The following is a 72,089-nucleotide window of genomic DNA, read 5'->3' on the forward strand; positions in this document are numbered from 1 at the left end:
GCTTCAAAATTTGGTCTGTATTTCACACTTATGACACATTTCAGTTTAGATTAGTCATAGTTCTGGTATTCAGTAGCCACGTGTGGTTAATGTCCATCAATGGGTTAAGTCTAGAGCTGAAGACAGGAAAGTGACTTCTGACTCTTAAAGAGAGGAAGGTCAGGAGACCCAAAGAATTGGTCTCCTGGCATAGGGTTATTTCTCTGAGACTTTATCTATCTGTCTGTCTGTCTATCTATCTATCTACCTAGCTATCAATCTATCATCTATTATTTATCTATCTATCATCTACTTTTCTATTATCTATCTATCTATCTATCTATCTATCTATCTATCTATCTATCATCTATCATATATCATCTCTCAAGAATTTCTTAGTAAGAGGAAGATAAGCCATCAGCCCTCAGACCTGATAATCAGCCCACCAAACCTGCCTTCCAGGTCATAATACTCAGAGATGGACGTTGATCCCTTGAACCTTTCTAGGCTGTGCAAACTTGGTCAAGTTTCTTAACCTCTGTGCTTTAGTTTCCTTATTTGTAAGATGGAGATAACAATAGCACCTGCCTCATAGAATAAGAGTATTTTAAGTGAGTTACTACTTGTAATGGATTTGAACAGTATATGAAAGCAAGAAACTATTATAAATAAATTCTGATTAAAGATAAATATTTTCCCTCAGGTAAGATGAGAGGATGGCAGGGTCCTACTGAAAAAAAAAATCAGGCAAACTAAAGAAAAAGAAAGGAGGTAAATTTATTTTTCTTTACTCAGTAATGACTGGCCACCGGGATGATTAGTATATTCTCAATAGAACAAGGAAGACAAAGAATGAATTTGACGCATCCACCCAGATATATATAGAGAGATATATAGAGGTTTATAGAGAGATATATCTCTCTATATATTCAAATTCAATGAATTTGAAAGGAAATAGGTAATGGGTCTGTTTTCAGAGCACTATTTCATAAACTCAGGAATATTCAGCTTCTGAGACATTTTTATTTTATGTTTTCATGTTGGTATTAATATAACGTACCATTTACGTAATAGTTATGTTAGGGTCATCTGGTGGACCACTTTACACCCAAGGACTGGAGAGCAACCTTGGTCTACACTGAGAGTCTGGGAATATGTTTTCCGTTAAAAGAAATCGGTATGTGGCTCACTTGTGAAAATATTTGCTTTTGAGAATAAAAATACTCCTTTCCATACCAGTGTGTGATTTTACAAGGGAAATTGAGATGGTGAGTCTTGTGTTCAAAGTTTATGTTCTTTATGTGGAATTGAAGTGGCAATCCATTGAAAGATACTCTGATGGAGTTTGTGTTGTCAGGCTTTAATTTTCCTGGAAGGAGGGCTCTGATTCTTCCATGAATCCTAAATGTTGTATATGTGAGCATCACTTTTGTGAAGTGGGCATCCCCAATACCTTAAACCCAGAAAAGGAGATATTTGATTTTGTATTCGTGCACACTCTGAGACACTACAGCCCTATTAGTCAATACTATAATACATAGTAATCATGGGACTAAATATTTTAGTTCTTAGAGATATTATTTGTTAGCCATCTGTCCAAAACAAATCTATTTTTCCTGTTATGTAAAATTTCATAGACATGGAAAAGTGAGGCAGCAAATATTTTAAAGTATATTTATTTTTATAGAAATGTTATACCTTCTTGACTCAAGTGTCAGAGGGTAGTTATAAGAACAAAGCAAAACTTCCTCATTTCCTACTATCCAAAAGTGGTCAGTGAACATGCTCTCTTGTACCCTGCTATTTCCCTCTAAAATGATATCCTGAACATTTTCACATTTTTTACTCCTTTTGCTCTCCCTCCTTCTCTCTCTTTCCCCACCCTCTCTCTCTCTCTCTATGTCTATATGAAATATTTATAAACACGAACTATATATAATGTATAGGAACATGAATTATATATATGTAATGCACGTGATCATGGATTATAATATAATTATGTACATAATCAAATGGAAAATTATTCAGTCATTTAAATTATGCACATACTACAAAAATATATGTACTAGATAATAACAATATATTATATGCATAATATGCTATATCTAATATAATATATAAATATGCACATATACACATATATGCATAGTTATAAATATAACATGTATAATATATAGTATATAAAATATTTTATAAATATATAGATATGCATGATTTAAATGATGGTAGTTTTCCATCTGGTCATGCACATAACTGTCTTTATCATTTCCATGGTCTACTGTTATATAATATTTTTGTGTTTGTGTGTGCCTGTGTGTATGTGCTCTTGTGTATTCTCCATTTAAAGAATACTGAATCGAGACTTCCTGAGAAAACAATTCTATGTTGTGTAACCATCTCTTGAGGTCAAATTCCCAAAATGAGTTTGTTGAGTCAAATGTTACCCGTGTCTTATATTTTGAGATATGTTGCAAACAATTCTTTAGAAATTCTGCACTACTGATGCTTCTGCCAACTTCTTCCTCTGATTCAACCACGGCTGCTGGTCAGCCACTGTGGCCTCTGTGTATGTCTAAAATCTGCTCTTTCCTTCCACGCCCAAGACATGATTTGGGCTCAGACCTGACCTCAGACATGGCTTCTCTCATTAGCCTGCAAATGCACTCCACTTTGAGTCCTGTTTCCACTGTGGTCTCCAGGGAAATGTGTCTCAGACACAGCCCTGGTCTGGCATTGCTCCATTCAACATTCTTCCTTGGTCCCCAACCCCGTCTTCTATACAATTCAGACTTCATGTGACTCTCAGAACTTGTTTGAATCTGGCCTCACTCAACTGATTCCCAATGGTCTTATCTCTTTTCCTGTTTCTCCCCTACTTGGCGCTCAATCCAAGCCGAAGTCTGTGATTCCTGACAGTGTCTTTTTCTCAAAAAGGATGATATGTTTTTAATTTTATTTTTAAAGTAAACATCTGCACCAATGGAAATGGCCTCCTTCTGTGGACATAATTGTCCCCCATCCCTATAAATACCTCTTGCCTTTGTCTCCTGGGTGGAACATTATTTGGGCTTCTGCCTGAACCAGTGCTTCCCGAATAGCTATTCTAATTGATATCAATAAGTGCTTGTTTGCCTCTCACTTCGAAAGGCCTTTTATTTTTAGGTTAACACCCCATTTCTTAGAAAAAGAGAATGAGCTTTGATTACCTCATTTGCTTGGTCCATGACATAATAGATAAGGGAGAACTTGGAAATGGAAATTTGTATCAATGTATAGACCAGCTGTTTTTGTTTGGCCCCTGAGCCTGGGATGGATTTTTACATTTTAAAACTGTTGTCACAAATCAAAAGAAGAATAATATATTGTGACATGTGCAAATGATCTGAACTCCAAATCTCCATGTCCGTAACATTACATTTTGTGGGAACACAGCTATGCTCACGTGCTTGCATGTGTATCTGTGGTGCTTCTGTGCTACAAAGTCAGAGCCGAGTAGTTGTGAAAGGGACCAGAAGTCCACGAAGCCCAAAATATTTATAATCTGGCTCATTACAGAAAGTATTTGCCAACTCCTGAGGTTGAGTTGGCAACCCAGAGAGAGACAGCTCAGGAAAGAGCCAGCAGAGATAAATCATGAGTGTAAAGATAGCAAAGAGCTCACTAGAAGAAATAAGCTGTTATGAAATAGATTCATAGATACAGAGAGCAAAATGATGGTTGCCAGATGGGTGGGGGGTTGAGGGGCTGGGTGAAAAAAGGTGAAGGGATTAAGAAGTACAAATTGGCTGTTACAAAATAGTCATGGGGTTGCGAAGTACAGGGAATATAGTCAATAATATTATAATGACTATGTGTGGTGCCAGGTGAGTACTAAACTAATCAGCGGATCATTTTGTAAGATGTATACCTGTCTAACCATCATGCCATACACCTGAAACTAATGTAAAATAATATCGAATGTCAACTCTAGTTGAAAAAAGTCTGATGGGCAAAAAAAAAAAAAAAGAATTAAGCTGTTATATCAAAACTTGTGGGAAAAGTATACATTGGCATCACTCAAAAGCAGCCACAGATAACACTACAAGAATTCTTTATGTGATGATGAAAGCATGGTAGATTCCGATAATACTGTTGTTTTTTTTTTTTTAAATCAAATAGCCAGTGAGTTGGGTCATAGCCTTCTTATCCTGGTTCTACCCTCGTTATCTTATGTATTTTTGACCCCACTAGTTTATACTTCCATGTTGGTGTTTCCCCTTAAGACTTTCTTCTCATTCTACCTACAGTCTCTAGGTTATCTCATCTACTTTATTCACAATCTTAATGCTCATCAATCCCACACCTGTATCTCCAGTCCCATACCCTTCTAGCTCAAAGCTTATAAAGATAACTTCCCACTGCATACTTGCCCCAGGATGAAGCATTGCCAACTCAAAAGCAACAAGTCTAAGACAAAACTCCTCTTTATGCCCCTCAACTCCTCATATGTCTGTTTCTTCATGAATGGACCCCCCAATAAGTGCATATCACAGGCACTGATAGGGCTGTGACATGGGACTGCAAGCAAGTTCACAAATTCTTCTCAACACATGGGAAGGAAAGGATGGTGTCCATAACCACAAAAGGTCTTGGCTCAATGGTCGTCATTAATCCTGTACAGAATTCGCTCCCATGTATGTGGAGGAAATGGGGCTCAGAGGAGGGAAAAGATGTGAATTATTTGTAGGAATAGCTCTCATAAGTTTTGTGTCCTCAGTGCCATAGGAAAGAAGGCTTCAGAGACAACCTGATTTTCTCAAGTATCTGGGCTGATATGATAGGTATCTTCCCGCTGGGAGTAGAGGGCTGTGGTGAGCCCCAGACACTCTCAGGAACATTGGCAATAAGGATCAATGATGAATGGTATCTGTGGACCCTACTGATTTAATTCACAATTCATAGACTGTCTAATCTCTGCTCTCCAGGAGAGAGCAGCCCCGTCTTTTTTTTAAATTAAATGTATTGGGGTGACATTAGTTAATAAAATTATATAGGTTACGAGTGTACAATTCAATAAGACATTATCTGTATATCGCGTTGTCAGTTTACCCAAAGTCTAATCTCCTTTTCTCACCATCTATTTGACCCCCTTTACCCTTTTCTACCTTCCCCACACCCTTGTTCCCTCTGGTAACTACCATACTTTTGTCTATGTCTATGAGTTTCTGTTTGTTTGTTTGTCTTGTTCAATTGTTGCTTTCAGTTTTATATCCCTCATATAAGTGAAATCATAGGGTTCTCAACTTTTTCTGTCTGACTTATTTTACTTAACATGATACTCTCGAGATTCATCTATGTTGTGGTAAATGTCAATATTTCATCTTTTCTTATGGCTAATATTTCATCGTATTTATGTACCACACTAAACATTTATTTGTAAAGATATATGTACGCCTATGTTCATTGCAGCACTATGCACAGTGGCCAAGACAGGGAAACAACCTTTTAAAATGTGTTTGCTCTCTGCCTCCAGCCATCAGAAGCCCTCTTAAGAAGTCAGCTCTCTCTCTGGTAAATAAGAGAAGTCTGATAGAAGAGATATGGAAACTTATACTTTCAGTTTTCCACCTAAGCAGATCACTCTCCAGTTGAACCACTGGGCTCTGTGGGACCAGAATAACCAGGAGCTTCTGCAAATGGAAGTAAAATGGGAGTGCTTTCTTTATCTCAGTTCAGGGTCTCTAATACTGGAATATTTTTCATTTTTTCATCTAAACCAGTTACTCACTGTGTGGATGTCCGGGCTCTGTTGGGATAGAATCGTCAGGAGCTTTTGCAAATGGGGATGAAATGGAGGTGGTTTCTTCACTTCATTTGGTTCTCTGTACACAAACTCACAATGACCTACATGCCCTCCCAGCCCCGGGACATGTGGTAGGAGGGCTACATGGTGGTGTCTCAGCAGATAGTGCTGACTCCACCTCCTCACCCTGCTGTCCTCCCTCTCCCAACCACTCTCAACCACAGGAGAGGACACGGGGTTGGATGGGCTTCCTCACCTTTAACCACAAGCTGTAATCTGTCACTAGGGTAAGACCACACATAGAGATAATTGTGGAAGGCACCGTAGCATCTGTATGTCCCTGTCTGTGTGGAGGTGACCTGATCCTTGTGGAAGGCAACCTGGAGTCCATTGCTCTGAGATGTAAGGTGTTGTTTCTGGGTGGCGTAAACTCCATCTTCTTTGATGAGAAAGAATACATTAAACTTAAATCTTGAGAAACACTGTAACTTCATGGTGTCCCCTGAAGCCACCACAGTGCCGGTCAGACTCGAGAGGGAGGGTTTGTCATAAACTCCTAGGAAAGAAGGAAATTTGTTGATGGATGGGAGACCAAGTACATCCACTGTCCCATTTTGTTCTCAGGAGCAGAAAAGCTCGGGTTTCTGTCTCTTCCTCGTCCAGTACTGAGGAAAGCTGACTCTGTATTGTCCCTATTTCTGTTCTAGATATAGGGGCTTTGTTGCTTCGTGCTCATATCTCAAAGCCTGGTTCTTCCCTCTGCAAAGAGGTCCATCCCCACTCTTCTGCCTCTGTGTCCCACTCACCAGTTATCACCAGCTGCGGGGGGTGCACTGAGCTCAGACCAGTGGCCTCTACTGTGAAAGGAACACTGGTATAGCCCTGTCCAGTCTGCTCTTATCTCTGTGATCGTCAAACTGTTATCCTTCCTAGGTACCAGTGATTTTAATCTGTCCTTGGACTTAAGGCTTCCCACTTATATATCTTGTATGCTTCAGCTTGTGCAGGCCCTTGGCACAGGATGGTCACAGGATTTTTATACTGAACCATGAATCCAGGCAGTGCTGTTACAACAGGTCGGGAGAGATTTCCTAGAAGAAGGGAACAGGTAATGGGTTTACAGGTGTATCTGTTTCTCAAACCATCTTCCACTTCCTCCCCTCTTCCAGCCACAATCTAGATGCCAAACCCCTCTCTGCCCAGCCCCCAAGAGGGCTGATGCCTGCCCTCAATCCTAAGATCCTGGGATATTATGGGAACACTCATCTCCCTGTGCCCAAGTGCTCTGGCTGAGACACAACTCTGGAAGGAAACACCAGGTGAGAGGAGCCCCGCCTTACAGAACCATCGGCCTACCCCATGTAGCCTGAGTTTATGTCCCAACCCTTGACTCCTGGACTCACTGAGACATAGCAGGGTGGGAAGAACCCCGGACATGTCCTGGATCCTGGAGCCCACTGGCCTCAGCAATGCCGCTCAAATGAGGAACAGGCTTTCAGAAAGTGATACAAGCCTACAGGAAGTAGTGGGGTGGCCTGGGTCCTCATCTCTAGTGGGAAGGCATTTCACACTCTCTTCTTCCTGGGTGGGGCTTGTGGACGTAGCTAACATCAAATAGATGCTCATCAATGGGACTTCAAACTAACATCTGTCCAACTTGGTCCCTCTTCTCTGTTCCCAATTCTTCACCATAATCTAAACTTTCAAAGTGAATGGTCAGAGAGATGACAGGCAGAGTACAGATAGAATTAGGCCCCATTCTGAGGTCTGTTCTGAAACACCATGTGAGCCCATGGCTCTGCTTCTACATGCTGAGCCTCCTTCTCTTCTTGTGTACAAAATGGGGTGAAAATCTTGACTTTATAAACAGTTACATTACCTTGTGCACTTTGTCCCGAACTGGCATTGCTATGGAGGCAGCAGTGTCCACATCTGTCCTTTGCCTTCTATCTGTATTTCTACTTACTGTGAGTCTGTCCTGGGTGTAAATGATGAACCTAAACCAGGTACTATCTCTGGGTTTTGTTACCTCTTTGTTCTTAAAACACCACACTGGCCGAAACCTATTGGATAGCTGTCATCTATGTTCCTGGATAAACATGTAACCTTGATTTAAGATTTTCCTCTATTCCACCTTCATGGGGCTATCTTCCCAAAATATCTTGAATAATGTATACCTAACCCTCTACTGAATTTTCATTTTACACAGAGGAGTGTCACACTGAATCTTCAGAAAAGCTGTGATAGTTTGGGTTTTTGTCCAATTGTACAGTCATCCATGTGATCATATTGTAGACCTAAACATTTTTCATTCTATGATTCCATCAGAACATCAGGACTACTGTGAGTGATGTGGAATACAGGCTTGATTATAGGGATTAGAGCTTATGTGATTATAGTGGCAGATGAAGAATTATGTGGAAGGTGTTTGGTTTCACTTGGTGGTTATTCTGATGTCACTTAAGGTTGGACAGGGTGTCCAGAAGAAAAACTGGATATGATGTGGGCAGGTCAAGAGCACACTGCAGCCCTATGGAAAAACCAGGGTCAATTTGTCTATCACTCTCTCCAACCTCAATGACACCTGGTCCTCTTTAGCATAGATCTTCAAAAAATACTGGTGCTGGTGCCAGCCTTGCTGTAGGAGGAGCTGAGAGAGCTGGAGGGACAGTAGACTTGGCTGTGGGCTCACACCAACGGATGAGTCAGTAGGTCCTGTATAACATGTATGGGCTGCAACACAATTGACCCTACTCTCACCACACTTGCCGCCTAGGAGGCAGTGCTCCTGTAGCTTCTCTTCCACCATCTATGTCTTGTGCTAATTTCTTCTGTGGTAATCCTTAACACAGAACCAGAGAGGGAAGAAAATTCTAGAAAACATAGTTCAAGCTTAGCCAAATTGATAGTGCAAAGACTCCATGGCCACTCTTCGTTAATGTGGTTTCCAAACACACATCTTTTGCCACACTTCACGAAACCGTGGTTTCACCTGACATGGTGCAAATACTCTTCATACAACTAGACACATGCCATTCACTTCCCAGGTAAGGGGACAAAGGCCTTTTATGCATCATGGGGTGCTAGTCAGTCCTTCCCTAGTCAAATCATGCTCTTACTTTAACCTGTCACTTAAGTCACTGAGACATAATATTAATAGCTATTAAGCATTGACTTCAATTGTAAATTTTGGTCAAGTCCCTTTTTCTTAATAAGAAAGGGTGGTGATAAGTGGGATGCAGACAAGTGGGAGCAATGCTCCAACAAAAAGATAGAGTGGCTGAAAGGATAAGAAAACAAGACCCCTACATATATGCAAAGGAAGAAGATGGAAAAAGATATTGCTTTGATGGACCTAGAAGGTATTTAAGTCAGATGGAGAAAGATAAACACTATATGATTTCACTTATATGTGGAATCTAAGGAATAAAAAGAACAAACTAATAAAAAACAGACTCACAAATATAGTGGACAATTTGGTGTTGAACAGAGGGAAGGGGGTTGGGGAGCTGGGAGAATGGGGTGGAGGGCTAAAGAAGTACAAATTAGTAGCTGATGGATAGTCACGGGAATGGGGAGCACAGAATTGGGAATGAGGAGCACAGAATAGGGAATGTAGTTAGCATTAATACATTGGCTAGGTGGAGGGTCAGGAGAGGGAGGGAGAAACTGGGGGGATCGTTTTATGAACTATATAGATGTCTAACCAATGTATTGTATACTTGAAAAAAAAAAAAGACTGGATTATTGAGTTCTTAAACCCACTGTTTGTTTTTTTGTATGGCCCCAAGAACTAAGAATGACTTATACATTTTTAAATGGTTGAAAAATCAAAAGAAAAATGACTATTTTGTGACCTCTGAAAATGGTTTGAAATATAAAATTTCGTGTTCATATACAAAGTTGTATTGGAACATAGCTGGGCCCATTCACTTATGTTATCTATAGTTGGTGTGGCTGAGGAGAAGGGGTTTTCCCAGGATTGAGGAGTTTTTGCTACAACAGCAGAATTGAGTAGTCTCAACAGAGATGAAATGTCTTGCAATTTACTATTTGGCCTTTAGAGAAAACTTGTCAATTCCTGACTTAGAATCACAGTGACAACTAGGAGAGTCTTAGAAGGAATTTAGAAAAAACTTCCCAGAAAAAGCTATGGATATGCTTAATTCAATGATTTTTTACTAAATTTACCAACTTATGCAACCACCACAATTCAGTTTTAGAGCCTTCTGTAGCCCTAATAGGATATCAAATTCCCATTTACAGTTTATCCCATTTCTACCTCCAGCCCCAGGCAATCTGCTTTAAGTCTCTATAGGTTTAACTTTCTTGAAATTTCATTTAAGTGGAATCATGTGATAGGTGGTCTTTTGCATCTATCTTCTTTCACTTGGCATAATGTTCTCAAGGTTTATCCACGTTTTAGCATATATCAGTATCTCGTTTCTTTTTATTTATTTTTATTGATTGGGATATAATTGACATATTACATTGTGTAAACTTAAGGTGTACAACTTGTTGATTCGATATATTTATATATTGCAATTTGATTACCACTGTAATGTTAGCTACCATCTCCATCACCTCACATAATTGCCAATTTTTCAAATATCTATTCTCTTAGCAACTTTCAAGTACAAAATACCGTACTATTAGCTATCATCACCATGCTGTACATGATCCCCAGGACCTATTCATCTTCTAAATGGAAGCTTGTACCTTTGACAACCATCTCTCCATTTCCTTCACCCCCAACCCCTGGTAACTACCATTATACTCTTTGTTTTACAATTTCAGCGATTTTAGATTCTAAATATAAATGAAGTCTCGCAGGATTTGTCTTTCTCTGTCTGCCTTATTTCATTTAGTATAAATGAAACCCTCCAGGTTTATCAACTTTGTCACAAATGGCAGCATTTGTAGAGCAGGGATTTAGATGGTGGTTTGTTTTTCTCCCTCTCAGGGTGACAGTCCTGCCTTGTCCATGAGATTCATCTGCTCACTTGCAGGGACCTGGCTTAAATCGATTTTAACAGCACAGGCCATTCTGTTGAAGTATTTTTGACTATGGCTTCTTATCAGCTCATCCATTGCTTCGTTCTTGCTATGCAGTTCCTCTTTTACATACCCAACCACCATTGTAGGCTCTGTCTATCCTACTGAAACTCATTTATTCCAACAGAAGTCTGTTTAAATCCATCCCTCTTCCCTGCCACCCAGGAGTTACCTGAACCAGGGAGATGTCAGTCAACATTTCAGTCTCAGTTGCTTCACTTATAAATAAGGATGTTAAGAGTATTCATGCCTCATAGGCTGTAGGATGATTAAATGAAATAATGTAATGACTGGCTCATGGTATGTATGAGTTCATGAATATGTATGGGATCATTTTGCTTTCCAGTTGATTTTCTGAACCCTAAAATACATGTGCCTGTGAATAAACAAGTGTACACTTTAATTTATGCATTTTGTTATTTATTTAGTTAGCTGGCTAGTTAGTTACTGTGCCTAGCAAATAGTTTAAGGCACTGATTGTCATGCCATTCATCTTGATTTGAAGCCTGGATCTGCCAATTATAATCCTCTAACTAAATGAGCATTAGTGGGTTTTTTTTTTAAATTTTTAAGCATCAATTTTTAACATCAGTAAAATCGAAATAATAATAGTACCTACTTCATAAGTTTTATGAGAATTAAAGAATATAACACATGCAAAGCTGTTAAAATGGTTCTATGCAATAATTTGCTTGGTAATTTAATTATTATTAACAGTAATTTTTCATTTAAAAACTGATCATGTATACTTTCTTTTCATTGTACAGGCTGTTAAATTGTCCTGTTAAAATGTTACATGGTATTGGATTCCAGGAGGTTGGCTGACATAACCTGTTTCTGACTTATTTTTGGGCATTTGGTTGATTTGCAGAAGTATCACCTCCCCTGGAGTGTGTGAAAAAAATGACATTTTAATTTTAATTTGTGCTTGCTGTTTATTGATGAGGTTAGTTATCAATATACTTACTGGACTGGTATTTCAGTATTTCTGAATTATAAGGATGAGTTTTGGAAAGAGCGATTTTTACAGAGTGAAGGAGAGAGTTATTTTGGCTGTGTGTTTTACCTATGTGTGTATATAAGCAGCAAAGTGACAAGCACCTTTTATAAATAGTATGATTTTAACTAAATTCCCATTTGCTTAGGCTAATTGATAGATATACCAAACATGATATTCCCAGACATCATATATCCACTATTTCTATCTGTCAATTATACCTCAATAAAGCTGGGAAAATAACTGACTTGTAAAAGAAAGCTAAACCTAAATATTTCCAGAGAAACTAAAGAAATAAAATAACTAGTTTAAAAAAAAAAACCCTCAAGAAGGAACTTCTGCTTCTAGTTATCACAGCTGTATCTGACCAAAGGCCTCACAGAGAATAATAATAAACATTGGATTAAAATATCATTCAGTTATATTCTTTATACACTTATTAGCCAAGGCTACAAAAACACCTTACATCTGAGGAATCCTGGTGTTTAGGGTTGGGTGGATGTGACTTCCTACCATTAAATAAGAATTTTATTAGAGAGAGGTTTTATTACCCCTCTGATCTGGGGTTTACCTGCTCTGGTAGTTCTGAGATTCTTGTCAAGCTCTGTGATGTTTTTGAACTTCAGTTTCTCAATCATATGTTTGAAATATTGTCCTCTTCACAGATGTGTGGTGGAGATTTCACATATTTGATTATGTAGAGAACCTGCTGTGACCCAGAGAATGCCCTTGAAATAATTTAATTCTCATTTCTTTCATCTTTAATTCCTTTATCGCCTTCCTCTTCCCCACCCTGTGCCTCTTTTTCTTTGTCCCTCTCCTTCTTCCTCTATTATTTCCAATTTAAAATAAAGATATAGCATAACAGGTAAGAACAAGGGCCAGCAAACTGTGTATGAGCAGTAGCTGAATCTGGCCCACCACTTGTTTTTGTCAATAAAGTTTTACTGAAATGTGGTAAGCACATTTACTATGTATTGTTCTGTCTTTTGGTAGAATTGAATAGTTGCAGCAGAGACTGTATAGCTTGCAAAATTGAAAATATTTACTATGTGGATTTTTACAGAAAATGTTTGCTGGGCCCTGGTTCAGACTGTGTCCTGTAGATTTTGACTGCCTGTCACACTCTCTGTGCCTCAGGTTTATCATCTGCAAAACAGTTATGGTAATAGTAATGCCTGCCTTATACTATTATTTGAGAATTGAATGAATTAATATATGCAATGAACTTTGAAAGTAAAGGACACATAACCATTGCTAAATTCTATGTTTTTTATAATAATTATTACCACAATTATTGTTACTTACATGGTTATTTTTACCTCTGTGTTTTATTTTTCTACCCCTTCTCTCTATTTCTTCCCCTGTGTGTCAAAGTTAGATAAGTATAAAATCCCATCCCCGCCCTTTCCCTCTCTGTCTCTTCTCTGAGACTCACAATCCTGGAGACACCAAGTATCTCAGAGAGAAAAATCTCAAGGTGAAAAAACCCCCCTAAATTATTGAATTCTTTCATCCTTCTTATGTAGCCATAGGTATTTTCTAGTCATAGAGTCTTGAGAGTCTTCAAGTTTTCATTTTTTTTTTCTGGGAAAAATGGCTCTAAAATCAGCAAAAGGAGTCAAAATTAATACACACAAGAATTCATACAAAATAAGTCAAATTAATGTACATTTAAATGTCACATTTAAATTTATGTTACATTTAAACATCAGCATAAATTAATACCGTCAACAGTAGAACAAACGAGTTTGACTGTTATGATATATAAATTTTGTATAACATAGAGTATGGATGCATTTCAATATACTTGGTGTGATAGAAGGAGGCAGCTAATTGCAGCTGTATCAGTGGTTCTCAACCAGGGACGATTTTTGTCTTCCAGGGGACATTTGGCAATGCTGAGACATTTTCAGTTGTCACAACTGGAGATACTACTAACATCTAGTGGGTGGAGGCCAGGGGCACTAATAAACACCCTACAGTGAACAGGACAGGCTCCTACATCAAAGAATTGTCCATCTCAGAATGTCAATGAAGCTGAGGTCAAAAAGCCTGACCCAGATGGGCTAGGGGCAAGACTGCACATTAGAACCATCTGGGGGAACTTCTGAAGACTCCTAGTTCCCTAAAGTCCACTCCAGATCAATTCAATTAGGCTCGCCAGGGATAGGGCCCAAGTCATTTCAATCTGAGTCTCATTTAAATGTTGAGCACCACCCGTTGATGATCATAGTGGGGCCATTCCATCCTGGGCAGAAAGACCTGCCCCCATCGGTGTCCCATAGGCCAATCACAGAGCTCAGGCTGGCAGAAGAATCTCTCTTATTGAAGATTCTGTTGGCATGGAATACCCTCAGGCTGCGAGTAAGCCCTAGCCTCAGGGAGGTGAGTACCAGCTCTTGTACCTTTCTCTGTCTCCTCTTTTAATTAAATGGCAATTACCAGTTGGGTCTCTCCCACAGAGCATTGCAAGCTTTAACGGTGTGAGGCTTAGAAGGGTTTTTGAGGTCCTCAGACTGAACTCTCTTATAAGAATGAGAAAACAGATTTAGAGAGGACAGCTACCTGTGATTCCATAAGCAACTTTTCTCTTCTAATGTTATTTTGAAGGGTTTCATTGCAGTATAATTTCCATCCCGGAAAATCCCGGAAAATCCACCCGTGTTAAGCATGCAATGATTTTTGGTAGATTTATAGAGTTGTGCAACCATCACAACAATCCAATTTTGGGACATTTCCATTGCCCCAAAGAGATCCCTCATGCCCACCTAGTGCCCTTGCATCCCCACCATAATTTCAAGCAGCGCATAACTGTGTCTGAGCTTGTTCTTTCATCTGTTATTTGGGATGGTATCTCTACTGCATCCCAAAAGATGAATCCAAGTCACAGTTGTTCAGGCTCAAGGAGAGTGATGTGGTCATGGAGTTTATGGGTTTGTATTTTTTTTCTCCTCAAATACCTGTGGTGACAGAGCATCCAGGCACTGCTGCTAATGACATGTGTGGGGTCTGTAATAATTCTGTCATCCCAGGCTGTAGCCCATTTTGCCATGACAACAGAGCCTCTTGGGCTTATTATGCTTAGCTCCTAAGTTTATCGGCTCTGTTTTACATTCCTTCCATTGTTCAGATGTAAAAAATGGCTCTTCACTCCCTCCAAGGGTAAAGGCGTTCGCCTGGAGTTCCTTTGGGGCTTACCTCCATCACTGACCCAGTGTTTGTTATTCATCTTCCAAGGCCCCCTCTCAAGTCCTGTTTTTATCTGCCTATGAATATACCCAAGTTACTAACTCCCTTTTCTTCCCTACCCATTCATTCTGAGTAGGAGCAAACCTCTCTCACAATGGTTAGAGCAGAGAGCATGAACTAAGCAAGCAAGTGCCTCTGCTTAGTCACTCAGGGAAGGGGCCTCTGTTGTCCCTGCATCCCGTAGTTCCACGTGTGGCAGCTGGCTGGCAGGGCATGTCAATGGGATCTGGGGTTGAGTGACTTATTATCCAGAGGTATATGAGCAGGGTCAGCGGGATTTTCAAAATGTGCATGCTCATTCTTATGTTTGCACAAAACCTGGAAATTCCTCTCGCTTCCTTCTGTGACTTCATTTGGGTTTCCACCCTGTATCTCCCTTAGGAAGTTATGCATTATCCCCTGAGTGGTCTGGAGAGCCTTCCTACCTCTTGCGTTTGCCTATTTGTCTTCTCATTTTCTGTGTGGCTCTGACATCTGATATGGTTTTGCTGTCCTGGGCTACCTTGTTTAGAAAGTGAGTAGTTCTGAGTTGCTGTTAACTTCAATCCTAGCTGGTCAAACGATCCATCTATAAGCAGCACTCTGAATAGAGCCAGATAGGAATTTTTTTCTGCTTTTCCTAGTGCCTGTTTTTAGTGTGCATTTCTGTGCATTGTCTGTGAGTGCAAGCCTTTCTTTTCTTCATTGTGCTAAATTCCATCAAACTTCATTTTCCCTCGCGTTGGTCTCCTTGTCAAGGAATTTCACCCCTCCCTTCACCTTGAGGTCTCTTAAAGATGGAACTTAAGTTTCTCTCTCTCCCTATCAGGTTCCTATGAGTAGCTGGATGTGTCTCTAAGTCTCCACATCCCCTGTGTGTACCGTTCCACTCAGATCTGGCTTCTCATCTCCTAATGCCATCACCATTGAGAAATTTCTTCCTCTAGTCTTAACTGAAAAATGCGACAGATGTGGTATGTTCCCCTCTGATAACTCTTTATGACTTGGGGTGACCCAGTCTCCCTTTCAAGATTTTTTCTTCACAAAACCAAATGCATGCTCATTGAAGACAACAATGAAAAATTCAACGAGAGAACAAAATCATCCATGACATTGGCACTTAAGTGCAGTCATTGTGTTCTAGGTGTGTGTATGCTTCCTGTACTTCTCCATGTAAGGAGGAGCTGGTCTTACTTCCATTGACATGCTGAGTGTGTAACTTGATGTTTATTGTTGTCTTTTTTTTTTTTTTTTTTTTTTTTAGGCAAGGCAGATTGCAAGGACCTGGTCAATTTACAATCCCTTATTTTTTATTTTTAACGCCTACAGCACCTGGTTTTCCTAGGTGGTTTCCCATCCAAGTACTAACCAGGCCTGACCCTGCTTAGCTTCTGAGATCAGATGGGGTCAGGCTTGTTCAGGGTATTGTTTTCTTTTGACTTAGCATTTTAGCATGAGCATTTTTATATTAAATATTTCATAACAATCAAGAGCCCTTATCAGTTGTTATATTTTAAAACATTTTGCATAATCCATCTTCTGATTGGATGGTGTTTCCCTCCCTTGTGTCCTTACAAACCAGTTGTCTCATCTTGCGGATCATTCTCAGTGTTGGCCATTTCACACCTGAGGCTATAAAGATTTTGTTATTTAATTGGTTGAGGCTGTGTAACAGTGACTGAGAGAGCAGGTTTTTGAGTCAAACACCATTCATGATAATCTTGATTTCAACCTGAGCCGCCTTGTAAACTTGGGCCCTCATCTCCCTCTGCCTGTAGTCCTAGAATCAGCATCATCATAATCATCTGGAAGGTTCGCTGAACCACTGCTTCCCGGCCCGTCCCCAGTATTACTGATTTTGGAGGTCTTGGGAAGTCAAGCCTTAGAATATGCATTTTACACATGTTCCCCGATGATGATGCTGGTCTGGATGCTACACATAGAGAACCACTGTCCTAAGCCTCAGATTTGTGATATGAAGCACAGATGATAGAATTTACCTGATGAGATTGTTACAAGGATGAAATGTGTTTTTACCTTTATGGCTAGTATGTTGTCTTGATTTCCTCAAAGCAATGGGGGTAGTCTTTTTTTTTTTTCTTTAATTTTGTGAGCTTTATTGCCTTACCTTTCGCAACTGGGATTATGATCAACCCCAAATCAATTCTTGTCTCTGCTATGATGTAGAGATCAGAGTTGGTATTTTTAAACTTTCCAGAAGTTTATTAGTATTTTATAAAAATAATATATTTTTTTATTTTTTAGTTTTAGTTAGCATACAATAGTATATTCGTTTCAGGTGTACAACATAGTGATTAGACATCTATATAACTCGTAAAGTGATCATCCCAATAAATCTAGTGCCCCTCTAACACCATACATAGCTATTATAATATTATTGGCTATATTCCTTATGCTATACTTTCTATCTTCATTACTATTAGTAACCACCAATGTGTACTTCTTAATTTCCTCCCCCCTTTTCACTGACTCCTTCAATCCCCCTCCCATCTAGTAACCCTCGAAATGTTCTCTGTATCTATGAGTTTATTCTGTTTGTTTATTTCTTTCTTTAGATTCTACATATAAATCTAATCATATGGCATTTGTCTTCCTCTATCTGACTTACTCCACTCAGCATACTACCCTTTAAATCCTTATGCAATATCTTTTCTCATCCCCTTACTTTTAGTCTGTGTGTGTCTTTTAATCTGAAGTGAGTCTCTTGTAGGCAGCATATGTAAGGGTCTTGTTATCTTATCCATTCAGTCACTCTCTCTATTGAGCACTTGAGCACTTAATTCTTTTTCATTTGAAGTACTTGTTAAAAGACATGTAGTTATTGCCATTCTTTATTCATATTTTTGCTACATATTTTTTTTCTAAAGAAGTCCCTCCAACATTTCCTGTAATACAAGCTTGGTGATGATGAATTCCTTTGGCTTTTTCATGTCTGGGAAGCTCTATCTGTCTTTTGACTCTAAATGATAGCTTTGCTGAATAGAGTAATCTTGGTCGTAGATCCTGGGTTTCATCGTGTCGAATATTTTGTGCCTAATCCTTTTGTCCTGCAAAGTTTCTTTTGAGAAATAAGCTGCCAGTCTTATGGGTGCTCCCTTGTAGGTAACTAACTGCTTTTCTCTTGCTACTTTTGATTCTCTTTATATTTAACCTCTGACATTTTAATTATGATGTGTCTTAGCGTGTACCTCTTTGATTTCATCTTTTTTGTGACTCTGAGCTTCCTGGGGTTTTATGTCCATTTCCTTCACCAGGTTAGGGAAGTTTTCCATCATTATTTCTTCAAATAGGTTTTCAACTTCTTGCTCTTCTCCTTCTGGTACCCCTATGAGGTGAATGTTGTTATGTTTGATTTGTTCCATAGGCTCCTTACATTATCTTCAGTATTTTGGATTCTTTTTTCTCGTTGCCGTTCTGATTGGGTGTACTTTATTACCCCATCCTCTGTATCAGTGATTCGATCCTCTACTCCCTCCACTCTTGATTCCCTCTAATATACTCTTCACCTCAGATATTATATTCTTCATTTCTGACTGGTTCCCTTTTATAATTTCCATTTCCATTTTTTAAAAATCTCTTTGTTAAAGTTCTCACTGAATTCTTCTATTCTTCCCTCTGAGTTCCTTGAGCATCCTTATAACCAGTATTTTGAACTCTGCATCTGGTAGATTGCTCATCTCCATTTTGTTTAGTTCTTTTTCTGATGCTTTGTTCTGTTCTTTCACGTGGGACATGTTTCTTTGTCTCCCCATTTTGGCTGCCTCCCTGTGTCTGTAAGACTCCTAAGTCTCCCGGTCTTATTAGAGTGGCTTGATGTAGTAGGTGTGCTCTGGGGCCCCTTGGCATAGACCTAAAAGGGATCCATCTGCAGGCCAAGTTCAGCCACAGCCTGTGTACCTTCAGGGCCACCTGGTAATAGTTACTAAGTAATCCACATATGGCTGCCACCTGTGCTGGGCTTATAGGTGCCTCAAGGGGTCAAGTCAAACCAAGGTTGGCTACGACTAATGCAGGGTTTGGGGCTGCTCAGAAAGAGGTACAGGGCACACCAGACGCTGCTTCTTTGGGTTTTGTGAGCCTGTTGTAAAAAATATCAGACCAGCGAGAAACCAAGCACCACTCGGAGAGTTGGAGAACTCAGGTTTATTATGCCAGCAGTCCCAGAAGAGCTAGCGCTCTGACAATCTGGGCCCTGAGCTCAGTGGTAACCTTGCTTTTATAGGGATTATCCATGCAGTTATAATTGGCATGAGCTGATTGGTTAATTTGTCCTCAGGCAGTTACAGAGTGCAGAGCTCAGGAGTTGCCTTGGGCTACAGGCAGTTATAGAGAATGAGATTCTCAGATAGGAATTTAGGCAATACATCTGTTATCTAGACAGAACAAGCAAAGGCAATATATCTGTTATCTAGACAGAACAAGCAAAGGGGAGGGTGAGTCTTCAGTTGATCTCAAGGTCACCCTGCCCTTTGGCCTATGCAGCAAGCATGTCTACAGAAGCAGAACAAAGAGCTCATTATAAGGGTAGCCATTTGAGTGGAAAATTCCTCTTCAAGCCTTTGAGAGAGTTTGCGAAAGTTCACAGCAGGAGCCAAGACAGCCTGTTTGTATGGAATAAACCACTGGAAACAGCTTGGATGGACCCACAAATTGGGAGAGGCAGAGTCTCAGGGAATGCCCTAGGTGGAGTGACCTGTGTTATCCAGGTTGATGGTGCCTGCATCTGTAGTCTGGGAAGCAGGAGGGCTTAATAAAGGAAAAATGTCTTCTGCCTGGACCTCTGTCCGGGAACAAACTGCCCCTCCAGTCCTCGCCCTGAAGCCCAACAGCTCACTGCCTCTGCATATGTCCCTGGCACCCCTCGAGAAGCTGCCCCAGTGAATCAGAGAGTAAGTCTGGGTGTGGGCCCTTCAAGAGGAAGGTCTGCACTTCTCTCAGGCCTCTGTCTCACTCAGCCACAATTTCTGCTGGTTTTCACAGCTAGAGGTTGTGGAAACTTCTCTTCCCAGCAGTGGAACCCTGAGCTGGGGAGCACAGTGTGAGGCAAGAATCCCTTACTCCTCAGGTGGGGGAGGGGGCTCTGTAGCCAAGATAGCCCTGCTGATTTTTTTAAATTAAGTTTATTGGGGGTAACATTGGTTAATACAATTAGATAATTTTCAGGTGTACATTATCATTTGACATCCGTATACTCTATTGTGTGTTTACCACCCAAAGTCCAGTTTTCTTCAGCTACCATATATTTGATCCCCTTTACCCACTTCACCCTATCCCCACTCCCCTATATTTGACCCCATTTACCCGTCTACCTCTCCCTTCCTCCCCCACCCCCTATCCTTTGGTTTTCACTAGTCCATTGTCCATGTCTCTGCCTGTCCTGTTCATTTGTTGCTTTTAGGTTTATATCCCACATCTAAGTGGTATCATTTGATTTTCTTTTTCAGTTTGGCTTATTTCGCTTAGCATGATTATCTCGAGGTCCATCCGTGTTGTTGCAAATGGCGGTATTTCATCTCTTCTTATGGCTGAGTAATATTCCATCGTATATATGTACTACAGCTTCTTTAGCCAATCATCTATCGTAGGGCACTTTGGTTGCTTCCATGTTCTGGCCACTGTGAATAATGCTGCTATGAACATTGGTGTGCAAATATCTTTTCGGATATGAGTTTTCAAGTCTTTGGGGTAAATACCCAGTAGAGGGATTGCTGAATCGTATGGTAGATCAATTCTTAGTTTCTTGAGGAACCTCCATACTGTTTTCCATAGTGGCTGTACCAATTTGCAGTCTCACCAGCAGTGTATGAGGGTTCCTTTCTCTCCACATACTCTCCAACATTTGTTATTACTTGTCCTGTTGATTATAGCTATTCTAACAGGTGTGAGATGGTATCTCATTGTGGTTTTGATTTGCATTCCCCTAATAGCTAGCAACATTGAGCATCTTTTCATATATTTGATGGCCATTTGTATGTCCTCTAGGGAGAAGTGTCTGTTCAGGTCCTCTGCTCATTTTTTGATTGGATCATTTGTTTTTTTGTTGTAATTGAGTTGTATGAGTTCTTTGTATATTTTGGATACTAGGCCCTTATTGGAGGCATTGCTTGCAAATATATTTTCCCATTCGGACAGTTCTCTTTACCTTGTTGACAATTTCTTTTGCTGAGCAGAAGCTTTTTAGTTTGATGTAGTCCCATTCATTTATTTTAGTTTTACTTCCCTTGCCTTTGAGGTCAAATTCATAAAATTCTCTTTAAGTCCAAGGTCCTTGAGTTTAGTGCCTATGTTTTCTTCTATGCATTTTATTGTTTCAGGTCTTATATTTAGGTCCTTAATCCATTTTGCATAAATTTTGCTGTGTGGTGATAAACAACAGTCTAGTTTCATTCTTTTGCAGGTGGCGTTCCAGTTTTCCCAGCGCCATTTATTGAAGAGGCTTTCCTTTTTCCACTGTATGTTTTTGGCTTGTTTGTCAAAAATTATTTGCCCATGTAAATATGGGTTTACTTCTGGACTCTCGATTCTGTTCCACTGGTCTGTGTGTCTGTTTTGCTGCTAATACCATGCTGTTTTGATTACTGTCGCTTTGCAGTATAATTTAAAGTTGGGCAGAGTGATGCCTCCAGCCTTGTTCTTTTTTTCTCAGGATGGCTTTGGCAGTTCGGGGTCTTTTGTGCTTCCATACAAATCTGATGACTTTTTGTTCTATTTCTTTAAAAAATGCCGATGAGATTTTGATGGGGATTGCATTAAATCTGTATAATGCTTTAGGTAATAAGATTATTTTAACTATGTTGATTCTTCCAATCCAAGAACATGGAATGTCTTTCCATTTCTTTGTATCTTCTTCGATTTCCTTTAATAGGATTTTATAGTTTTCATTATATAGGTCCTTCACTTATTTTGTTAAATTTATTCCTAAGTATTTTATTCTTTTTTTTTTTTTTTGCAATTGCAAAAGGAATTTTTTCTACTTTTTCTGACACTTCATTATTAGAGTATAGGAAAGCTATGGATTTTTGAAAGTTGATTTTTGTATCCATAAACGTTACTGTATTTGCTTATTGTTTCTAGTAGCGTTCTTGTGGAATCTTTAGGGTTTTCTATATAGAGAATCATGCAATTCGCAAATAGTGACAGTTTGACTTCTTCATCCTATTTGGATGCCTTTTATATCTTTCCTTGTCTGATTGCACTCGCTAGGACCTCTAATGTTATGTTGAATAACAGTGGTGATAATGGACAGACTTGCCTTGTTCCTGATCTTAGAGAGAAGGGTTTTCGTTTTTCACCATTCAGTGTAATGTTGGCTGAGGGTTTGTCATATATGGCCTTTATTATGTTAAGATACTTTTCTTCTATACCAATTTTGTTAAGTGTTTTGATCATAAATGGATGCTGTATCTTGAAGAATTTTTCTGCAACTATTGATATGATCATATAATTCTTATTTTTTAATTTGTTATATGCTGTACATTTTTTGAGGCTATCTCTGTGTCCCAGTATGTGGTTGATTCTTGAGAATGTTCCATCTGCATTAGAGAAGAATGTATAAGCAGCTGTTTTAGGATGGAAGGCTCTGTAAATGTCAATTATGTCCAGTTGGTCTAATGTGTCATTTAAAGATGTTATTTCCTTATTGAATTTCTGTTTGGATGATCTGTCCATATCCGACAGTGGGGTATTTAGGTACCCTACAACGATAGTGTTTTGGTCTGTTTCTCCCTTTAGTTCTGTTAGTAATTGCTTTACAAATTTTGGGGCTCCCTGATTGAGAACATATGAGGTCTTCTTATCTTTTGCTTTCTGGTAGTTCGGTGTTTCCATTGCTTCCTTGTCTTTGTATTTCTGTTTTCTTTATTTTGGTTGGCTTTTATGGATTTTTCCCTCTGGTTCCTCTTGTTTTATGTTATATACTTTGGTTCTGAATCTTTGGCATGTGGTTACCATTATGAATATGTAAATATAGTTATATATATACAATCATCCATTTTCTTCATGCCTTATCTCCATTCCCTTTTGAAAATTTGGATCTTTGAATCCTCCCCTTTTCAGTCATTGTTATTTCAAAATGTCCCTATGTATGCTGAATGTTCATTACTATCTTGTTATAACAATTCTCTTCTTATTTAAGCTTGTAATGCCTTGCTCTTAGTAAGGATTGCACTCCTCTGTTTCTATTTGCCTGATAGTCACTTTACTCCTAATTATGTATTTTTTTTTTGTCATTTTGTTTCAGGTGAGCTGATTGCTTTCAGTATTTCCTGTAATGCAGGCCTTGTAGTGGAGAATTCCCTCAATTTTTGTATGCTTGGAAAGGCCTTTATTTCTCCTTCATATCTAAAGGAGAGCTTAGCTGGATACATTATTCTAGACTGGTAGTTTCTTTCACTTAGTAGTTTAAATATTTGATTCTATTCCTTTCTGGCTTGTAACGGTTGTGCTGAGAAGTCTGAAGATAATCTAATGGGTTTTCCTTTATAAGTTACCATTTTTTTTCTCCCTGGCTGCCTTGAGAATTCTGTCTTTGTCGCTGAATTTTGATAATTTTAATACAATGTGTCTTGGTGAAGGCCTTTTTGGGTTGAGATAATTGGGTGTTCTGTTGACTTCTTGAATTCCAAGCTCCAGCTCATCCTTTAGATTTGGGAAATTCTCGTCCACTATTTGTCTGAAAATGCTTTTTAGTCCCTGCTCCTTTTCTTCACCCTTGATGATGTCCATTATTCTTGTTTCCGCTCCTGATGGTATCAGCAAGTTCTTGAATTTCTCTTTTATTAATTTTCATTCTTCGGTTTCTCTCTTCTTCCTTCCAATTTATTTCTACATTTTTGTCTTTGATATTACTGATTCTTTCCTTCATGTGGTCTACTCTATTTCCCAAGCTTGCTGTTTCATTTTTCAACTCTTGCAGTGTTTTTTTTTTTTTTTAAATCTCCAGAAGATCTATTCTGTTCTTTTTGAGGGTTCCAATCTCCTTGTTCTGCTCATCTAGTTATTTTTTCAATTTCTGAAATTGTTGATATGACTCATTTTGGAACTCATTGAGTTTTTTCAGAAGTACCATCCTGAATTCTGTCATTTAAGTCACATATTTCCATGTCTGTAAGCTTATTTTCTGCAGATTTTTCTCTTTTTTTCCGAGCTGCCTTGTCACCTGGTTGTTCATGGTGTTTAATGGACTATTTCTCCATCTGGGCATTAATGGAAGTAATTTCTGCTGTTTTTCCAGAAATAAGGTTTATTATATAAAGGTCTCTCTTTAGCCTGTTGCAAAGAAGGCACTTTTCTTTTGGTTTCTAGTAGGTGGTATCTAAGCATCTTGGATCCCTGCTTTATATAAAGCCTTAAAATGCCTTTATAAAAATTTTTCTTATGGATATTTAATTATGCTCGCTACCCTCAGTTTCAGTTCCTGTTAGTGTCAGTGACAGCGCTTGCTCTGATTCCCCTGGGGCTCCAGGGTGATCAGTCTTGGAGGGTATGGGGAGATGGGCCCTCTGGGTTGGGAGTTGGGGACTGCAGCTCAGCCTTGGTTTTGCAACCTGGCTGGTAAAAATCAACTGTTCTTTCTCTGTGGTCCTGACTCGCATCTGCCCTGATGACTGGGCCCTTCCACCCTGCACAGGGAGCTCACGGCAGTTCCAGGCAGGGCTGTTTAGGGAAGTTCCTGCACCTTCACCCTTCCCCCTCCTCCTACGGGGAGCTCTGGTGGCTGCGAGAGGCAGCTTCTTTGTTTCTCCCAGTCCACCAACTGATACCCGGGGTTCTGATCTGTGGTAGCTCTTATGTGCAGATCCCATGCTCAGATGTGCTGGTGTGCAGTTTGGGTGTTTTTTGTTGAATTTTAGATGTTCAGCTTGTTGTTGTTTCAAGGGGATAGATCTGGGGACATCTCTCACTCCACCATGTTTCTGCTGAAGTCCACAGAAAATATCTTAGATGAAGTCAGAGGGGGAGAAAAATCATCTGGATCACTTATTTCTGGGCTTCATCTGAGATTTCCTTGAAGGGACATTGCAAAGATGAGGACCAGATGCCTACATTTTTAACAAGCTCCTATTACAATTTTACTGCACCCTAAGTTTTGCAAAATACTAGATAAAGATTTGGAAAACAGAAATTAATGTTCTCAGTTAAACTGTTCTAATAACAATTACACATCTTTTAGATTCTTTAGGACTCGTTATTATAGCTGCCCTTCTATTTCTTTACCCCTAGGCTGAACTCTCTGTTGCTCAGGTCTGCCTTTGGGAAAAGGCAACAAGACTTTCTCTGCCCTGCTGATTCTTGATGGCCACTCACGGTTGTGGGACTGGGTCATTCGTGTCTCTTTCCCACCTCAATTTATAGGTGACCTAGTTGTAGGGCTTCTATTCAGCCAGACCTCTGGTGACTCCACATACTGATTGCTTTGTAGTTTTGTTATAATTTTGGTGTGGTTGCTAGAGGAGGTGTGTACAACCTTTACCTTCTACATCATCTTGAATCCTCTGTTGTTTTTATTTAATGTGAATATCTAATTAACTCAGTACTACTTATTGAAAAGACTGTTTCCTCCCTGTAGCTCTGCACTGCAGCGTCGCAGCTGTAAGACGTTGACCACGTGAGTCTGTTCATAAACACAGAAATCCCTCCTATTGGTCCATCGTTTACCTTTGTCAGTTTCCTATCATTTGCTCTAGTTTATAGTAAGTCTGTATTGGGGTCAGACTAGGGTAAAACAAGTGAGTGCCTTCTCAAATGGCACACCCTGGACACTTTTTTTTTCTATCTCATTTGGACCCATATTTTTATATTGTACTGTAAGTCTTCCAACTCTTGTTTGTCTGCATGTGGTTTTGATTATGTGCTTCTACATCTTGGCATTCCCATATAAACTTTAAACTTAGCTCATAAAATACTAGAACCTGTTGGGATATTGAATGGGAATTCATGCAAACTGTAGAACAATTTGGAAAGAACTAATATTATAAGACGGCCTTCCAACCCAGTGAGTGTCCTTTCTGTTTATTGCTAATTTCTTTGACGTTGTTTACAAACTTGTAGCTCTCGGTGAGAGACCTGACACATGGTTTTTGACTCGTTCCTCGGTATTTGGTGTATAAGTACATAATTTCCCCCTTAGTATAGACTTGATAGATTCAATCACTTCCAATAGTGTGTATGTCCTTTTAGCTCCTCTGACAACACAGCTTGGTTAATCGAAAGTAGACTGTCTCTATGAAGCTAAGGGAAGGAAGCCATACACCAAATGTCATTCATGTATTTTATGATGCTATTCATGTAAAATGCCACAAATAATAAACACACAGAGATAGCAAATTAGCAGATGTCAGGGGCTGGGGAAGGGGAAAGTAGGGAGTAACTGGTAAATGGTATGGGGTTTCTGTTTGGGGTGATGAAACTTGGAACTAGATGGTAGTGATGATTGCACAATATTATGAATGCACTTAATGCCACTGAATTGTGCTCTTTAAAACAGTTAAAAATTTTATGTGTATTTTTACCATAATACAAATGAAATAGACTCAAGAATATTTAAAATTTTCCTTGTTTACAATAACGCTTGACCTAGGAAGTAAAAACAACCCTGTGGGTCCAGCTTCCATCCACTGGTATTTTACAAAGTGCACACAAGCACAAAGGATAGGTAACCCAAAGCTGGGAGAAGCAGAAGGGGTCTTGGAGGTTAGAAAATCTAGATAGATGAATTATGCCTTATAGTCATACATTTGACATTTGGTAAAATGCAAGATAATTTGCTTCTTCTAGGTATTCCTCATTTCTGGTCCTTTACAAAGACTTTTCCAGCTGATTGTAATCACTGGCACCCTAACTTTCTCCCATTGCATATCACTACAGAGGAGGAGGAGAGAGAGAAGTATGATGGAGAAGTTTTGGCGTAAAGATGGTGATGGTGTCCACCAGACAATTACCCAGGGAAGCCAAAAGTTGGCGTTATTCTTGAATCCCGAAACACCCACACAGCTAAGGCCACTCACAGTGGTGCTGCACGGCCCTGCGGGCATTGGGAAAACCACACTGGCTAAGAAGGTGATGCTGGACTGGACCCGGGACAGCCTCGCAAAGACCCTCAGCCCAGCCTTCTATCTCAGCTGCAAGGAGCTCAACCGCAAGGGGACGTGCACTTTCGCAGAGCTGATCTCCAAGAACACACCTGATGCACAGGAAGCCCGCCCAGAGGCGCGAGCCCCGGCACAGAAGCTCCTGTTCGTCGTGGATGGTTTCGATGAGCTGAGAGTGCCCTCGGGGTCACTCATCCACGACATTTGCAGCGACTGGAACATGCGTAAGCCGGCGCCCGTCCTCCTAGGGAGTTTGCTGAAGAGGCAGCTATCCCCGCAGGCCACGCTGTTGGTCACCACTCGGCCGGAGGCCCTGCCAGAGCTGCGGCGCCTGCTAGACCAGCCGCTCCTAGTGGAGGTTGAGGGACTGTCGGAGCCAGACAGGAAGGCGAGCATCCTGAAACACTTTGAGGACGAGGGGCAGGCGCTGCGAGCCCTCGCGCTGATGCAGAGCCACCCCGGCCTGTGGCGCCTGGGCGCGGCCCCCGCGGTGTGCGGGTTGCTGTGCGCTTGCCTGAAGCTGCAGCTGGAGCACGGAGAGGACCCTGCCACCACCTGCAGAACCGCCACCGCGCTGCTCCTGCACTTCCTGTGCGGCCAGTTCACGCCGGCTTCCGGCGGCCGCCCTTGCCCGGCCCCGCTGCAGGCCGCGTGCCTCCTGGCCGCCGGGGGCATGTGGGCACGGACATCGGTGTTTGACGCCGAGGACCTGGCGGCGCTCGGGCTGACGGAGGCTGCGCTACGTCCCTTCCTAGATGCGGAGGTCCTGCAGAAGGATGTGGACAGCGTGGGCTGCTATTCCTTCGTCCACCTCAGCATCCAGCAGTTCCTCACTGCCGTGTTCTACATCCTGGAGGATGACGGCGAGGGTGCCAGAGGTCGCCTTGGGGGTGACATCAGGGACGCGCGGGAGCTGCTCTCCAAGGAAGAGAGACTGAAGAACCCTGGCCTGGCCCACGTCGCCCGCTTTTTATTCGGCCTCGCGAACGAGAGGATGGCCGGGGAGTTGGAAACCACGTTCGGCTGCCGGGTGACAACCGGGGTGGCACAGGAGCTATTGAAGTCCGAGCCCTTCTGGACGATGGACCTGAGCGAGGTGATGCGCTGTCTCCACGAGTCTCAGGAGGAGCTGCTCGTGAGGGACGCCATGGACCACGTCACGGAGGTGTCCCTGCGCGTGAAGACTAGAATGGACCTCTTGCACTCGTCCTTCTGCCTCAGGCACTGTCAGAACTTGCAGAAGATCTTGCTGCAGGTAGAAAAGGGGATATTCCTGGAGAGTGACACGGCATTGGAATCAGACACTCCGGTGGAGAGGTAAGAACTGTCACTTCTCGCTCTGCGGGTGCTCTACTGGGAAGGGGACACTCTCCTGTTCCCTCTGGCTTCTGGTCAGTCTTCCTCCTTGCTGGAATTTCTTCCTGCCTGCTCTATATTCTAGGTAGATACCACAATGTTCATATCAGGAATGGAGGCTTTGGAACCTTTAAAAAATTAAATGTATTGGGAGTGACACTGGTTAATAATATTACATAAATTTCAGATGTGCAACTTTATTCCATGGCATCTGTATGCTCCACTGTGTGCTCCCCCCTCCCCACCAAAATCTTTCTCCTTCTGTTTTAGGGTCATAGTTTTCATGTGGGGCATGAGTTCAGGATGAAACATGGAGAGTGCCTGGGGACATCTATTTTCCTCACTACCAGTTTAAAAAAATATAGTTACCATGTTGTATATTACATCCCCATGACCTACTTATTGTATGACTAAAAGTTTGTGCCTTTTGACTCCCTTCACCCATTTCACTCAACCTTTGCTTCTGCCAACCATCAATCTGTTCTTTGTATCTATGAGTTTGGTGTGTTTTTCCATTTTTCTACTTTTTTAAGTTTCTGAGCAGATATTCTTTTTTAAATGTCCCCCCCAGCTTTATTGAAATATAATAGACAATTAGTTGCTCATATTTACATTGTACAATTCAATGAGTGTTTTTCAATTATAGTTGGCATACAATAATATACCAGCTTTAGTTGTACAACCTAGTAATCAGAGATCTACATAACTTGCAAAGCAGTCACCCCACTAAATCTAGTACCCCTCTTCCCCCTTACATGTTACATTACTAACCATCTTCCCGTTGCTACACTCTGCATCTCCATGTCTATTCTGCAACTATCCATTTGTACCTCTTAATCCCTTTGCCTTTTTTCTCACCCTTAACCCCACTCCATCTAGTAGCCCTCAAAATATTCTCTGAGTTTATTACTGGTTTTATTGTTTATTTTTTCTTTAGATTCCACACATACGTGAAATCGTGCGGTATTTGTCTTTCTCTATCCTTCCCATTTCATTCAGCTCTATACCCTCTAGGTCCATTAAGGCAATATCTCTTTCCATCCCATTTCTTTTAGTCTGTGTGTCTTTTAATCTGAAGTGAGCCTTTCGTAGGCAGCATATGTAGGGTTCTTGTTTTCTTATCATTCAGCCACTCTATCTTTTGGTTGAAGCATTTAATTCTTTTCCATTTGAGGTACTTATGATAGGAATGTAGTTATTACCATTTTTATTCATGTTTTTGATACATGTTTTTCTTCTTAAAGACATTTCCTCCAACATTTCCTGTAATACGGGCTTGGTGTTGATAAATTCTTTTAGCTTATTTTTGTCCGGGAATTTATCTGTTCTTTGACTCTAAATGATAGCTTTGCTGGTTAAAGTATTCTTGGCTGTAGATCCTGGGTTTTCATCATGTTGAATATTTTGTGCTGAGCCCTTTTATCCTGCAAGGTTTCTTTTGAGAAATCATCTGACAATTTTATGGGTGCTCCCTTGTAGATAACTAACTGCTTTTCTCTTGCTGCTTTTAAGATTCTGTCTTTGTATTTAAACTTTGGCATTTTAATTATAATGTATCTTGGTGTGGGCCTCTTTGAGTTCCTGGTTTTTAGGACTGTCGGAACTTCCTGGGGTTGTATGTCTATTTCCTTCATCAGGTGAGGGAAGTTTTTCATCATTATTCAAATAGCTCTTCAACATTTTGTTTTCCTTCAGGTACCCCTATGACACAAATATTTTTACATTTAATAGTGTCCCATAGGCTCCTTAAATTATTATTATAGTCTTGGCTTCTTTTTTCTTGCCATTCTGATTGAGTGTCCTTGGCTTCCCCATCTTCTATATCAGTGGTTTGACCTTCTTTATTCACTGGGTTTTTTTCCATCTAATATACTCTTTATCTAAGATAATGTGTTCTTCATATCTGACTGGTTCCCTTTTATAATTTCCATTTCCATTTTTATATTTTTTATCTCTTTGTTAAAGTTCTCACTGAATTCATCTATACTTCCCCTAAGTTCATTGAGCATCTTTATAACCAGTGTTTTGAACTCTGCATCTGTAAGATTGCTTGACTCCTGGATTTATTATTCCTGGATCTCTGTTCTGTTCTTTCATATGCTTTCTGCTTCTTTGCCTTCCCATTTTGGCTGCCTTTCTGTGTCTGTTTCTACGTACTAAGCAAAGCTCCTAAGTCTCCCTGTCTCAATAGCATGGCTTTGTGTAGTAGGTGTCCAGTGGCACAGTCCTGAGAAGGGTTCAGCTGCATGCCAAGTTTAGCCCCAGTGTCTGCCTCTCTGGGCCACCTGTTAAGATTCAGCAAGCAATCCACAGATGCTGTGCTTATAATTGCCTCAAAAGGCCATGCCAGTAACTGAGGCCAGCTGCCACTAGTGTGAGTCGAGGCTCTGCTCAGCAAGGAGCACCTGACTCGCTGAGGATACACCTCGATATGGCTTAGGTGGGGCCCCGAGCTGGGAGAGGCAGAGTTCAGGGAATCCTCTGGGCGGAGCAACCTCTGTTATTCAGTTTGATGACGTCTCAGCTACGACAGCGCTGTGTCAGCTCCTTGGGAGTGGGGAGGGCTCAACAGAGGAACAATGGATACCCCTGGCACTTCTGTCTGGGAGAGACCCTAGCCTCTGGCCCTCATTCTGACAACTCAGTGTCCCCATGTAAGTCCCTGGTGCCCCCTGTGCAGCTGAACTAGTGCTGGTGCTCAGAGTGAGCAGGTCCATCACTGCAAAAGTCCATTTGCAGACATGGCCCCTTTAAGAGGTGTCTGCAGCTACTGTTGCCTCTGTCCTGCTCAGCTGCTCGGGATGGGCAACCTCATGTCCTAGCCCTGTCCTACTTCAGCCATTGCAGGGTGAATTCTTAGTCCTCTCCCTAGTTGTATGGCTTGTTTACCTAGATCCCAGGTGATTTTCCTTGCTGTTTGCTTCTTGTTTCCATCAAAACTTTGATTTAGTCGCCAGAGGGATAAACAGAGCCTCTATCATCTACACCATTTTTTCTCCTCCTTCCTGTTTTTAAATTTTTAATTTTTAAAAAGGATTTCACATATAAGTGAGATCATATAGTATTTGTCTCTGCCTGCCTTATCTCACTTAGCATAATGTCCTCAAGGTCCATCCATGTTGTGGTAAATGGCAGAATTTCCTTCATTTTTATGGCTGAATAATATTCCATTGTATATGTCTACCGCATTTTCTTTATTCAGTCATCCATTGATGGACACTTATGTTGCCTCCATGTCTTGGCTGTTAGGAATAATGCTGCCTCACATAGGGTATAGATATCTTTTTGAGATGGTGATTTTGTTTTTTTCAGATAAATACCCAAGAGTGGAAATTCTGGGTCATACAATCGTTCTATTTTTAACTTTTTGAGGAACTGCCATACTGTTTTCCATAGTGGCTGTACCAATTTACATTCTCACTAATGGTGCACAAGTGTTTCTTTTTCTTCACACCTTGCCAACACTTGCTACCTCTTGCCTTTTTGATCGTGGCCATTCTGACAGGTGTGAAGTGATATCTCATTGTGATGTTGATTTGCATTTCCCTGATGAAAAGATGGTGTTGAGCTCCTTTTCATGTATCTGTTGGCCATCTGTATATCCTCTTTGGAAAAATGTTTATACAGGCCCTCTGCCAATTTTATAATTGGACTTTTTTTCTATTGAGTTGTTTGAGTTCTTTATATATTTTGGATATCAAACCCTTATCATATATGATTTGTAAACATTTATTCCCATTCTGAGGGTTGCTTTTTTACTTTGTTGACAGTTTCCTTTGTGGAATGACCTACTGGTTGTCATTACTTTTCCCATAAGCATTTTTAACAGGTGCTCTTGTCTATCACATTCTCCTAGGTCACAGCAAGACCATCATGCTCTTTGTCTCTGGACAGATCTTTGTTCTGTGTTCCGTTCAAATAAGAACCTGAGCTTTCTGGATGTGGGTCAAAGCTTCTTGAGTCACTCCTCCGTGAGGATTCTTTGTGAGCAGATCACCCATGTCACCTGTCATCTCCAGAAAGTGGTGTAAGTAGAAGCTCATCTTGTAATGGCTGTTCCCAGGTCTTTTTTTTAATGTGAGAACGATGTTGGAATGCCAGACCAGGCTCCAATTAGCCAGGTGCTCAGAATACAAAGAAATGAAATGGTTCTCATCCTTAAATGTGTCTAATGCGAGGATTATATATTACATCGAATCTTTTTTATGAAATCTGGCCAAGAGTCCGGAAGTCTGCAAACATCCACTATAGGTGCATCTGGATCATATGACAGTAAGTCGTTGTCATAAAATCTGGCCAAGAGTTCAGGTGCTCCCATGCATCTGCTATGAGGCATGTTTGAAACTCAGCCCAAAGGAAACAGGCAGATACATCTCAGAAGGAGACCTGAGTGGGAACTGGGGAGATAATCCAGAGATGAAAGTTTCAAATACATACACAAGAACATGTCAGTGAGGCAACAAAGAACTTATAATGAGTGTATGGAGTGGGGTTGAGAAGTGAGTCTGGATAAGGATGGCTCTGGCAGATGTGAATGCCGATGTGGGCCATCTTGGCAGGTGACTATTAGGATGCCCTTTCCAACCAATATATGTTCAGGGGATAAACTTTATAAGTTTTGTTCAAAACTATATACACATACTTTGTGGAAAATTTCCCCTAAGCCGACATGTCTTAGAAGCCTTAATGAAGCCCCTGAAAATGTAGTACTATTAACTTGGAACTAATAGCTATGCCACACATCAACTGACTGTACCTGCTGATGTCAGGTGACAATAGCTTCTCCAAATGCCATAGAATTTGTGTGTGCAAAGCAACAAAATCTAATGCGGGCTGGTGCCAGCAAAGGTATCAATTTCTTCTGTGTAGCCTTGAAAAACTTATACTGCTCTGGTTTGTAAGATGTTACATGAGAAGACATTTGTAATTTGTGCCACTGAGAGTTTAAGACAATTAAGGAAGGGGCTCTGGACAGCTGGTGGCCCCCTCATTATGACTCTGCTGACAATTTAATTTTGAAGCTTCTTTTGGATGAGCCACAGGGAATGCTCGCTGTCTTTAAATGAAGGGTAAAGGGTTGTAAGATCAACTGCGAGTTTAGGGAGAAGAATATTTCACAGCAGAGGGATGTACTACTGCCTGGTTCAGAGGTGCTAAATAGAAACAGGTTAAGAAGCTCTAAAAACAAGTGGAAGTGAGGATCTGAAATAAGAGTTTGCTAGAAGAGGCAGCAATGTGGGTATTGATTGCATCTCAAATTAGGGTACATTAAGCATGCTTTAAAAAGAGGCCCTGAAAGTTTCCTTTCTCCTGTTATCTCCTACTAAGTGCACAGGATAAATTATGAGCTAGCATCATTACTATATACCATAAGGTCAGTTGACTCTTCTGTTGAAGGAGATGGCACAGTTCATGTGCTAGGAAACTTATTTTTTTTAATGCTGAGTTGCTTCTTGAAGCCTACAGTTTGGTTAGGGAAAACCCATATTATATTCCACTTAAGATTTATTTTAATCCCACTTAAAATCCCACAATTATATGCTAGATGACAAGAAAATAAACAAACAAAACAAAACAACTCTTAATGGTTCATGCCTTCGAGAAGTCTGTAATGCATTACTAACTCAGAAACCATAACGTACGTAGTCTAAATCAGAACTGCTTTGTAGAAATGCAGGTGACCATATGAGGGTGTATGGAGAAGTAATTTATTCTTTCTAGAAGATGTCAGTAGGTGTTGACGGGGAGGGGAGGAAGTTTGTGAGCTGAATGTTGAAGGAAATTATATGATGCAAACAGATAAGGAGGGGAATCTGCAGACTAGCATGAGCAGAGACAAGGGTGTGCCAAGCCCTTAGCTATCTCACTCTCTTCCCTCCCATCACCACCTTCTACTTCCATCCATAGTCCCTCCTTTTTCCCTTTCCAGCTGTCATTCCACTGACTTATCCTTCAAGTCAGCATATCAGACCATCTTCCCCTTTCCATTTTGACTTGATAGCTCATCTTACCAGGTGTTCACAGCACCAGCCATCCATAGCACCCAAGACAGAATCCCTCTTTTTTATTTTTCCTAGGATTAAAAATGTCTCCCCTGCTGACGCATATGGGGACTTCTGTCTGGCTTTCGTTGGTAAGAAGACCCTTACTCACTTAACCCTGGAAGGCAGTGTCCACAGTGATAAGATGCTGCTGCTGTTGTGTGAGACTCTGAAACACTCTCAGTGTAATCTGCAGTATCTGAGGTAGATCTCATGTCATCACTGTTGTCAGCACCAAAAGGGTGCTGTGAGCTGTGCAGTGCTGCCGGGTGAGCTAGATGGAAGAGGGTGCCACTCTGATGGGACATCATGCTGTAGGGGGAGCATATTCTCAGAAGAGCCTGTATGGGGTTTCAGCCTCTGCTTTTTCCCCATCCAGCACTGAATTGTCCTCTGCATTGAACACTGAGCCCAGAATGCAAAGAGACACCTCGAATTTTGTGTCATCCTCTAGCTTAGGGACTTGGTATTTTAGGCTGCATGTTGCCTTCCTGCTGTGATTCAGAGCAGCCATCGACCCTAACCAGCCACTCACTAATGCTGTAGAAGCATTGAAAGCCCAGGTTCCTGGGGGCTCATGGGTTTGAGCCCCTTCCTCAGTGAACCCCATAATGAGTGACGTCTCTGATTATCACCCATCTTTAGCATACCACTTTTTCCCCTTGACTCAGTTGAGTAGAAACCTGAGGTTCTGGCTACTGGCACAGGTTTGTGATTTGGAAATGACCTCAAACCCTTGCTGATCTGTATGCAGAAATGGTAGTGTTTATCATTATTGATGATTTCTGATGGTGCTGTTTGTCATTTATTTGGAAAAAACATCTGTTACTCTAAAGTTCTGATAAATGACATTTCTAAGTGGATACACTGAGGCTCCAAAATGACAAATGGCTGACATGGAATTTACAACTTATGTTCACATGATTTGAGACAGTTTACATGCCACCTTGTATTCCAGTTACTTAAGTAAACTCATGATGTCCTTGAAATAGATGAAGCTCCAAGGGAAGAAAGGCACTCACTTAAGTATTCCAATTTTACCTATGACATGCATCCCAGAATATGGGCACAGGATATTGATGGATTATATTCTTTATTTGCTTGACATAAAGATATTGTTTCTTCCCAAAGTACAAATAGGGAAAAAAGAGAATGTCACAAAGTTTAAATCACTTGCAAAGATTTGGGGCATAGTAAAAGACAGAATCACGATCCAAACAATAAGCTTGTCCTAGTGTCTTACACTCTGATTTACATCTGTAAGGGTAGCTGGGTTTCTGAGCCTAATAGAATGTATTAATGGGTTGCCCCAATGTTCCCCCGAATAGCCATGTCACTTTTATATTGCCACCAACAGAAAGAGTTCCAAATTATCCTTATTTTTGCTGCACTTAGACTCAATAAATTTTGGACCTCACTGCCTAATGCTCAAATTTTATCTCCTTGTTTTAATTTGCATATTCCCTAGTAATTTATGAATTTGAACTTTTTGAGTATCAGGCCTCAATGTTTCTTCCCCTACAGAATCACATATCTAGGTCTCAGTGAGATTAGGACAGACTCAGGCAGGGAAAGTCATCATATTAAAAAAAAAAGTTGGATGTGAAAAATAGCAGGTCGTGTTGGTGAAACTCCACACAGAATTGCATCACATGTTTTTTCTCCTAGAGATGAGGCTAGATATTGATTGAATGGTCAGATAGATGTTTGAAGATGCCAAGGGGATTAACTCTCTCCAAAAATCAGGCTGGGATTGGATACACACTGGAGTAGAATGAGATGAAAACCAAGGACATAATCTTCAAGAAGCATAATAAGATGACAGGGTCTTCCTCTCTGTCTTCCCAGAAGAATGACTTGTCCCCATGTATCCCACAGGTTGGGGCCTTGTTCTAACATCCCTCAGCAGTGGGATGATTTCTCCTTGGCCCTCAAAATCAACCAGTCCCTGAAGTACCTGGACCTCTCGGCCAGTGAGCTGCTGGATGCAGGAGTCAAGTTGCTGTGTGCCACTCTAAGACACCCAAAGTGCTTCCTGCAGAGGCTGTCGTAAGTCTCCTTCTATGGAGCATCTTCATTTTAGATCTGGGTTACCTAGAGAAGAGTGAGGTGACACCAGACTTTCAGGGCAACCCATATGGGATCTCCTTTTGGTGCAGACACCTGGTTCTCCTTTCTTGGCCCTAGACAGATGACTCATGCAATTTCTTTGCTCTTCTTTTGTTTCTGGTCCTTCATGGCTTTGATCACCAGCTCAAGAAAGAGAGGGTGTAGGATTAACAAGAAGGGATGTCAGCTGAGAAGTTTGGGCTTTGGAAATGTTCTCATGGTCTTGTTCAGATGTGGTGCTTTTGCAGGTTGGAAAACTGTCACCTTACAGGGGCTTGTTGCAAGGAACTGTCTTCTGCTTTGATTGTCAACCAGAGTCTGACACACCTGTGCCTGGCCAAGAACAACCTTGGGGATAGTGGGGTGAAACTCTTGTGTGAGGGCTTGAGTTACTCCGAATGTCAGCTACAGACCCTGGTGTAAGTCCCTGCTGTGTGTATGTGTGTGTGTGACATGTAGGACAGATGAGACTGTTTAATAACTCTACTTGAATGAATCTGGCCAGATCCTGGTATAGATTATGTAAGAACATGTAGAAACAGGTGTTAACATCTGCCTGCCTTTCAGAGTTTACCTTCCGGCCTTTTCCTATTCTAGGAAGTTGGTTTAGGCAATTGGTTCTGAGGTCTGCCGTTTTGTGTATTTTCTGAGTCCCTATGGCATACTTCTCCCTGAAGTTGGGAATGGATTGAGTTATATGTTTCTGTAAAGAGCCAGAAGGTAAATATCTTAGGCTTTGTGGGCCATTTGATATCTGTTCCTGTTGTCCAATTCTGCCATGGTCATGTGAATGTGTAAAGGAATGCATGTTCCAATAAAATGTTATTTACAAAAACAGGTGGCGAGCTGGACTTGACCCAGAGGCTGTAGTTTGCTGACCTTGTCACATGGGAACAAGCCCAGCACAAACTACCTGTACCCATTAGACTCACAGGTGAAAGAGCAACACTCAAGAGATAGTGTGGAGTTGGGGACCTGCTTCTGTTCAGAAATTCTATCTGGCTTTGATTTCTCTGGGGGGTGTTGCTGTCCTAGAAAACCTGTCTGCCAGTTATCTCAATAGCTTCCAGCCATGCCCCAATCATTTAAGACTAAAAAGGAAAAATGAGTATTCAGCTTCTAGGAGCTGATAGAGAAAATAAAATGATTGCATCTCTACCTAAATAATATTCATTAGAAGAAATAAAATTTCATATATGATATTGCTATGTAGATGGCTCTATTTAAAAGATAGTTTATTAAGGCATCTAAACAATAATAAAAAAATATCTGGAGCTTTTTAAGTACTTAGTATCAGGGACTCTACTAAAGTTTATAAGAATTCTCTTTTTAATACTTACAACCATGTGTGATAGTTACCTTTATTTCAGTTTTACTAATTAGAAAACCGAGGCTTCACCACTTAGCTTGCCCATAGTAGGTATGAAGCCCCCTCTATAAACAGAGTTGTCAATGATTATTACTTTAAATATGTAAAGTTGATGTTGGACCAAGATTCCATTTTGTAGGCTGCTCGAATGTAAATAATCTTAGACTTTGTTTCAGTTTCCCTCCCTAAACTCCGCAGGTTCACGTGTGATTTTAGGATTTTTGCATGATACAAAGCATGGCGTCTTTGGGCCCCTTATATTCATCTGCTCTTTGTCATGTCCCTTCACGTTCTCTAGCTTCTGTTGCTATGATGCCGGCATGAGGCTATTAGGGTCAAATTCAGATTCACCTGCCTGAATGTGCCATGTGACCACCCTTCTCTGGGGTCTGGCCTCCTCATCAGGAGAGTTTGTAGAAGTCTAAACTTGTAAGAGAGTCTATAGCATTTAAATTAGAAACTCAGCCACTAAGACACCAGGAATGTTGAGCTTCTGGGTGCACCCCAATTCTGCCGGGGCAATTAAATACAAGACTTAAAATAAGAAATAAAAAAAATAAGGAGAATGGAATCTCAAAGACCTAACCGTGCAGAAGATAAGTGAGGAAGACTCAGATTCAGCTTTGAGTCTGTCTGAACCCAGAACCTGAGCTCTTGACCTATACAATATGCTGCCATTTGAGGAAAACCTGTATCTAAGGAGATGTGTGTGTTTCTTTGTAATAAAAGGTGGCAATCAAAGGCCAGTTTCACCCACTACCACCTAGGCAGAGTGGAAATAATATAATCACCATTCCATTTGTACGTTGTTATGAATAAGCCTACGTGATAGCATATGGCTTGAGGTAGGAGATGTGTGGTAGTATAAGTGACAGCCACTTCACAAGGCATGTGTCACAGAGGGATAACGGACTTCTCTTATGATTGTCCTTGTAGGTTGTGGTGCTGCAACATAACCAGACGTGGCTGCAAACACATCTCAAAGCTTCTCCAAGGAGACTCCAGCCTGACACACTTGGACCTGGGCTTCAATCCCATAGCTACCGGACTGTGGTTTCTCTGCGAGGCTTTGAAGAAGCCAAATTGTAACCTCAAATACCTGGGGTAGGTGTTTTTGTTCTTTTTAAAAGGAGTTTGAAACTAATCTCTGAGATATTTTGGGGTCTAGACTGTAATAGTATCACTCCTGGTCCAGTTTTAGGAGCAAACTCCTACAGAAATTGCATACAAGTAACTGGGTGCTTACAGAGTTGTTCAGAGGGCCTGAAGGAGTGGGATGTAGATGGGATGGCTTCCAGTGAAGTGGATTTCAGGAGTGTACTGCTTCTGCTGGGTCCAGTGATTAGAACACAGGAGGCTGTCCCAGCTTAGGACCCAGGGAACTATAGATGAAACTACCCTCAGGAAATGTAGTGTTTCCATCAAAAAGATGAAACTTTGCTTCACTTTCTCTTCCAAGTCTCAGTCAAATGCATTTCACTGATGAAAACTACTTTGCAACAAGAACCCTAAAGGAAAGAGGATCTGGGTCATGTACATACTTCCTTAGCTTTGCAGAGACCAGAAAGAACACTAGGACATATGGGGTGCTTTTGTTTTCTATCATGGCTGTACCTGAGGACTCTTAAAAGCCTCAATGGCCAGGCTTCCCCCAGATGATTCCAATATTAACTCAAGTTTGAGCTCCCCTAAGTTAGAAGTTGGAGAAGATACTGAGCAAGCATTTTCACAGCATCCAAAGAGTGGGGCTCATCTTTCTCGATGGCTGAGCAAGGGCCCAGCACCACAGCAAAGGCATGAAATAGGGGTTCTAACATCACAGTATGGTTCAGATCCCATCTGATATGTATTAGCTGTGACTTTGGACATTCAATTTTCCCCTTATGGAATGAACAATTCATATATATGTAATAAATATATATATAATAAATATATATATAATACATATTTAATAAATCTCCTATTTATTAAAGAAAATGAATTCTTAATCAAAACATTCCCACAAAGACAAGTGATCAGATGGCTTCACTGGTAAGTTTTATCATATTTTTAAAAAATTAAGATTATTGGGGTAATATTGGTTAATACAATTATATAATTTTCAGGTATACATTATAATTTGACATCTGTATATTCTATTGTGTTTACCACCCAAAGTCCAGTTTCCTTCAGCTACTATATATTTGACCCCCTTTACCCCATCTACCTCCCCCCTCGTCTCCTACCACACTAGTAACCACTAGTCTATAGTCCATGTCCATGAGTCTCTGTTTGTCCTGCTTATTTGTTGCTTTTAGGTTTATATCCCACAAACAAGTGATATCATGTGATTTTCAACTTTTTCAGTCAGGCTTGTTTCGCTTAGCATGATTATCTCGAGGTCCATCCGTGTTGTTGCAAATGGCAGCATTTCATCTCTTCTTATGGCTGAGTAATATTCCATCGTATATATGTACTACAGCTTCTTTAGCCAATCATCTATCGTAGGGCACTTTGGTTGCTTCCATGTTCTGGCCACTGTGAATAATGCTGCTATGAACATCGGTATGCAAATATCTTTTCGGATATGAGTTTTCAAGTCTTTGGGGTAAATACCCAGTAGAGGGATTGCTGAATCATATGGTAGATCAGTTCTTAGTTTCTTGAGGAATCTCCATACTGTTTTCCATAGTGGCTGTACCAATTCACAGTCCCACCAACAATGTATGAGGGTTCCTTTCTCTCCGCATCCTCTCCAACATTTGTTACACTTGTCCTGTTGATTATAGCTATTCTAACAGGTGTGAGATGGTATCTCATTGTGGTTTTGATTTGTATTCCCCTAATAGCTAGCAACGTTGAGCATCTTTTCATATATTTGATGGCCATTTGTATGTCCTCTAGGGAGAAGTGTCTGTTCAGGTCCTCTGCTCATTTTTTGATTGGATTATTTGTTTTTTTTGTTGTAATTGAGTTGTATGAGTTCTTTGTATATTTTGGATACTAGGCCCTTATTGGAGGCATTGCTTGCAAATATATTTTCCCATTCGGACAGTTCTCCTTGTTGACGATTTCTTTTGCTGAGCAGAAGCTTTTTAGTTTGATGTAGTCCCATTCATTTATTTTAGTTTTACTTCCCTTGCCTTTGAGGTCAAATTCATAAAATTCTCTTTAAGTCCAAGGTCCTTGAGTTTAGTGCCTATGTTTTCTTCTATGCATTTTATTGTTTCAGGTCTTATATTTAGGTCCTTAATCCATCTTGCATAAATTTTGGTGTGGTGATAAACAACAGTCTAGTTTCATTCTTTTGCAGGTGGCATTCCAGTTTTCCCAGCGCCATTTATTGAAGAGGCTTTCCTTTTTCCACTGTATGTTTTTGGCTTGTTTGTCAAAAATTATTTGCCCATGTAAATATGGGTTTACTTCTGGACTCTCGATTCTGTTCCACTGGTCTGTGTGTCTGTTTTGCTGCTAATACCATGCTGTTTTGATTACTGTCGCTTTGCAGTATAATTTAAAGTTGGGCAGAGTGATGCCTCCAGCCTTGTTCTTTTTTTCTCAGGATGGCTTTGGCAGTTCGGGGTCTTTTGTGCTTCCATACAAATCTGATGACTTTTTGTTCTATTTCTTTAAAAAAATGCCGATGAGATTTTGATGGGGATTGCATTAAATCTGTATAATGCTTTAGGTAATATGGTCATTTAACTATGTTGATTCTTCCAATCCAAGATCACAGAACATCTTTCCATTTCTTTGTATCTTCTTCGATTTCTTTTAATAGGGTCTTATTAAATTTCATTAAATTTCATTGTTTCATTAAATTTATTCCTAAGTATTTTTTTGTTGTTGCAATTGCAAAAGGAATTATTTTTTTCACTTCATTTTCTGACACTTCATTATTAGAGTATAGGAACGCTATGGATTTTTAAACATTGATTTTGTACCCAGAAACGTTACTGTATTTGTTTCTAGTAGTGTTCTTGTGGAGTTTTTAGAGTTTTCTATATAGAGAATCATGTCATCTGCAAATAGTGACAATTTGATTTCTTTGTTTTCTATTTGGATACATTTTATATTTTTCTCTTGTCTGATTGCACTTGCTAGGACCTCCAATGTTATATTGAATAACAGTGGTGATAGTGGACAGCCTAGCCTTGTTTCTGATCTTAGAGGGAAGGGTTTTAGTTTTTCACCATTCAGTATAATGTTGGCTGAGAGTTTGTCATATATGGCCTTTATTATGTTAAGGTACTTTTCTTTTATACTAATTTTAAGTGTTTTGATCATAAATGCATGCCATATTTTGTCGAATACTTTCTCTGCATCTATTGATATGATCATATAATTCTTATTTTTTAATTGGTTTATGTGGTGCATCACATTAATCGATTTGCGTATGTTGAACCATCCCTGTGCCTCTGAGATGAAGCCCAGTTAATTGTGGTGTGTAATATTTTTAATATATTGCTGTATTCAGTTCGCTAGTATCTTATTTAGGATTTTTGTATCTGTGTTCATGAGAGATATTGGTCTGTAGTTTTTGTGTGTGTGTTATCCTTACCAGGTTTTGGTATCAGAGTACTACTGGCCTCATAAAATGAGTTGGGAAGTATTGCCTCCTCTTCAATTTTTGTATCTGTGTTCATGAGAGATATTGGTCTGTAGTTTTTGTGTGTGTGTTATCCTTACCAGGTTTTGGTATCAGAGTACTACTGGCCTCATAAAATGAGTTGGGAAGTATTGCCTCCTCTTCAATTTTTTGGAAAGGTTTAAGGAGAATATGTATTAAATCTTCTTTGAATGTGTAGTAGAATTCACTGGTGAAGCCATCTGGTCCTGGACTTTTACTTTTTGGTAAGTATTTGATTGTTTCAATTTCCATACTGCTAATCAGTCTACTTAGATTTTCCAGTTATTCTTGATTCAGTCTAGGAAAGTCATATTTTTCTAAGTACTTGTCCATTTCTTCTGGGTTATTAAATTTGGTGTTGTATACTTTTTCATAGTATTCTTGTATGATCCTTTGTATTTCTGCAGTGTCAGCCATAATTTCTCCTTTTTCATCTCTGATTTTATTTGTGTCCTTTCTCTTTTTTCTTTATTGAGTCTAGCCAGGGGTTTGCCAGATTTATTAACCTTCTCAAAAAACCAGCTTTTTGTTGCATTTATTTCTTTTCAATTTTATTTCTGTTCTAATTTTGATTATTCTTTCCTTCTGCTGACTTTTGGCTTCATTTGTTCTTCCTTTTTAGTTCTTTAAGATGAAGCATTAGGTTGTTTATTTGGGCACGTTCTTGTCTTTAGAGATAGGCCTGTAATATGAACTTTCCTCTTATGACCACTTTTGCCATATCCCAAAAGTTTAGATCTGTTGTACTATCATTATCATTGTTTCTATGTATCTCTTGATCTCTCTTTTTATTCTGTGATCCAGTTATTCTTCAGTAGCATGCTGTTTAATCTCCATGTATTCGTGGTTCTTTTTGATCTTTTTTTTCCTGCAGTTGATCTCTAGTTTCAAAGCATTATGATCAGAAAATATGGTTGATATGATTTCAACCCTCTTATATTTGTTGAGGCTATATCTGTGTCCCAGTATGTGGTCAATTCTTGAGAATATTCCATGTGCACTAGAGAAGAATGTATAAGCAGCTGTTTTGGGATGGAAGGCTCTGTAAATATGAATTATGTCCAGTTGGTCTAATGTGTCATTTAAGGGTGTGATTTCCTTATTGATTTTCTTCTTGGATGATCTGGCCATATCCAACAGTGGGGTGTTTAGGTCCCCTACTATGATAGTGTTTCAGTTTGTTTCTCTCTTTAGTTCTGTTAGTAATTGCTTTGCATATTTCGGGGCTCCCTGATTGAGAGCATTGATATTAATAAGTGTTATGTCTTCTTGGTGCATGATTCCTTTTATCATTATGAAGTGTCCCTCAGTATCTTTACCTTTTTTATTTGAAGTCAATTTCATCTGATATTAGTACTGCTACTCCTGCTTTTCTCTGAATGACATGTGCTTGAAATATAATTTTCTACCCTTTCACTTTGAGTCTATATTTGTCTTTGGAGCTGAGATGTGTCTCCTGGAGGCAACATATGGTTGGGTTTTGTTTTTTGATCTATTCTGCAACTTTGTGCCTTTTTATTAGTGAATTCAATCCATTTACATTTAGGGTGATTATTGAAGTATGAAGTCTTCTTATTTTATCTTTTTCTTTCTGGTAGTTTGGTGTTTCCATTGCTTCCTTGTCCTTGTGTTGTTTTCTTTATTTTGGTTGGCTTTTGTGGGTTTTCCTTCTGGTTCCTCTTGTTTTATGTTATATACTTTGGTTCTGAATCTTTGGCGTGTGGTTACCATTATGAATATGTAAATATAGTTATATATATTCAGTCATCCATTTTCTTCTGCATGTACTTTATCTCCATTCCCCTTTGTGAATTTGGATCTTTGAATCTCTTCCTTTTCAGTCATTGTTATCTCAATTTGTTTTTATGTATGCTGAATGTTCATTACTATCTTGTTATAACAATTCTCTTCTTATTATTTAAGCTTATAATGCCCTGTTCTTAGTAAGGGTTGCACTCCTTTGCTTCTATTTGCCTGATAGTCACTTTATTCCTAATTATGTACTCTTTTGCTCATTTTGTTTTTGGTGAACTGACGCTTTTCAGTATTTCCTGTAGTGTAGGCCTTGTACTGGAGAATTCCTTCAATTTTTGTATGCCTGGAAAGGTCTTTATTTCTCCTTCATATCTAAAGGAGAGCTTAGCTGGATAAATTATTCTAGGTTGGAAGTTTCTTTCACTTAATAGCTTAAATATTTGATTCCATTCCTTTCTGGCTTGCATGGTTTGCTCTGAGAAGTCCGAGGATAATCTAATGGGTTTTTCTTTATAAGTTACCATTTTTTTCTCTTTGGCTGCCTTGAGAATTCTGTTTTTTGTCGTTGATTTTTGATAATTTTAATATAATGTGTCTTCGTAAAGGACTTTTGCGGTTGAGATAATTGGGTGTTGTGTTGACTTCATGAATTCCGAGCTCCAGCTCATTCCTTAGATTTGGGAAATTGTCATCCATTGTTTGTCTGAAATTGCTTTCTAATCCCTGTTTTTTTTCCCTGCCCTTGATAATGCCCATTATTATTGTTTCCTCTCCTGATGGTATCAGCTAGTTCTTGAATTTCTCTTTCATTAATTTTCATTCTTCAGTTTCTCTCTTCTTCCTTCTGATTTATTTCTAGATATCTGTCTTCGATATCACTTATCCTTTCTTCCATTTGGTTGACTCTGTTGTTTCCCAAGCTTGCTGTTTCATTTTTCAACTATTGCAGTGTGTTCTTCATCTCCAGAAGTTCTATTTGGTTCTTTTTGAGTGATTCAGTTTCCTTGCTCTGCTCATCTAGTTGTTTTTTCAATTCTTGCAATTTTTTATTTGAGTTGTTTTGGATCTCACTGGGTTTTTTCAGAAGTGCCATCCTGAATTCTGTCATTTAAGTCACATATTTCTATGTTTGCAATTTTATTTTCTGGAGATTTTTCTCTTTCTTTCTGAGCTGCCTTGTCACCTTGGTTGTTCACAGTGTTTAATGGACTATTTTTCTGCCTGGCATTAATGGAAATGTATTCTGCTTTTTCCCAGAAAGAAGATTTATTATATAAAAGTCTCTCTTTAGCCTGTTGCAAAGAAGGCACTTTTCTTCTGGTTTCCAGTAGGTGGTGTCTAAGCCTCTTGGATCCTTGCTTTACATAAAGCTTTAAAAATCAGTTTTTATTTTCTGATAGATATTTAATCATGTTCGCTACCCTCAGTTTCAGTCCCTGCCAGTATTAGCAACAGTTTTGGTAGCATTTGCTCAGATTCCCCTGGGCTCCGCAGTGTTCCATCTCTGAAGGTATGGGGGGAGGGGTCTTCTAAGTTGGGGATTGGGGGCTGCAGCTCAGCCTTGGTTTTTCAATCACAGTTGGTAAAAATCAGCTGTTTCTCTGCTGGCCGCTTCTCTGCTTTCTGCCCTGATGACTGGGCCCTGCAACCAGCAGGCCACGGGGAGCTTGCAACTTTCTCAGGCAGGGCTGTTCAGGGAACTTGACACATGAACTCGCTGGTCTTTCTCCCCTCCTTCACTTCCCCTCCCCCTCCTCCTTCATGGAGCTCCAGAGGCTGTGAGAGGTAGCTTCAGTCTCAGCAGTGTTTGCTCAGATTCTCCTGGGGTTCTGTGGTGATCAGTCCTGGAGGATATGGGGTGAGGGGCCTGCTGGATTAGGAGTTGGGGGCTTCGGCTCAGCCTTGGTTTTGCAACCAGGGCCGGTAAAAATCAGCTGTTGTTTCTCTGTGGTCCTGCCCCACTTCTCTGCTTTCTACCCTGATGACTGGGCCCTGCTGCCGGCTGCATATAAGTTCCAGGCAGGGTTGTTCAGGGAAGTCACTGCACCTTCACCCCTCCTGCTCCTCCTACAGGGAGCTCTGGCGACTGCCAGAGGTAGTTTCTTTATCTCCCAGTCCACTGCCTGACATCTAGGGTTCTGACCTGTAGTAGGTCTTATGTGCAGATCCCACACTCAGACATGCTGGTGTGCAGTTTGGGTGTTTTTTTTGTTAAGTTTTAGATGTTCAGCTTATTGTTGTTTCAAGGGGAAAGATCTGGGGACGTCTCTCACTCTGCCATGTTTTTTCCTCTCTGACAATTCTTTAATCAGAGAGGATAAAAGGTTCATTCTTATAAAAGTACAGTTAGTATATTTGCTGAGTTACAACCTCCTTGTACATTTTTATGTAATGTATATTTTTATATAACAAGCATGTGAATCAATGTTTGTTACCAAGCTCCAGCATGTTCTCTGTGGCTGTGCTTCTTCCCATCTTTCTAACTAGATCCTGTGCTTTCTTCCTCACACTGGTCTACATCACTCAACCAGCCTCTTCAGGTCCTGCCTGCAATGTCTTTGTTCTTACTGTTGTTCTTTTTTTCTGACTAGAGCACCGAGACTGCAGTTTTCAGAGCTATTTGCTAATATTGCACTTCTCACCTAGGTTAATATGGGGGAGAACAGACCAGTTTGGATAGTTGAGAGAACTACTGACTTCTGTTGCAACATGCTGTTTTCTGTAATAAATAATAAATCGATGGTAGCATTATGCTGCCCAATCACTGGAACTATACATTTTTAAAAATTTACTTTTATGGAGGTAAAGAAGAACTACTTTAAAGTGCACAACTCAGTGATATTTTGTACAGTTACAATGCTGTATGACCACTACCACTATCAGTTCTAGAACATTCTCATGATTCCAGATGGAGACTCAAAACCCATGAACAGTTACTCTTCCCTCCGCTAGCCCCTGGCAACCACCAATCTGCTTGCTTTGTCTTGATGGATTGACCTTTTCTATATATTTCATATGAATGGACTCATGTGTTTTATATGTGTGTATGTGTCTATGTGTGTCTGTGTGGCTTCTTTCAGTTATTATAATATTTTCAGGGTTTATCCACATTGTAGCAATTGTAAGTACTTCATTCTTTATATGGCTGAATCATACCCTATTGTATGGATGTACCAGAATTTATTCATTCATTTACTCACTGTAAATTTTGTTTTGGGGAAGAATCAAATCATTTTCTGTGTCTCCAGTGCCTATCATAGTGGCCAGGGCAGCAGCAGGATGATGTGCAGATGGTGCAGTGTTCAGGACACATGGCGGAAGGGTCAGTGTGGCTTGAACCAGCTCGCTAGGCTCTATAGAAGCCTGCCTAAGCTGTATCTACTCTAAGTAGTGCCTCCTTTGTCCTCCACCTGCAATGGCACCTTTAGTTCAGAAGGAAGTCTCTGAGAAACAGATATGGAAGGAGAGCTGTGATGACATATCATGTATTAGTAAAGCATAGTTAACACAGCTTACTGTCGGCCCCCCCACCAAAAACAAAAACAAAAACAAAAACAGTCCAACCCTTCTAATCCCTGACTTTCAGGCTTATGATCCTTCACTCCTCTTTATTTCATACCTGACACTCAGACCATGTGGAAGCATTTCCCTCCCGATACATGGAAGATGACCAACTCCCTGCTCTTCCACTGCTAATGCTCTCATCTGGGCTACCACCTCTCACATGTATGATCTCTGAGCTGGTCTGTGGGTGTTGGTCCTTGAGTTCCTGTAGTTTGTTCTCAACCCATCACCCCAAGGTCTCTCTCCAGCTGGAAGCCAGATGACAGCACTTATGTTTCCAAATACTTGGAAGCTCCCCATGTCACTGCAGATAGAATCTGAAGGCTTTTTACAGTAGCCTGCAAGACCCTACTGGATACCCTTATTAGTTATGAGCCCTCCTTCCACTTCCCCCAGATTGGTGTTTCAGCTACACCATTTCCTTCCCCCCAGTGACCATAATGCTTCACTCTCTGCCTGCCTTTAGGTTTTTATTTCTCACATCTTCCCGATGAGGAATTCACTGACTATCATAAACCTACCTAATATCCTTATCTCTGGCCAAGTTATCCTAATAATTTATCCATTATCCACTGTCTTTAATGCAACATATCCTGATAGCCATTGTCACTAAAATAAGTTCCATGGAAAAAATGCCCTCCCCCCTAATTTCTTCACCACTTGGTCCCCAGCAAGTCTGAGTGTGCTTGTCAACATGGTAGGTTCTGAACAAGAACTTGCTTGGCAAGTGATTTAGCATCTGTCCTCTTTGTCAACAGGCTCTGTGGCTGCTCCATCACATCTTTATACTCTCGGGATCTTGCATCCACCCTCACAAGCAATCAGAGGCTGGAGACTCTGGACCTGGGCCAGAATATCTTCGGGAAGAATGGAATAATAGTGCTCTTAGAGGCTTTAAAACAGAACAATAGCCCCTTAAAGACGCTCAGGCTGAAGATGGATGGTTCTAGTGTGGAAATGCAGATGCTGTTGGAGGAAGTGAAAGACAGCAATCCCACACTGACCATTGATTGTGAGGATTCCAGAACAACTAGGTCCTCGTACTGTGACTTCTTTTCCTCAATGCTCTGAGATAATGCTCTAGCAATTAAATGTCTCTCTGATGATATCTCTTTAATGAAGATTATAGGGTCAAATATTAATTACTGTGCCAAAACAGAACAGAGCACTGGCTTTCACTATCTGGTTTACGGTAAATTCTGCACGAGTCACATACCCACTTTATGTCAGAATTCTGTTATCTTTCACAAGGATGCAAGAATAATAAAAGGCAAAGCACTATGTTTGAAGCTGTGTTTATTAACGTGCCCCAAAGCTAACAGTGTAAACTTTACGGCATACGTAGTCCAGGAAAAAACATTATGAAATTCATAGATGATGGTAGAATTTTTTCCTATATTCTACCCTAGCTCAGGTACTTCTTGGCCTAATTTAATTATAGGCTGATGGGTCTACATAATCAGTGCAGTTCATGGTTTTCTTACTCAGTTTTATGATATTCTAACGTAGGAGTTGATAAGCTTTTTCTGTAAAGGGCCCAATAGCTAATATTTTAGGGTTTACAGTCTATATAGTAACTGTCACAACTCACATTTGCTGTTATAGTGTAAAAACAGCCAGAGACCATATGAGGATGAGAGGGCATGGCTGTGTTCCAATAAAACTTTATTTATGAAAACAAGCAATGGGCTAGATTTGGCCAGTGGGCAATCATTTTCCAACCCTTGCTCTAATCCTGTTGTTGATGAAGCACAGACCTGACCGCATCTGTTTGCTTTAAACTTTCGATAATTCTGTGTATAATCCATTGCCATGAAGAAGAAAGCCCTTCTTGGTTATCCTCAGACTATTGCTTGTAACCACAGAAAAGGCAGCAAAGCTACTTCAGAACTTCCTTTAAAAAAATTAAACAACTCAAGATCACCATTTAGCACTAACTCTTAGGCACAGACAATAGTGAGTGACATTTTCTCTTAATTTTTCCTCCAAACTCCAGAGGTGAGTGATAAGACTGTTTACGTGGTCCCATGTTGATATACATGGGTGTGTGTGGGGGCGGTCCATAACAATATGGGATGTGATCAAAGTCCTGGTTATAAAAACAGTGGCCTAGAGTTAGAGATTTAGGTTGAAGGTAGAAATGACAAAAAAATTTTTTTGTTTTGGATTCAGGATAACATTTTATTTTGGTGAAGTTTTCTCCCCAACATGGCCTTCATTATTGCCATGTCTTTGTAGCCAGTCACTCCTTTCATTCTGGCTGTTGTCGAGAAATTCTCTTTGAATACTAATGTATTTATGCACAAATTTTCTTTCCTTTTATCTCCTAGTTTTTGTTTGTGTGTTTTTTAAAATTTTTTATTTTTCAGTTACAGTTGACATTCAATATTATATATGTTTCAGGTGTACAGCATAGTGGTTAGATATTTACATAATTTACAAAGTGATCTCCCAGTTAATCTAGTACCTACCTGGCACTATACATAGTTATCACAGTATTTCCTTTTATGCTGCTAGGGTTTCAGAATTTTGGGGAGAAAAAAAATTCAGCCTTTATCTCTTTACATATTGTCTTCCGTTTTCTATATTGTCTCCTCATTTATCTCCCATATTTCTTAGTGTTTCACCCTTTCCCCTTCTGTGCTATATTCTGTGAGTTAAGTATCACCTTAGTTGAAAAAGAGTTGGGCAACTAGAAGATAAACACCACAAATTGACACATAACTCTTAGTAACTCAAGTATGGAGGTACTAGGGCTTAACTTCGTCACTCAATGATCTCATGAAGGACCCGATTTCTTTTACTGTCCAGCTTTGCCATCCTTATTAAGATAAATCTGTTTATTAAGGTCCTTATTAAGATAAATCTCAAATGTTCAAGTTGCTATGGTATTTGGGGTGACACCTGCTGACATCAACTTAAATCAAGCTTTTGCATAAGGGTGGTTAGTGGGATGTGGAAAGGCAAGGATTTTAAGGGACTATCAGGGGGAGGAATTGAGTCTGGATCAGGAGAAGTGATCAAGTAATTAGAGGTGGGGCTGAGTCAAAATTCAGGGTTCTGCTTGAGCACAAAGCTCATAGTACATTTTTTTTTTAATTAAAAGAACTCTCATAAAAACCAGAGACAAATGTAGTAGAGGCTGGTTGTGATTGAAATGTCTGGATCACTAACCAATGTAGTGTATATCTGAAACTAATATGTAATAAAAAAACAAAACAAAACCCTGTCTGGGTCAGACCCTCTACTGGATATTTCAAGTACATTTTGATTGAAACATTGCAGAAGTCTCCCCCTAAAAAGAATCATGTTATTTTTTCTTTTTATAAATAAGAAACAAACACAGCCAGAGGACTCTGTGCCCTGATGTGGCAAAGCCTCTAAGAAGCAGCGGTGACCTGAAACCATCATTCATCATATTGTAAAGATTGTGGTTTGTCTTATAACTCACTTTGTACAGAAAAATTTAAAAAGTCTTACAGAATTTGGAATAAAAGGCATAGAGTTTAGGATACTGTATAGATCAGTGTGTTGCAGAAATGTTGCAAAATCAGACCGGTGAGGAACCAAGCACCACTCAGAGAGTGGGAGTACTCATGTTTATTATACAGGTGGTCCCAGAAGAGCTGGCACTCTGAAGATCTGTTCTCTGAGCTCAGACGCAACTTTGCTTTTATAGGGCTTGTCCGTGCAGTTACATTTGGCCAGTTGGCATGTGTGTTAATTGGTTAATTTGTCCTCAGGCAGTTACAAAGAGTTACAAAGCGTGAGGTTTTCAGGCAGGAACTCAGGCAATATATCTGTTATCTAGACAGAATAAGCAAAAAGGAAGATGAATCTTTAGTTAATTTCGAGGTCACCCTGCCCTTTGGCCTATGCGGCAAGCATATCTATAGAAGCAGAACAAAGAGCTGATTATAAGATTAGCCATTTGAGTGAAATATCCTCTTCAAGTGGTTCTCAGAAGGGGTGATTTTGCCACCCAGGGGACAATGGACAACATTTGGAGTTATTTTTATTGTCACAACTAGGGGGTGCTCCTGGCATCTAATGGGTAGAGACCAAGGTTGCTGCCAAATGTACAAACAAATGCCAGGACACCCTCTTCCTCCTCCCAACAAAGAGCTAGTAGTACTGAGAGTGAGAAACTCTCCAGCCCCCGATTTATTTATTCACTGCTGTAGAACAAGACAGTGGTCCACAAGCCCGGGGCGATTTTGCCCCTCAGGGAACACTTGCCAATGCCTAGACACATTTTATTTCTTTATCGTGGCAAAATACACATAACATCAAACTTACCATTTTAATCATGTTAAAGCATACAATTCAATGGCATTTAGAGCATTCACAAGGTTGTGCAACCACTACCAACCACCATCTAGTTCCAGAACATTCCATCACCCAGAAGGGGACCCAGCTGCTCTGTTAGGGGGCCCCTCTGTATCCACCTCTCCTAGCCCCTGGAAGCCATGCATCGCATGTGCTTTCTGTCTCTCTAGACTTGACTATTTCAGATTTTTTGGGTCACAGCTGATCGTGCTGCTTGCTCCAAGTGGGCAGAGGCCAGGGGTGCTGCTGAACACCCTACAAGGACAGCCCCGGCAGCAAAGAACCATTCTGTCATTCTGAGGTTGAAAACCCCACCACGGATGAAAGTAGGAACAGCTTCTAGTCAGATGTGATGTCTCCAGGATGCCCACCCTCCCTGGGTTTCTCTGCTGGGTAAATGAAGACCCCGAAAGACTTTACTTTTTCTTCTCTCTTCCTTCTGGACAGCAGGCGTCAAAATGTCCACCTCATGGTGTTTCGAGGAATGGTTCCCCACAGCCTGTCACTCCACTTGCCCTCCACCAGCCTCTGTCCCTTCACAGCTCAGCTTTGCAGGGGCCAGAGGGCCTGACAGCCTGCAGAATCGCAGCTCCTGCTTCCCCGCCCTGCTGCGCCCCAGAGAAGGGGTGGGTAGCTGGCTATCCTGCTCCAGAAAGGAAGAAAACTCTCCGTTTGGGGCTGATCTAACAGGGCTTGTTTTCCAGGGCTGTGCATGAGCCAGCAACTCAGGCCCCAGATGAGTCCATCCCCCAACATCATGGTTCATTTAACCCCCTTCTTGCTTGGCACGAGGCAGTTGTGGAGCTGGCCTTGGGGTTCAAGCTCACTTGTACAAGAGTCTCAGTAGGGAGAGTGGCATGGGGAGTTAAATCCGTGGAGATTCAGGGTAGGAAGGTTCTTCCTGGGGATACCTGTTAGATCTTCTCTTCCAGCTCACCTGGATTCCAGATTCCAAATGAAGGTCTGTGACAACGCTGAGCTAGGTCATTCAGAAGAGAAACATTCCATCATAGACCAAGGGGAGAGTCAAATTGGAACATTCCATCAGATGCCAATGGGGGAGTCAAAGTGGAACCAAAGGAGAGCCAGAAGTGGAGGATTTCATCCTAGATCAAGGCGGGAGAGGAGGGGGAAGCCAGAGGCAGAACATTCCATCGTAGACCAAGGAAGAGAGAGCCAGAAGGGAACATTTTATGACAAACCAAGGCAAGAGCCAGAAACATTTCATCGTGGACCAAGGCAGGGGGGCTTCACACTCTGTGTTGGAAAACTTCAGTGTCCAGACCACATGGACAATGCACGTCTCAGAGAAGGCTTCCCACAGACCAGTTAAGTACCATTCTTACTATGGAGCTGGAGGGCTCTGGAGAGAGCTCAGTGATACCCCTCTCCCCCGGAGCAGAGGAGGTTGGGTGAGTGGTACTCACAGGGCCGTCTTGGTCAGATCTGGCCTGGGGTCTGTTGTCTCCAGCAGATCTTCTGCCTCACCTCCCATCCGAACTCTCAGTCCTAGAATCTAGCTCAGAGCTTGCCTGGATACTGCTCCGAGACCCAAGCTAGCCTCCTGGATCTCTCTCTAGCCCAGTGGTTCTCAACTGGGGGCGATTCCTGCCCCCAGGTTCCCCCAACAGTGTCTAGAGACATTTTGGTCACAACTGGCATCAGATGGGTAAAGTCCAGAGATGCTGCTACACCTTACAATGCACAATGAAGCCCTCCTCCACTCACATGCAGCAAAGAATTATCCGGTCCCAGATTTTAACAGTGCCAAGGTTGAGAAACCCTGGCTTCGGTGATTTTTCTGCCAGAAATAACCACTTCTAATATTCCACTGATTTGGAGAAAGGCAAGGTCGCAAGTTCAAGGCAATTCTCCAAACTCAGCTTAGAGTAAGACACTGCTGTTTTTAGAGAACTTGGCATTAGGTCCCATGTCAATGGGAAGAGGTAAAGCAAAGCTGGCAAAAATGCATAGATTGAGATATATTATAAAGAAAAAACTTAAAGAAAAAGTTCTCGATCTGGCTTTCCTGACCTTTTCACTCAATTTCACATGGGTTTCCCTGTGAGCTTTCTCTGATCCAGCCATTTTAGGTTTCCTGCTAGTTCCCCAAGCTCACGCCTGCGTCAGGCCCTGCTGGAGAACTTGATATTCTGTGCCTGGTGGGTGTTCTTAGGGTATCACAACGTTTCACAGGCCACTCCTACACAACAGTCACCACTTTCTCACACAGCTGTGTTTACTCCCTGACCAGGCTTCATGCAGGACCCTCCCCCGCTCTGCTTGCGTTTTCCCATCACCCTCTTCATAGCCTTCTAAACCTGTGGTTCTTTTTTTAAAAATTTATTTTTTATAGTGACATTGATAATGAAATCGAATAAGTTTCAGCTGTACATTTTAACAGTAGGGCATATATATATTTACACTGGGGTCACCTCCCATAGATTTCTTTCTGTCACCATGTATTTGAACCCCCTTATCTCATCTACCTCCCTCCTCCCCTTTCCCCTATGGTAACCACTAGTCTATTGTCCATGTCCATGAGTCTCTGTTTGTCCTGTTTGTTTCTTTTAGGTTTATATCCCATATATGAGTGATATCATGTGATTTTCAACTTTTTCAGTCAGGCTTATTTCACTTAGCATGATTATCTTGAGGTCCATCCATGTTGTCACAAATGGAAGTATTTTACCTCTTATAGCTGAGTAATATTCCATAGTATACATGTACCACAGCTTCTTTATCCAATCATCTATCATAGGACACTTCAGTTGCTTCCATGTCCTGGCCACCATGAATAATGCTGCTGTGAACAAGGATGTGCAAATATCTTTTCGGATATGATTTTTTAAGTCTTTGGGGTAAATACCCAGTAGAGGGATTGCTGGATCATATAGTAAATCAATTCTTAGTTTTTTGAGGAAACTCCATACTGTTTTCCATAGTGGCTGTACCAATTTGCAGTGCCACCAGCAGTGTATGAGGGTTCCTATCTCTCTGCATCCCCTCCAGCATTTGTTATTATTTGTCCTGTTGATTATAGCTATTCTAACAGGTGTGAGATGGTATCTCATTGTGGTTTTGATTTGCGATGTTGAGCTTCTTTTCATATATTTGTTGAACATTTGTATGTCCTCTAGGGAGAAGTGTTCAGGTCCTTTGCTCATTTTTGATTAGATCATTTGGGATTTTTGTTGCTGTTATTGAGTTGTATAAATTCTTTGTATATATTGGATACTAGGCTCTTATCAGAGGTGTTGGTTCAAATATATTTTACCATTCAGATGGTTGTCTCTTTACCTTATTGACAGTTTCTTTTGCTGAGCAGAAACTTTTTAGTATGATGTAGTCCCATTAATTTATTTTTGCTTTTACGTCACTTGCCTTTACAGTCAAATTCATAAAATCCTCTTTAAGTCTATAGTCCAAGGTTCTTCTATGCATTTTATTATTTCAGGTCTTATATTTGAGTCCTTAATCCATTTTGAGTTAATGTTGATGTGTGGTGTATTATTATGTTAAGGTACTTTTCTTCTATACCGATTTTGTTAAGTGTTGATCATAAATGGATGCTGTATTTTGTCGAAGGCTTTCTCTGCATCTATTGATATGATCATATGATTCTTATTTTTTAATTTGTTTATGTGGTGTATCATAGTAATTGATTTGCGTATGTGGTTTATAATTTTTTAATATGATGCTATATTCGGTTCGCTAGTATCTTATTTAGGATTTTTGTATCTGTGTTCATGAGAGATATTGGTCTGTAGTTTTTGTGTGTGTGTTATCCTTACCAGGTTTTGGTATCAGAGTACTACTGGCCTCATAAAATGAGTTGGGAAGTATTGCCTCCTCTTCAATTTTTTGGAAAGGTTTGAGGATATGTATTTAATACATAAAATATGTATTAAATCTTCTTTGAATGTTTAGTAGAATTCACTGGTGAAGCCATCTGGTCCTGGACTTTTACTTTTTGGTGAGTATTTGATGATTGTTTCAATTTCCATACTGCTAATCAGTCTACTTAGATTTTCCAGTTATTTTTGATTCAATCTAGGAAAGTCACATTTTTCTAAGTACTTGTCCATTTCTTCTGGGTTATTAAATTTGGTGTTGTATACTTTTTCATAGTATTCTTGTATGATCCTTTGTGTTTCTGCAGTGTCAGCCATAATTTCTCCTTTTTCATCTCTGATTTTATTTATTTGTGTCCTTTCTCTTTTTTCTTTATTGAGTCTAGCCAGGGGTTTGCCAGATTTATTAACCTTCTCAAAGAACCAGCTCTTTGTTGCATTTATTTTATCTGTTTTTTGTTTGTTTGTTTTTAATTTCATTTATTTCTGTTCTATTTTTGATTATTTTTTTCCTTCTGCTGATTTTAGTCTTCATTTGTTCTTCCTTTTCTAGTTTTTAAAAATGAAATGTTAGGTTGTTTACTTGGCCTCATTCTTGTTTTTTGAGATAGGCCTGCAAATTGTTTCAATTCGTCTCTATGTATGTTGAACATTCACTACTATCTCGAAATAGCAAATCTCTTCTAATTGTTTAAGCTTGTAATGCCCTGTTCTTAGTAAAGGTTGTACTCCTCTGCTTCTATCTGCCTGCAAGTCGCCTTACTCATAATTACATATTTTTATTTTTGTCATTTTGTTTTAGGTGATCTGATCCCTTTCAGTATTTCCCCTAATGCAGGCCTCATAGTGGAGAATTCCCTCAATTTCTGCATGTCTGGAAAGGTCTTTACTTCTCCTTCTTATCTAAAGGAGAGCTTTGCTGGATACATTTTTTTTTGGCTAGCAGTTCCTTTCATTTAATAGTTTGAATATTTGGTTCCATTCCTTTCTGGCTTGTAAAGTTGTGCTGAGAAGTCTGATGATAATCTAATGGGTTTTCCTTTATAGGTTACCATCTTCTTTTCCTTGGCTGCCTTGAGAATTCTCTCTTTTTCTTTGATTTGTGGTAATTTTAATATAATGTGTCTTGGAGAGGGCCTTTTTGGGTTGATAGAATTGGGTGTTCTGTTGATTTCTTGAATGCCAAGCTCCAGCTCATTCCTTAGATTTGGGAAATTCTCGTCCACTATTTGTCTGAAAATGCTTTCTAATCCCTGTTCCTTTTCCTCCCCTTCAAGAATGCCCAGTATTCTTATGTTTCCTTTCCTGATGGTATCAGCTAGTTCTTGAATTTCTCTTTCATTATTTTTCATTCTTTGGTTTCTCTCTTTTTCTTCTGATTTATTTCTAGATTTCTGTCTTCGATATCACTGATCCTTTCTTCCATTTGGTTGACTCTATTTCCCAAGCTTGCTATTTCATTTTTCATCTCTTGCAGTGTGTTCTTAATTTCCAGTTCTATTCTGTTCTTTTTGAAGGTTTCGATCTCCTTGCTAAAGAACTCATTCTGCTCATCTAGTTGTTTTTTCAATTCCTGAATTTGTATGAATTGTTTTGGATCTCACTGAGTTTTTTCAGAAGCACCCTCTTGAGTTCTTTGTCATTCAAGTCACATATTTCCATATCTGTAAGCTTATTTTTTTTGGAGATTTTTCTCTTTCTTTCTTAGCTGCTATATCACCTTGGTTGTTCATGGTGTTTAATGGACTATTTCTCCACCTGGGCATTAATTGAAGTGTATTCTGCTTTTTTTTTTTCCCAGACAGAAGATTTATCATATAAAGATCTCTCTATAGGCTGTTGCAAAGAAGGCATTTTTCTTTTGGTTTCCAGTAGGTGGTGTCTAATCCTCTTGGAACCCTGCTTTATATAAAGTCTTACTAATGTCCTTTTTCTTATAAATATTTAATCACGCTCACTATCTTCAGTTTTAGTCCCTGACAGTGTTAGTGTTGCAGAAATGTTGCGAAACAAGACTGGCGAGAAACCAAGCACCCCTCAGAGAGTTGGAGAACTCAGGTTTATTCTGCCGGCAATCCCAGAAGAGCTTAGAACCATTACTCGAGAAAAAGATGAGAACCTGGCCAGCTTTTTAGCCAGCTGGAGATATCCTTTAGGAGGCATACTAAGGTAGATCCCACTTCCCCTGCAGGATTAGCTTTGTTAGACAAGTATTTTATTAGCCAGTCAGCCCCTGATATCAGATGCAAGCTTCAAAAGCTGCAAATGAGGCCACAGACTAACCAAAATCAGTTACTAGATATGTCCTTCTTGGTCTATAACAATCGAGATCTTGAAGAGGGAAAAAGAGAACAGAATAAAGAAAATGAGAAGCCAGGATTATGGTTTTATAATTGACCAGGCCCTTGGTACCCAACAAGCATCCTCAAGAGACTGGGGAATAAGGAGACATTGAGTTCTTGCTTCAAATGCAAGAAAGTAAGACATTGGGCAAAGGACTGTACTGAATAGCCTCTGAGCCCCTGCCGCACATGCAAAGAAACTGGTAGTCATCCCTGGCATTGGGGAGTTGACTGTCCATGCTCCCAGAGAAGAGGGCGGCCAGCCAACACCCTAGTAGCCCAGGTTCAGGAACTGTGTGAGTGAAGAGGCCTGGGGCAATCCTCGCTGCCCCTGTACAGGAATGTGGTCATCACTACTGAGGAACCCCAGGTAATTCTGGACTTAATGGGTAAGCAAATTCAGTTTCTTTTAGATACAGGGGCAACCTATTCTGTTCTCCCTGCATTTGCAGGAAAACTCTCCTCACAAACTATGATTATCATAGGAGTAGGAGAAGGCAAAGTCAACCATTTTACTCTACCACTGACCTGCCGATTTGAAGATTGGATCTCTCAGCAGGAGTTTTTAATAGTTCCAATCTTCCCAGCTCCCTTGTTATGATGGGATATTTTAACTAAATTAGGAGCAATATTACAACTCTGGTGTAGACCCCACCAGACTTTTAATACTTCAAGAATCAGCTAATATATCAGAAAACATTGACCAACAAGTTAATCGAGTGGCTTGTTATAATGGCAGGCCCGGGATAGCCAGGACTGCTGCACCAGTAAAAGTTCAGCTCTTATGCTCCTTCACCAAGACCCAGACTTATTAGCTGGCTCAGTGATAGGAGTGCCTTCCCAGAGATCTTGGTAATCAGGAATTTTCTCCTCCTTCATCCTCGGACTCTCAGGGGAAAATGAGTTCTCTCACCCAAACCCCACAAGCTGCCTTAGTGCCAGAGGTCTTTAAGGTGTCCAATAACTGGGACAGGGCAGACAAGGAAGTTCTTTGTCTAGGGACTAAGGCAGCACTTCAGCAGGAAACCAAAGACTTTGCCCTGATTAAAGCAGAAAGGGAAAGAGCTCTATGAAACCCCAGTAAGCAGGGTCTACAACCTTTCTCAGCAGGAAGCATATGTGGAAGAAGAGACCTCCCATCCCTCAATATCCATACTAATAATAAAGGGGTTCATGGCCCTTAGAGAAGAATTAGGCAGGAAAATTAGTTGGGGGGTTTCCAGGTCTGCCTGTAGAGACACTGAGGTCATCCTATCCTAGAAGGGGTATGCCCTAATCCACCAACAATTAAATGAGTCATGGGGATCCTGGTCCAGAATATGGAGTTGGGGATCCTGGCTTCTCCCATTTGCAGGTCCTCTTCTCATGTTCTTCATAGATCTTGTATTTGGTCTCTGTATCCTGAACTGTCTCCTCATGCCTGGAGCCCATAAGTTACAGATGGTTGTGACACTCCGACCACCCTTATACCAGCCCCTAGGCCAGGAAGATAAGGAGGTTGATGCCCTATAAGAATTTAAAGGGCATCAAAAGGGGGGAATGAAGAGGAATTTTCCACTCAAATGGCTAACATTGTAATCTGTAGATTTTCTTAAGTAATGGTACTACCTCTATTCCAGGGGCATGGCCCTGGAGGTTCTTAGTAAAGGCCTCATCTGCCTCCTGCCAGGCCACTGTTAGAATGCAATCCTTTTCAATGATTGTACAGTAGGTGGCTAAAATAAGTTGGATGTCTTTTGCTGGCTTTTCCTTGTTCTTTCCCGAGCTGGTCAGGCTGCTCAAGCTCACAAAGAGTACAAAGTTTTCCTGGGGTCAACTTGACTCCGTAATTCCCTGAGAAGCCTTTAAAAAAATTTTTTTTCTCAACATACAACAGTTGGCTTAGAGGAACCTCTCCCCATATTTGCCTTAGGGAGCTTCCTAAATAGACATAAAAATTTCAAGAAAATAATTTGACAGAGGGCCCCTATGTCAAAAGGGTCATTTGGAGACAGACAATTCTTAAGCCAAATCAGTAATTAATTGCCTCCTCCCACCCCCGTGTATTCCACTCTTGTTGGTGACATAAAGACAACCATGGATGGGTGCCTCCTCCAGAGTGGAGACCACTCAGGTGCTCATCTGACTTTGGCTTGAAGGAGCTTAGGTGACGCTCGGCCGTAGCAGACTCAGCTTTGTGACTTACGATTGGACACTAGTCCAATGCTGCCCTGGACCATATGCTGTACGCTATGGAGCCGCAGATGAGCTCATTTGGACTCCATAGCCTTTAGGGGACTTTAAGGGTGCCCAGCCATGGAGCCACAAATTCGTACCTGTCCGAGTCAAACCGACCTGGCTGCCCATTCACTCACTCATTCACACACCAGGTTAAAACATTGCCTCCTCCCTTTCAGAAGGCCCTGACCTATGTCTTCCTCCCCTGGGAAGACCCTGATGTCTTCCCCCGCTTGGAAGACCCTGATGTCTTCCCCACCCTGGGAAGACCCTGATGTTTTCCCCCACCTTGGGAAAACACTGATGTCTTCCCCCACTGGGAAGACTCTGACCTGTGTCTTCTAACTGAAGACTAGGAGGTGATCAAGCTTCTCTTCCATCTGAAGATGGGACCTGACTAGGGGGCTGAGCCCCAGGGCCTTACCTTATCCTGTGGCCGCTCCTGGTGAGTTGGTCTATTCTTCCTATGAGTCTAGTCAGGGGCTCAGCCGTTCTGGGAGTTGGGGTGTCGGTCCAAAAGAGAACCTGGAATACCATCAGGTGGCATGCCTCCTTGTTTGTCTTGGAGCCTCTCCACCCCGGCCTGGCCGAGCCACCAGTCCAGAGGCTCAAAGGGTTAGTGTGATTGGAATCTCGATGGGTCCTCCAGAAATGTTGTAGAAAAGTTGCGAAACAAGACCGTCAAGAAACCAAGCACCACTTGGAGAACTCAGGTTTATTACGCCAGCAGTCCCAGAAGAGCTAGTGCTCTGAAGATCTGGGCCCTGAGCTCAGGGGTAACCTTACTTTCATAGGGCTTAGCAAGCAAAGGCAATACATTTGTTCTTAAGATGCAAAGGCAATACATCTGTTTTTAACAAGCAAAGGCAATACATCCGTTATCTAGACAGAACAAGCAAATGGGAGTCTTCAGTTGATCTCAAGGTCACCCGTCCCTTCACCCTATGTGACAAGCATGTCTATAGATTACAATGTTAGCCATTTGAGTGGAAAATTCCTCTCCATTAACAACAGTTTCCGTAGTGTTTGCTCAGATTCCCCTGGGACTCTGCAATGTTCATCTCAGAGGATATGGGGGGAGGGACCCTCTGGGTTGGAGGATGGAGGCTGTGGCTCAGCCTCATGTTTTGCAACCACGGCTGGTAATAACTAACTGTTGTTTCTCTGCCATTCCTGCTTCTCTGCCATCCCCACTTCTCTGCTTTCTACCCTGAACACTGGTCACTCCACGGTGGAGCTCACAGCTCTGTCTGGCAGGGCTGTTCAGGGAACTCGCTGCTCCTTCACCCCTCCCCCTCCTCCTGCAGGGAGTTCTGGCTGTGAGAGGCAGCTTCTTTGTTTCTCGCAGTCTACTGCCCAACTCTTGCAGTTCTGACCTGTGGTAGATTTCTTGCACAGATCCCATGCTCAGACGTGCTGGTATACAGTCTGGGTGTTTTTTGTTGAATTTTAGATGTTCAGCTTATTGTTGTTTCAAGGGGAGAGATCTGGGGACGTCTCTCACTCCACCATGTTTCTGATGTTAAGCCAGTTGTCCTTACCTGGGAGTGATTTTGTCCTCAAGGGGACCCTTGGCAATGTCCAGAGATATTTTTGGTTGTCACAGTTTTGAGGGGAGGGTCCTTCTGGCATCTAGTGGATAGAGGCCAGGGATGCTGCTACACATCATACAACACTCAAGCAGGTCACTGCCGTTGTCTGAATTGTGCGCTCCCCACTCCAAAGCTTTGTTGAAGCCCTAATTCTTAATATGACTGTATGTGGAGATAGGGATTTTAGGAGATAATTCAGGTTAAGTGAGGTCATAAAGGTGGGGTCCTAATGTGATAGTATCGGTGGCCTTATAAATAAGGAAGCAAGACATCACTCTTCCATGTGTAGGCACTGAAGAAGCCATCTACAAGTCAGGGAGTGCTCTCTTTTTTATGTTGATTACTTTAATATATGGAAATATTGATGGCAAATACTTAAACAAAAACTAAAAAATTTAAAACTCAGGATATCAAAGTGAAGTTTTTACATTGACTTGGGCTCCAATTAAGCCAAAAAGAACTCTCTTACCAGGGACAAATAGACCAGCACCTTGATCTTGGACTTCCCAGCCTCAGAATATGAGAAAATAAATTTCTGTTGTTCAAGCAGATCCATCTAGGGGATTTTGTTATGGAAGCCCAAGGTGACTAAGGCAGTCTCCCACAATACAGAGTTACCTGGCCCCAAATGACAATAGTGCTGGGGTTGAGAAATCCTGTTAACATATTGAATTTGAAGTCTCAGATATTCACATGCAAGTGGAGATTTCTGTATGATTTGTAGGCTGGGTGACTGACTTGTCCTGGTTTTTTACAGTACATAACACTTTAAACAACAATTACATTAATTGTTAAAGAACCAACTTCTACAATATAAACATAATTGATACAAATATCTCACATATATGTGGAATCATTATATATGTGTATACATAATGAAATAGCTAATCTAAAAAAAGAAGCTTAACAGGAAAGATGAGGATCTTGGATGTTGGGGTTTATGAGGCTTTTAAATGTAATACAGGAACATAGCAGTCAAAAGTATTTATCAATTACTACACATAAATCAAAATGCTGTGAGTTGCAACTGATATGTGTCAGAGAAAACATTGTGACATAAATACAAATGAATAAATTATGTTATATTATATTATATTACACACTCCCGTAATTTTTAGAAGACAAATAACCCTTTTAAAATGTTTATATATAAAATCTTTACCTGATCAGAATTTCAAAAGACAAATTGACATAAGGACATTTGTTGGGAGAAATAATAAAAATATAAATCTCTACCCACAAATCTATAAATGATAAACTGTATTATTACCTACTGATTTGTGTGACATATTTTTCTAGCAGTGATCAGAAGCACAAGTATAGGTATAGAGAAGAAAGCAAAGTGACTGTGAACAGGGTGGCTTTTTTTCCAAGTTAGAACAACAACTTTGGAGATTGAAAGATGATGAGTTCAGGTTGGTTGGAAAAAGCTGATAAAATGATCTGAAATTCGCTGCACCCCCAAATATTAAGGTTCAGAGAATTAGATTTGGGCATTTACCTTGGAGAAATTGAAAGCATGAACTTAAATGAGATCAACCCAGAAATGTGTTGGAGAAATGTGGGTCTACCATTGAACCCTAAAACTCTGTCATTGGAGAACCTGAAAACCTGATGGTGCAGGAACAGCCAGAAATTAGTATAGAAAGCCAGTGAGATGACAACATCAAAGAGGAAGTGGTCATAGACAACTGACAGAGAAATAAAAATAAAAAGGCTGAGAGGTATCCACTGCAAGTTCCAGGAAACTCATTAGTATTTGTTATAAAAACAGCTTCAGAGGAAGCATGGGGTGAGAAACCAGTTTCCAGTGGTTGAGGAGTGACATGAGGGAGCAAAGCAAGGACCAACGGGGTGGGTGGTATCTCAGGGAAACTGGTCTCCAGATCCATGCACCAGTAGGAGTAGAAAATGATGGACATTATTCCAAATAATTGTCTCCGTGTTCTGAAGATTAGCTCCCGTTTCTAACTCAGGGTTGGAAAACTCTGTTCCCACTGGGGGTGGTGGTGGTGGTGGTGCTGGTGGTGGGGTAATAACTGTGGGGCATTGATAAATCCCTAGGATTATATCACGTCCTCATAACATTGCTAAGGACCAGCTGTTCCTTGCTTTTGGCAAATGAAGTTGGAAATAGAGGGAGCATATCTTGCCTTAGGAACACAGGTTTTAACAGAGATCAAATCTGGCCCTCTCTCCCCTTCCTCTTGATTCTTCAATAGATTTGTTGTATGAAATGGGATGAGAAAGATCAGAAGACAGACTAGAGATCCAGCCTTATTGTTGTGATTGGGAATAGGTAAGAACCTAGGGATATTGCAGAGTGGGGAGAGGTTGGGCTGAGTTAAGGAGGGATTTGAAGGCCATTCTTATCCTTCAAACTTGACCTTTCCTAATATTCATGAGACCAAGATACTGTAGTATCAACCTGTAGAAACAGATGGCCCAGCATGTAAGCACCTTAAGAAAGGGAGACGGGCTATACTAGTGCTGTGGTGTAGAGTGATGAGATGTATGTGCTTAAAAAAAAAAAAATCTGTCTCTCTCTGTCTCTCTTTCTGTCTCGGTCTCTCTCTCCATCTCCATCTATCTATCATCTATCATCTATCTATCTATCTATCTATCTATCTATCTATCTATCTATCTATCATCTATCTATCATCCATCATCTATCATCTATCACCTATATAATCTCCACACAATTGAGTATTATTCAGCCTTAAGAAAGAAAATCTTGCCATTTGTGACATGGATGGACCTTGAGGGCATTATGCTAAGTGAGATAAGTCATCAGAGAAAAACACATGCTGTGTGTTCTCACTTATATGTGTGAAATCTAACAAAGCTGAACTTGAAGAAACAGAGAGTAGATGGTGGTTACCAGGGGCAGAAGGGTGGGGGAAATGGGGAAATATTGTTAAGGGGACAAACTAGCAACTAGTAGATAAATAAGTCCTGGAGCTCTAATATGCAGTACAGCAATAATAGACAACAATACTGTATTATTGCTAAGAGACTAGAACTTAGTTATTCCCACCACACATACAAAAAAAGAAATAATTATGTAACACAGTAGGGATGTTAGCTAATACTATGGTAACAGTCATACTGCAATACATAAATGTATCAAATCAACACGTTGTACACCTTGAACTTATACAATGTTATATGTCAATTATATTTCAACCAGAAAACCTACTTTTCAATTTGGGAAGATGAACCACTAACTTGTGTCTCTGACTCTGCCCCAAATACCTTCTTTTTACACCTCATGGTTCATTGACTTATCAACACCAGTGGGTGGGGGTGAGGAGAAAAATATCCCCTTCATCCATTCACTTGCCAAATTTACAAACTTCAGAGTTGCTGTTGACCCTACCACTTACTCAGCCACCATTTCTTTTTTTCCTCCTCTTTAATTTTGCCCCTACTTCCACCCCTGACCTACGAATGTTGCTGTCTCCCCTTAAGAACTGGATCTCTGAAGGCGAGGCGTCCCCTCCCACGCACTTGCAGCGCAAACCTGGGGCCTGTTGAACCTGGGGCCTGGCACACCCGGGGTATGGTCTGTGGCTCCACCTGTGGTGCGAACCCAGGACCTTCGGCGTGTAAAGCAGACGTGTTAACCACTACACTATGGAGCCACCCCTCAGCCATCATTTCTAAACAACAAAATGAAGTCTGGCTTCTGTGCCTAAAATATGTTAAGGGTATCTACCTTTCTGAGTAGTTATCAACTTTCACCGAGAATAATGTGGGAACCTCTTCATTGGTCTCATTGAATATGTTTATTTCATATCTTCAAAAAAATTAATTTAGCAAAAGAAGAACACAAGGGGATTTTCTAACTGGGAAAATGCGTCTTTACAAAAAATTATCACAATTAGTTTATTCAGTGGTACAATATGAAAAATGTTCCCCATAATATTGATACTAAGAAAAAGATACCTGCTGCCATCATTCTTATTTATTAATGTCCTGGAGGTTCCAAGTAATAAAATTGGAAAAAAAAATTTTAGAAAAAAATTCTAAAAATTTTTGATAACCTAAGTAACCTAAAACTGTTAAAATTAAGAAGTGAACTTTGCAAGACCACTGAATACACAGTCTATATAAAAAAGGTCAATTTTATTTTTATAATACCAGCAACAATAGCAATGTCATTATTTAAAGAATAATACCCCTTACAAAGTAAAAATTATGTGACTATGGATGTATCCGGAGGTGATGTAACTACTGGATATATCTTATGGATATTTAACAAAAGATGTGTACATTCTCTGCATAGACTATTATTTAGAGAAATTAGTGAACATGTAATTAAGTGGTGAAACATAGCACATCTACGGACCAAATATTCTACAAATTGAAACATTGAAGAGATAATGGTTTTCCCGAAATTGATCTGTAGCTTGAGTACCTTCAGTACATTCTTATTTGCAGCTTTAGTTGGTACTTGGAAAAACTGACATTCTAAAATTAACATTGAAATCTAAGGCACCCAAAATAATCAAGGAAATCTTGAAAAATGAGAACAAAACTGGAGAATATATATTACCAAATCTTAAGATTATGTACCCATTGCCCATAGCTAGACCTCCCTATGGATTACCAGTGGAACTCTTGTCTTCCTGGTTGTCAACCCCAGAAATAGGTGAGTCATTCTCAATTCTTTTCTCTGTCTTTTTGTCATGTTTTTAAAAATCTCTCACATAATTCCTTCTTCTCATTGAAATCAGAAGGATCTCTACACAGTACACAATTCACCATATCACATCCATGATCAAAATACGTAATGAGCTCCCATTACCTTAAGGATACAATGTGGATTTATTATTGCGAGTCTATGGCCACGTTTGATCTGTCTTCTGCATTTGCCCGGTATCACCCCCAGAGTCACTCTCTCACAGTCAAAGCTCTAGTGACACTGAATATTCTCTACCCTCTGTCTTGCATCTCAGCCTTTGCACGAATTGGTGCAGACACCTATCTCCATCATCCCTTTCCCCATCTCTACACCCTCCTCAAGTTCTATTTAATGGAACCTTGCACAGGAGGAAGCTTCAATGACATTCTGATTTCCTCTATCACAAGACTTACTCCATTTTATTTACTCACTAATTTAAGATCTGTACTCCAGGCAATTAATCAATCCTGCCACATCAGGGATAATGTTTGCTCAGTGTGTTATCCTTTCACTAGCACCTGACACATAGTAGGCTCTTGGGACAGAGGCTGGAGTTGCCTAGTACAACTCTGTTATGTTATTCCCCACTTTACTGGTGAGAGAAGTACCAGTTTGCCACAGAGTCACCTGGAATAAAGGCTACATTTCTCAACCTCCCTAACAACTAAGTTCTGGCCATTGAGAAATAAATGGAAGTGTTGTGTGGCTGTTTCCAAAAATCTTTATAACAAACAGTTGGCCAGTCCTTCCATTTCCTTCCTTCCTTCCTCCCTCCTTATCCTTCATTTTGCTGTCTAGAATACAAACCATGTCCAGTATTTAAAAAAGAGTAATGCAATATTTAAATAATTTGGCCTTGCCTTGTTGACGAGTTTTGGAAGATTTTGACTTGAACTGGTGAAAACAGCAGGGCCATGGATGGTAAAGACACTTCATTCCTCGGAGGAGGCTCCTTCACCCAACTCAAGCCCCTGCATCAATATCTTGAGACCTAAAATACCTCTACTTCACACATGTTTTCCTTGAGACTCTATGTTTCTTGCCATAAGTTAAAATACAAAAAACTTGGGATGTCATGAACCCACTCCCCAAAAAAACCCATCTCATTTTGGGATGAAGAAGACTATAATTTTATATTAATTTAGAAATTCTTGGACCTTAGAATACCTGATAGGTGAAGAACAGAAAAATAATTCAGTATTGGGGCCACTGGCAATGAGGTAATAATTGGTGAAATTATCAATTTCCTATAATATTGGGACTTATAATGGTTACCATGCCTTGAGTAACATATATGCCAGAGCTTATGCTTAATATTTTTTTATCTCATCAAGTTTTTCTGTTATCCCTTTGAGATTGGAATTATTATTCTGTGATATTTAACAGAAAACTCAGATTTAGAGAATGAATTTGACCAGAATATTGGAGTGGGGCTGGGACCCATATGATGGTTATATTAATGGGTTAATCAACTAGAAATTTTCAAGAAGGAACGGCTTGTGGTGCCCAGACAGCACATCAAGGACTATACTCAAGTTCTGAGCTGTTCTCCAGCCACATTTATATATCCGTTGATTCAACATTTATTTCCTGAGAACTCTTTTAGCAGTGGGAGCTGTGAGCACAGCCATTACAGCTGACATAGAATTAACTCATGTGAGTTCATGGTAGAGACAGGAAGATGAATATGTATGCAGTAGCAGGGTTCAAGTAGTAAAAGTGATATTATAAGTCAAACCGGATGATTTGAGAAACATTCTTGGAAGAGCTGATATCTACTAAGAGAAACAAGGAATAAGGCAAGTATAAAGCTGTGAAGACAGAATCCTGTGGAGGATGGGACAGATGGTTTGTGGCCAGCAGGCACAAAAATACTTAGAACCTAAAAGAGACAATGGGATCTGCCTGCAGATGAAATTTAGCATTTTCACCCCCTGCCCCCACCTCACCACCTCTTGCTTCCTCTAGGGTGGTTCATTAAACTCCATGCAGTTGTTCTTTCATTTTCTGCAATGACTGTTTCCTTCACGAGTATAACATAGAGATCACACAGCCCGAGGTCAAGATCAGCTTTCAGCTCTACCTGTGGCCACTGCATCTCTTGGTCATTTCTCCAGGTGTTTTTCTGTTCTGAAGCTTCTTCTGCATTCCCAACTCAAAGCCATGTTAGCTTCCTCTTGAGTCTTCTTACTGCGAAGCCAGTCTTCAGCCAAGATACACACAAGGGCCACTAGGACCAGGAAAGCCAGACAAATCCGAAGAAGATTCTGGGTTGTGTGATCCCACAGGGCAAGATCTGGGGTCAGAGAAACAGTGATCACTGACCAGAACGTATGAACATTACCTCACCCCACTTCTCATTTCCAGATCATGCTCCAAGTACCTTCCTTTAGAGCCCACACCCCCAGCTGCTTGCTCACCTTCCTGGAATCCCGTCTTTGTGGTTACTAAGTAGGGTTCCCAAGAGTCTGCAGATGATAAGAAACGTGGAGAATTGAGGAAAACAGCTGGTGTTAGTTCCTCTATCCCAGCTTCTCCTTCCCTTGGATATACCCCACAACACTCTGTTGCTTTTCAAGGTCCCTATCCCATGCTTCAGGTCCTAGTGGCTTCATTGGGCAGGTAGAGTGGAGGAGTCAAAAGACAGATGGACCTGAGGAAGAATTCAGACACACAGACTGATAAGTGTGTGTCTTCATGCCAGTCATAGCTTCTATCTGAGCCTCAGTTTCCTTATTAAGTCAATTGATACCATTTTTTCTTCCTCTTAGAGAGTAAAATTCAGTCTTACTATTTTCTTCTAGGTCCTAAATGAGCTGCCCCACCCTATCCCCACCTCTCTGACATCATTTCCAGTCCCACTGGCCTCCTTGCTGGTGTTTGTTTGTTTGTTTGTTTGTTTGTTTTTATCACACTGGCCATCTTCCTGCCTTGGAGCATATGCAGTGGCCATTCCTTCCTTCTTCTCTGTGAGGCCCACTCAGGCAACTTTATTGACTATTGCTACCTAGCCTCCCAATAGCCTTAACTCCATTTGTTTCCATACCACCATTTCTTCCTCATGGGCTGTATAATTGATGTATGTATCCTGACTTTGACTTATGGTCTGTATTGTCCTGCTAGAATACAAGTGCCACAAGAGCAAGGGTATCTGCCTGGGTGACTGATGTAACTATAGGTCATGGCACACACTATCCACTCAACATATTTTGAAATAAATACCATTTTTTTTTAGTGTCATTGGTTTGATTCCTGCCCCAAGTTTAGAAGTACTAGTTACTCACCAGAAGAAGATGGCTGCTCTGTGGGTGTGAGGCTGGTGTTCCCAGTACCTCCTGATAATGGAGACAAGGAAAAAAAAGGGCTTTGGGTTGCCTCTGGCCTTTCTGCCAGTTCTCTCTATCCTCCCCTTCCTTATCCCTCTGGGTGGGTGTTCCTTCTCATGAACAATGAACTGGGCCTCTAGGAAATAGATGTAGGTGATGGCATTGGTGGTACCCTCTCTACATCTTCCCATTTGTCTCTCATCACTGGTTGGGGTTCACTTGGGGTTCCAGAGAGGACATGGGGGAAAATTGGGGGTTTTCTCACCTGTGACCAGGAGTGTTACAGGCTCACTGGGGAGAGACCATACATGGTTGTTATAAGAACCAAAACATCTGTATGTCCCTCCATGGACTGCGGTCACAGGGTTCATAGAGAACTCCGCCTGCATGTTCCCATATCTGCGCTGTGGGTGGCTGGATCTCCCCTCCTTGAGCAGAAAGAACGTGCTTGTTGCAGTCTCTAGGCGACAATAGAAGGTCACCTTCTCTCCTGATATCACCTCAGACCCAGGATGAACTGAAAGGGTGGGTTTGTCATACATTCCTGTGAGAGAAGGTGGCTGGTAGTCAAAGGGCATCTTTATTCTGCTTCCAATATGTCCCATCTCCCTCATTCTTAAGACCAGGATATCAACTCTCTAGAATCTCAGCCTCTTCTAATTCCCAGATTTGTCTTGGTCATGGATGCACCCTCCAAAATCTCTCCCTTCAAGACCGAGACACTTCTGCAGCTATCAGGGGTGTTAATTTGAATCTCAATCTGAGAATTGCCATGGAGCAGTGGTTCTCAGAGTTTTGTCTTTGGGACCAGCAACATTAGCGTCACCTACAAGCTTGCTAGAAATGCAAATTCTTAGGCTCCACCCCAGACCCACCGCATCAGGGAGGGACTTAGAGATGGGGCAGCCATCTGTGTTGTAAAAAAACATTGTTTTTAATTGTAAAATACCTGTAACATCAAATTCACATCTTAACCATTTTAAGTGTACCATTCAGTGGTGTTAAAATGCATTCACATTGTTGTGCAGCCATCACAACAATAGATCTCCTGCCCCTCACAGGGTTCTTTTTATTTTGAAAAACTGAAACTCTGTCCTCATTAAACAATAATGTCCTATTCCCTCTCTCCTCAGCCCCTGCCAACCACCATTCTACTTCCCATCTTTATGAATTTGATGGTTTTAGATAGCACATGAGGAGGAAATGATGGCATGGAAAGAAACAGAGTAGAATGGGGTAAAAGTGATTGGGGGGAGGGTAATCTTGGCTCCCCTTTAGCTGAGGGATGTTCTCAAACTTGAGCAAACAAAGTTTGCAAGGAACCATACAGTATTTGTCCTTTTGTGATTAGCTTATTTCACTTTCCATAATATCCTCAAGGTTCATCCACATTGTAGACTTGTCAGAATTTCTTTCCTTTTTATAGCTGAATAATATCCCGCTGTGTGGATGGACCATGTTTGGTTCGTCCCTTCATTTATGGATGGGCACTTGGGTTGTTTCTACCTTTTGGCGATGCTGAGCAGTGCCTCCATGAATGTGGTGTCCTAAAGCCATCTGTGTTTTTATAAGTCTTCCTGATGATTTTGTTTGCTCAAGTTTGAGAACATCCCTCAGCTAAAGGGGAGCTAAGATTACCCTCCCCCCAATCACTTTTACCCCATTCTACTCTGTTTCTTCCCATGCCATCATCTCCTCCTCATGTGCTATCTAATTGACTTATGTGTCCTGACTTGGATTTATGGCCTGTCTTCTCTTATTAGAATGCAAGTGCCACAAGAGCAA

The 72,089-nt window shown here is 40.7% G+C and overlaps 2 protein-coding genes and 1 pseudogene across 4 annotated transcripts in view; 1 reads left to right on the forward strand and 2 right to left on the reverse strand.

Moving 5' to 3' along the window:
• Nucleotides 1-16,364: 16,364 nt before the first annotated feature.
• Nucleotides 16,365-16,484, reverse strand: LOC120598419 (uncharacterized; annotated as a pseudogene).
• Nucleotides 16,485-26,944: 10,460 nt separating this feature from the next.
• NLRP7 (NLR family pyrin domain containing 7) lies at nucleotides 26,945-49,028 on the forward strand. The gene is made up of 7 exons (XM_039857164.1): nucleotides 26,945-28,471; nucleotides 32,367-32,537; nucleotides 34,588-34,755; nucleotides 36,430-36,600; nucleotides 36,909-37,079; nucleotides 38,966-39,133; nucleotides 48,716-49,028. The coding sequence occupies exons 1-7, from the start codon at nucleotides 26,952-26,954 to the stop codon at nucleotides 49,026-49,028; spliced, it is 2,682 nt and encodes an 893-aa protein (XP_039713098.1). The 5' UTR covers nucleotides 26,945-26,951.
• A 15,931-nt stretch (nucleotides 49,029-64,959) lies between these two features.
• Nucleotides 64,960-72,089, reverse strand: part of NCR1 (natural cytotoxicity triggering receptor 1) — a 22,736-nt gene continuing 15,606 nt past the window's right edge. For 2 of the 3 annotated variants that reach the window (XM_039857108.1, XM_039857107.1), the window contains 4 exons: nucleotides 70,570-70,848; nucleotides 70,263-70,313; nucleotides 69,399-69,446; nucleotides 64,960-69,274 (listed from right to left, as the gene is read on the reverse strand). In XM_039857108.1, coding sequence (XP_039713042.1) covers nucleotides 69,084-69,274; nucleotides 69,399-69,446; nucleotides 70,263-70,313; nucleotides 70,570-70,848 — 569 coding nt within the window. In that variant the 3' untranslated portion in view covers nucleotides 64,960-69,083. The remainder of the gene's footprint in view (nucleotides 69,275-69,398; nucleotides 69,447-70,262; nucleotides 70,314-70,569; nucleotides 70,849-72,089) is intronic. The other variant, XM_039857109.1, reaches the window with a different exon arrangement.

This window comes from Pteropus medius, unplaced genomic scaffold, assembly GCF_902729225.1.
Source record: "Pteropus medius unplaced genomic scaffold, Ma_sr-lr_union100, whole genome shotgun sequence".
NCBI lineage: Eukaryota > Metazoa > Chordata > Mammalia > Chiroptera > Pteropodidae > Pteropus > Pteropus medius.

Bases quoted from the DNA above. Each gene is read 5' to 3' on its own strand.
- NLRP7 (XM_039857164.1), top strand. From the start codon at position 26,952: ATGATGGAGAAGTTTTGGCGTAAAGATGGTGATGGTGTCCACCAGACA. The intron at 34,756-36,429 runs GTAGATCTCATG...TGTATCCCACAG, and splicing joins TGTAATCTGCAGTATCTGAG to GTTGGGGCCTTGTTCTAACA. The intron at 37,080-38,965 runs GTAAGTCCCTGC...TTGTCCTTGTAG, and splicing joins TGTCAGCTACAGACCCTGGT to GTTGTGGTGCTGCAACATAA.